General features: G+C 46.0%; 1 protein-coding gene across 7 annotated transcripts; it reads left to right on the top strand.

Annotated features, from left to right (window-relative positions):
• The first annotated feature begins 33,442 nt into the window (after nt 1-33,442).
• LOC117883047 lies at nt 33,443-65,161 on the top strand. Of its 7 annotated transcripts, XR_004647173.1 has the most exons (14): nt 33,457-33,556; nt 37,520-37,652; nt 40,863-41,013; nt 41,894-41,980; nt 43,709-44,059; nt 45,145-45,414; nt 53,870-53,998; nt 55,593-55,694; nt 57,066-57,188; nt 58,326-58,421; nt 59,320-59,412; nt 60,596-61,361; nt 62,443-62,623; nt 64,317-65,161. XR_004647173.1 is itself a non-coding variant. In XM_034781996.1 (13 exons), the coding sequence occupies exons 2-12, from the start codon at nt 37,535-37,537 to the stop codon at nt 62,618-62,620; spliced, it is 1,467 nt and encodes a 488-aa protein (XP_034637887.1). In that variant the 5' UTR covers nt 33,456-33,556; nt 37,520-37,534; the 3' UTR covers nt 62,621-62,623; nt 64,317-65,161. The 7 variants fall into 7 exon arrangements, 1 of the variants encoding a protein (XP_034637887.1); XR_004647171.1 differs by lacking the exon at nt 40,863-41,013 and having other exon boundaries at nt 33,456-33,556; XM_034781996.1 differs by lacking the exon at nt 40,863-41,013 and having other exon boundaries at nt 33,456-33,556; nt 60,596-60,651; nt 62,579-62,623.
• The last annotated feature ends 6,748 nt before the right edge of the window (nt 65,162-71,909 follow it).

Raw genomic sequence — 71,909 nt, 5'->3', positions numbered from 1 at the left:
GTTGTAAAACTAGGCAAATAGCTAGATGACTTGATGTACCACCTGGAAAACCTCTGCATACCCCCAGGGGTACACGTATCCATGGTTGAGAACCACTGACATAAGTGATGATTTCAGATAGTGTCTCTCAGCACTTGCTACCTGGATGACTATGCAACTGTGGAGCCCTTGCTCCCACTACACCTTGAAAGATGTGCACTGAGTGACACAAGGGCTTCTGCAGAGCCCTACCTCATTCACTGCATGCTTAGGAGACACAGGCAGTGGGATTCAGCTGGGCAAATAATTGATTTCTCAGTTTGTGGGTAAGAAAACTCCACCCACATTAGGACTTCAAGCCCAGTGGTGAAGGGACTCACTTGGAATGGCAGAGACCCAGGTTCATATCCCCACTTTGGAGCAGGGATTTGAACCCAGCAGTTCCCCCACCTGTCGAGTGCCCTAACCACCAGGCTATTCTGGGGTGGGGCTTTTAAACTCCCCCACTGAAGTTGTTGGACTCTGTATTGACTATTCATCGGAGCAGAGAACTGATGAATGTCACCCCCCTTCCAGGTGAGTGCGAGAGTCATTCTCTCTCTTGCTCTCTGGCCCAGAGACCATACAAGTATTTAACACGAAGTGGAACAGCTTCAACAGAAGAGAGTGTCACCCCAGACTAGTCTGTAGCCTGGAAGTCAGGGCCTCACCAGGGAGAGGGGAGATCTGCATTCACATCTGTGGTCTAAACCAAGGATTCAAGCTTGGGTCTCCCACGTCTCAAGTGAGTGCCCTAACCACTGGGCTAAAGACTATAAGGCAAGCAGTAGCAATTCCTCTTCCTCCAGCTGTTTTGTGAATCTAGACCACCTTGCCCCCCAGCTTTGTTTATTTGTTCTGGCCAAAACTATTCAGTGAATTAATGTCAAATTTGCAACTAGTTATTGGTTGACCCAAATGTCATTTTTGATTAATAAAACTATTTTTCCAAAGACATTCACCCAGCTCTAAGTGGGTGTTCAGAACAATAAGTGCTTCAAAGCACATGCTTGGAGAATCAGAGCTCTGTGTCAATCCCTGAGCACAGAACAAGATAGTCATACTCAAAAGTGTTTCACTGGGCAGCCAAGTTCACATGTGTAGTGTATCTCGATTTATTCAGATGACTGCCAGAAAGTGCTAAAAATCATGCTGATCATTCTATGCATGCACAAAATGCAATTTCCAAGGGATTATAACTCCATAGAATTAAACCCAATGTTCACTGGAATGTTTAAAAACACTTCTCCTCGCTGAGCACTGTTTCCCTGCCAATTTCAGCTTTGTATACCTAACTTTTTTGGCACCAGAGCTATTAAACATAGACTGTAAGAAACCTTTCATCATAAAGAAAGTATATTTTTCTATATTCCAAAATTGCTGAACTATTTTTGCTCAGTCTTTCCAAAACAAGTAACCTTTGGTCAGACACTACACCTTGAAAATTTCAACTTGATCAGTGAAAGTTTTGGAAAATTATGAGAACTAAGAATAGAACTTTAACCTTAGCTGGCACAAGCACACCTGCTTTAATGAACGGCACACAGCAATACCGTACAGGAAGTGAGGAGGCGTTCGTGAGCAGTACTGTGCCTCAGAGGAGATTAATATTACACATTGTCTGGATTCCATATATTTACTTCCCATTGTTGTGTAACAGCCACAGACTATTTATGATTTTTGCTTCTATGTTTTATTTTGGTTTTTACTTGTTACAAAAACAAAACTGATGCCTGGTTTACACTACAGTTAGGTCGACGCAAGGCAGCTTACATCGACCTAACTATGTAAGTGTCTACACTCAAATTTTACTCCTGCCAATGTCACTACCCTGCTACACTGACTTAATAACTCCACCTCCATGAGAGGCATAGTGTCAAAGTCAACGTAATTAGGTCTATGCAGTGTCAATGTAGACATTGTTACTTACATCGACTGTTACTGGCTTTAAGGAGCCATCCCACAATGTTGCTCACTGACAGTACTATCGATACAAGTGCTCCTGGTGAAGATGCTCACCACCAACACAAGGAGCAAAGTTTAGACACGCACAAGTGATGTTATTACTGCAGTGGCTGTATGCTGAAGTAAGTTACCTTGACTTAACTTTATAGCCTAGACATGGCCTGAGAAGGAGAACCATTCAGCTACCCTTAGACTTAATTTACTTTTATCTAGAGATGAGCCTGAAACTAAACTATACATATGAATATCCCCAAATGTTGGGTGCTTTCCAAATAGTGGGCCAAACCAAAAACCCAAATCCAAACAACTTCAAAAATTGAGGAAGTTGGGATCCGGATTAAAATTTTGCAGTCTGGACCTACATCCAGTTTTTATCAAAAGAAGATGAATTTGTCTTTTTAAGTTTAACATCCTCTTGGAATCATACCAAACAGAAAAAGATTTACATTCAGTACTAATTACTTTGATTCAGTATTGGCACTGTGCAAAATATTTGCAATGAAAATTGAAACCGCACAAAATTCAACAATTTTTGGGTTTTGTTACAATGTGGAAATTCAGACTCGGGTCCTCAGAAGGTGCATATATCTTTCCAGAAAACCTAGGCGAAATTATGGCTTTGCTCTGAAATCATGCAAAATTCCACATGGCTCTGATGCAAAACCAAATGAAATGTGATGATTTTGAATAGATGTTTCATTTGAACACAACATTCAAGGTAAAAACTCAAGGAATGATAGGCTGTCTTGGACATGTGCAGTTTTCTCTGCAAAATATGAGGAGAGACCTCCTCAGAGCAGAAGGTGCTCAGGTCTGCGGTAGGCACAAGACAGTCTGGACTGACCATGGTCATTGTCTAGAATTGTTCTTTTGGCCAAAATTTGCCAGGTGCTATTGCTTTAGAGAAGAAAGGTCCCTGTTTCCTTCTCAATCATGGTCTAGGATCACATATTCCTTACACCGGGGTGCTCAGAGTTGGGCCGCGACTTGTTCCTGGTAAGCCCCTGGCGGGCCGGGTCGGTTTGTTTACCTACGGCATCTGCAGGTTTGGCCAATCACGGCTCCCACTTGCCGTGGTTCGCTGTTCCAGGCCAATGGGGGCTGCGGGAAGGGCAGTCAGCACGTCCCTAGGCCCGCGCTGCTTCTCGCAGCCCCCATCGGCCTGGAGCGGCGAACCGCCACCAGTGGGAGCCACGATCGGCCGAACCTGCAGATGCGGCAGGTAAACAAACTGGCCCGGCCTGCCAGGGGCTTACCATGAACAAGTCACGGCCCAAGTTTGAGAACCCTTGCCTTACACCATAGTTGGTCAAATTCCATGTGGCTCTTACACCACTGGTGATCAAGCCTCCTGTTCTCACATTTCGTTGGTCCCTGTTTATCAGTAAACCATGACAATCTGTGTGGGTAATGGAGAGGAAAGGGACATTTAGGACCAATGTGTTAATGGATGTGGATAGAAGATCATTTAGTGTTTGACCAGACCACTGACAGACTGGGCTCATAGGCTATGAGAAGGTGTGACCTGTAGCACAGATAGGTGTACTCATGCTACCTTTAATCTAGCTAGCGTGGGTTACAATAATGGTGAGGACGTGGCAGCACAAACCCACCAAGAAGCCTGGGTACACATTCATGTTGCCAACCTGTGCCACCATGTGTACACTGTTGTTACCCCTGCTGGCTAGATTAAAGCTATCACAGATATGCCTGCCCATGCTACAATCACACCTTCACTTGCAGGGTAGACAGACCTAAAGAAAAACATCTCTTCAACCGGAAGCAGTGGAAATCTTCCCAACCCATGAATTAGAAGAGTGGGAGTTTGTATGGTTGCTCCTTTCCTCTGATGGGATTGTGGAAAGATTCTGATCTCAGCCTGGGGGAGGCGATTGTTGGAACAGAATAAGGGTGTGGTTTGTCCCTTCCTGATGTTCACCTCTATGGTGGTAGGACCTTTGGTGCGATTACCTGTGTGAGTAGATTCAGAAGCTACCTTGCTTAATCTTATGTTTAATATATGAAATTTCAGGCTACTTTGTTGGAGAGAACACTCTAAAACAATAGAAAAAGTAGTGTCCCCAGAAACACAGTGGAATGACCACAACCAAAGGGATACTGTAATACATGGGAATATACTATACAGGAAGAACAGATTTGGTTATGAAGGTGGGAGCAGTAGCCCTGTACCTAAAAGATTCCAGTAGAATCTAAAGAAATAGCATTTCTGAGGGGATAGAAGCATTCGGTAACTCGTGCATGGCTACAAATCCCAAATGATTGCAATATCACAGGAATAGTGGATTATACTACTGGCCTTCTAAATATGTTAATGATAGCAATTGGCAGATCAACAAAGTAGATCAAGGAGGCCATAAACTCTATTGAAATAGTGACTATGGATAACTTCGGCAAACTGCATATCATGTAGGCAAATGACACGTTGAGACACAGTTTGCAGAAGCAATTTCTCAAGGCCACAAAACATTACTTCTTGGAGTAGCTAGTTCTACAGCACACAAGAGAAGAGGCTATTCTCACTCGAGTCTCAATTGACTCACCGGAGCTAGTTTCAGAAGTAGCGATAGTTGACCAACTGTGTAATATAATAATAGTCAAAACATAATTGAGTTCAACATCCATGTGGGAGGGGAAAATATCAAAAACTAGCCCTGTCACATTAAACTTTAGAAAGGGGGATTTAAAAAAAAAAAAAAAGAGGATGCCAATTAGAAAGTAATTAAAGCTAAACGTGAAGAGTTTAAAATCCTTTGAATCAGACCAGAAGCTAATGAAACAGCATATCAAATAAGAGGGGCATCCATACCAATAAATAAAACAAGGAAAATGGAAGTCAATAAAAAATGGTCAAGTGTCAAAGAATCAGTGAATATTCAAGCAGGAATGGTGTACTTCAAAAGTCCAATCCATGCGAAACCAGTCAAAAGGACCAGGAGCTAAAGCAGATACATTGTAAAGTAGAAAGGAGGGGGAATTAAAAAGGAATATGATGAACAATTAGCCAAAGTCATCAAAAGAAACTGCACCAAATTATGTAAGTGTGTTTGATATATGAAGACTGAGAGAATCAGATACTAGCCTAAGGATATTGTAGAAAAGCTCAGACCTAGATTTTTAAAGTGCCCTCTGATTTGGGGCATTTCAGCTTTTGGGCTGAGGAAAAAAGTCATCAGGACTGGGTAGCGTTCATCTAAGAGTTCTAAAAGATCCTAATAATGAAGTGGCTGAGCTGCTAAAAATCATATGATTAAAGCCAGCTAATTGTATCATTAAATGAGCTAGTGAGCATTGGAAAGCAAAATATTTACTAATGTACTTATTAATAAACACTAAACATTATTACTACCACAGAGGAACAGAAGCTAGCCAATTTTGTATCTATTTTAAAAGATGCAATACAGATGATCGTGTAAGTTACAGTTAAATGAGCCTCACTTCAGTTTCAGGTAAACTGATGGAATTGATAGCTATAGAATGTTATAAGACACCTAGATGAACGTCATTGGGTGAGATGGTCCTATAAAAGGGGTTCAACGTCCAACTTTAGCCCTGTTCCAGTCCTGGTTCTCAATTCCTGGTCCCTGGTCCTGATCCCAAGACTAAGACATCCTGGGACTTGTAATCCAAAAGGACCATCAGAATAGTAGACTGGGGTGCAATGTATGCTGGGTAAAGGGGAAGGAATATAAAAGAACTTCTTTTGCTCGAGTAAGAGAGAGACCAGGGAAGAGTCAGGCTCTCTTGTGATTGTCTCTTCCTGAAGGAAATAAGACCTGTTATTGGGTTTCTCGAAGCAAAAGGCTCAATAAGGGTTTAGGAAAAAATTGGGGGAGGCCCAGAGAGACTTAGTAAAGCAACTTGAGAAAGTTTTGTTTGGGGCTAGAAAACTAAAGACTGGGGGAAACCAGGAGAGATCAATAGCTGTTTATGACTCTCCATCACAGGGTTCTGGAAATAACTCAGTTTGGTTTGTTTGGACTCTTGTTTTTAATCCCAGTTGGGAAGGATCTTTGGGGTTTGGCCAAAGGAGAACACTACCCAGTGAGTAAGGGGAAACTGAGGCAACAGCTGCTCGATGATAAAATTACCTTTGATGCAATTAACATGATCTGATAGAGACCAACCAGTTTGGCATCTGGGAAGGAACATTTACCTCTCAACTCTGCTAGAATTCTCCCAGGGCATCCGTAAAATAATATTTGGCATTATTTACTTGTACTTTCCAAAATCCTTTGTAAAGTCCTTCATAAGAGGCTATTATGGCAATTAAGTAACGAAAGGCTGAGAGGCAAAGTTCTGTCATATATTGGAAACTGTTTAAAAAATAAAATAAACGAGTGCAAGCACAACTCTTCAGTATGTGGTATCGATGGTTAATATTATTAATGGAAGGGTCCAACATATACTAGGCACACTCCAAACATTCAAGACAGATGGCATCTGCTTGAGTAGTGCCTGAAGGATCCACACCAGGACCAATGTTTATGTATTAATGATCTGGAGAAGGGAGTGAACTGTGAAGTGAGTGGCCAAATTAGCAGACGATACAAGATTTTAGTTTAGTCATGATTAGAGAAGACTGAAGAACTCAGAAAGCTTTAGCTGATTGGGTAACGGTATAGTAGATGTGATTTAATGTACATGAGCACAAAATGATGCACATTGGAGGGAACTGATTGTTCCTGTTACCCATGGAGGGACAGACTTCCTCAGTGCTGTGTGTATTGTAAGTTACATACATACCACCATCTGCCTTTCCATGGTTGAAATGAGGTTCAGATACAGTTAATATGATGTGTCTGGTTTGCTGTGGTGCTTTGAAGGTGATGCTGTAGACTCCACTGTCATTGATCTGCAGGTTCTGAAGGAGCAGAGAAGCATTTTCAAGGAAAACTACAGTCCGGCCTTGGTATGCGGGATGTGTATAATTATATCCAGAGTAGCGGGTGGGAATCCCCTCAGCTCTGACAGAACAGTTAGTCGCTGTGTAGCTGGTGAATGAATTAGGAGAGTGTCTGAAATTCCACTGAATGGACAGAGGAAAGGGAAATGGCCGCTGGAGCCTATAGGAGACGGGCAGAAGGACAGAATGACTGACAGTTCCATTGACTGAATCCTGAGGAATGTCAATGAGAAGAGCATGGTTTCAAACCTGCAGGAAACACACAGACAGAGATCAGCAAATCACCTGCACCTGATAGCAGAGAAAACTTTCCCCTTATAATAATTCATAGTGTCTGTAGGAAAACCACAACCTAATGCTATTGGTAAAGATAGCTTCCCACAAAATATGCAATGTTACAAACTGCACCAAAACTGGGCACACTGAGGTAAACTCTGATTGCATGTATCATGTTTGTAGCTCCAAGAACAGCGCTTTCCAGTGGTACACTGGGCTGCAAATTTGAACACAATGACATCTGCATGTGAGGAGAAGGCAGTAACCTTGGTTCATGCTTAACAACAAATCTCCAGGGGTATGCTCATATCCGGGAGACACCTGGGGCTGCTCCAACTTAAGTCAGTGGAAATTGTGTATGTGCATGTGAGGAGAGGGTTGGGCCCCATGAAATCTCTCAGAATAAAGCTGTTTTCAGGGTTTCAATAAATGAACCCACAATGGGCAGGCCATGACTATAATACCGAGAAATGTGGCTCTATCATTTTGGGAAATAGGCTTTCTTGGAATAACCCAAAGAGCTCTCAAGAATGTTTAGTTTTTACTCATTTAATAAAAAGAGTAAGGGCTGATGGGTTACTCTGTTGGCATCTGCACTGGGAGAAAGAGGGAGGGTGAAGTGCAGCTGACTCCTGCTTCTCAGAAACCCTTTAAGTACTTGGATATGTAATAAATTGTACCAAGCTGGCCCTAAAGACCTTGCTTGGTTCAGAGACCCCTTGGTACACCCTGGAGACCCCACCACGGAGATGGAGGAGGTCGGTTAGGACTAGGTTAGTGGGGGATGGGTCACTCCCTTCCAAAGACATCAAAAGGAAAAAGGAGGGACTGGGCTAGGAGGTGCCGGAGAGAGGAAGAGGTGGCTTCTCCTTGGAAGTTCAAGTTAATCAAACTTCATCCTCTCACTGAAGGTACGTGTGACAGATCTCTGCCTACTGCCGTAAACCCAGCCCACAGTGTGTGAGCTCCGAACCAACAGAAATCAGTGGGGTTCAAACAACGTTCATACTAATCTACTGCAAAATAAGATAAGGTAGGTTGTAATAGTTAACAGCAAATGAACCCATTCAGAAAAGATACCTGTACAATAAAACCTTATCATATGCTGCACCTTGTATATTCACTGTTCCCCCAAGGCTTAACTGATTAATATAATCAAACCATTACAGGCTATTCAATTAAATCAAATACAAACATAAAACCTTTCTGGACAGTACCAACCAGTTCCCTTTTCCTCACATAATGTGAAACTATGTAAGTGCTGATCACAATTTAGAAACGATGCAGAGCCTATTCATCAAGTTCAAGTTAGGACATTTCCAATGAGGCATTTTCAGATCTCTCCCCTTCCCGAACTTACCGAGGAAGAGCAGGACAGACCAGCAGCTCCTGCGTGACTTCATGTCTCTTCAGAATCAGTATATGTGGCTGCATCAGAGATAGTGCAGGAGGAGAGCCCCTCGTTACTGACCTCATAGTCCAAGTGAACGTCTCTGAAATATCATCTCAGCCAGGAAGGAAGTTACTGACGCTCTCAGGGTCTCTACAATAGGCAGAGGGTTTTATTTATCAATGTAAAAGACTCAGCTTTTTGTCCCCATCACTTGAAACTGGTATGCAAAATTGTAGAAGTTTTGAAATAAAATCTAGCTAACCTCTTCCTAAAGTTAGTACTTACTAAAATAAGGGCTGAACCTCATTCTGGGCCAAATTCTGTTCTCAGATATACTGGTGTAAATCCACAGTAACTCCACTGAAGTCAATGGATTTACACTGGGGTAACAGAGCAGAATACAGCCCTTTGCTCAGAATTCCACACCCACTGGGCTCAAGCTCTGTATTGCACAGCTATCCCTGAGAGGAGATCAACCATAACACGTTCAAACCTTCTCTGAAGAGGCAGTGCTCTCTACCAAAGAGACTCTTTCTTAATCTGTGGCAGGGCATTTGTATTTAATAGATGCAACAGTAAAACAAAGTTTTAAACAGTCTTGAATAAAAATCACTTTCCCTCTCAACCTGGTTACATTTCTTTGGTACCCATGATGTCATAATTCTATTTCCAGTTTTCATAGATTCTTGGAGGAAAGACAAAGCAGATAAGACCAGGCCTTCTAATATACAAATTAAAAAAGAAAAGCAGTGGGGAAAAAAATCAGACCTTCTATCAAAAGAAGCACAAAAACCCATAAACACCATTTTCTCTTAGCTCAGATTTTAAAAAATTCCTAACACAGTAGCAACTACGATTAAAATACTACCTTGCCTCACAATTCAAATTTTAAAAAAATGCCAGTAAGTTACATTAGAAGGCTCTGATTTAGGAAAGCATCCTTAGTAGCAGGAAAGTATTTAAGAACATGATTAACTGTTAGCATTGTGCTTACCTTCAAAAGAAGTTAATGGGACCTAAGTACATGATTAAAGCTCCAATTCTGCAAAAGTTTGCTCATGTGATTAACTTTACCCACTGTAAATAATCCCAACACTCCAACAGATTTACTTACAGTGCTCAAAATTAAGCAGCATGCGAGCAAGTTTTTGCACGACTGGGACATAAGTGCTTTCTGGAATCATGGCCTAAAATAGGCTTTAGCTGGGGTTCCATTATAGAATGGATCACTTCCTAGATTTCAAAATAAATAGAGAAAGTACTTTAAAGAAAAGCATAGCTGGATCTCTCAAACTTAATTTAGGGGAAAGAGTGACGTAAGCAGAGTCAGGATGAGCTTTACCCTGACATCTGGTGGTGAATTGTGGTGAGTTGTGGAAAAGAACTTCAGGGGCTGATCTTGTTTGCATAGGCACACCCACTCCCGCCTAGCATGAGCCCACAACAGCCCAAAATGGTCACTTTGGCTTCTGTGAGATCCCCAGTTCCTCTGTTATTGGAGCAGGAAGAATAAAGTGTTGTTACCCTGATTATGTGAATCAAGGCCAGTGGAACTGTTTTATGACAGAGGGACTCACCATCAGCTAAGTAGCACTCGCTAGACAAGGGAAATGGGTTCCAAAACCCAGTGAATTGACAAAGGTTGGGGATGGGTATTCGTAGTTGATGGTATGTGTGTGGCTCCCAGGGCCTGAAACACCAATTGCATCCCATCCCTTTCCATTATTGAATGGCAGAGCTAATTTTGATTCTATTATGGGTTAGTTACAGGCTGCTATGTTGAATTCATTTTGCGCCAATGGTGCACCAGTATTAGGGCTTCCCTACTACAAGCTGAAAGTGCTAAACAGCTAAAATTACTAAGATCAGTGAGTGCTGGGGGAGCCTGAAGATATATTGCTCAGCAGCTGGCAAAGCTGAGCAGTTTGTGGGGTGGTTGGAGTAGCCCATGGGACAATGAGTGGGGTAAAGCAGAGCGGAGCAGTTTGTGGGGTGGCTGGAGCGGTTCATGGGATGGCTGGTGGAGTGGAGTAGCTCGTGGTGAAGGCTGCAGCAGAACCCCATGGAGAGGCAGGGCAGTTGGCCTCGGACCACGTAAGGTGTCCCTTAACACCCTGTGTGCCCCGTCCCCCCCCATTTCTACCCAGGCTGGGGGGATAAGACGCTGCAGATAAACTTTTGAACTCTGGGGCTGCACTGACCAGGGACAGAGACTTTTGGGGTGTTGGACTTTTGGGACTTTGGGGTGATCTTTTGGGTTGTTGCACTTAAGACCCTGAGGGGAAAAGGACACTGCCAAACTTACTTGGGGGTGGGTCTTTTGCTCATGGTCAGTGTTATGAATCCTGTTTGTGGTGTTTCCCCAACATAATGCCGCATTGTTTCCCTTCTTTATTAAAAGGATTTGCCATACTCAGACTCCGTGCTTGCAAGAGGGGAAGTATTGCCTCTTGCAGGCACCCAGGGGGTGGTATGTAATTGTCCCAGGTCACGGGGTGGGGGCTCGAGATGGTTTTGCATCGCGTTATTGAAACGGAACCCCTAGATACTGAACCCAGCCCTTGTTGCTGCCAACTCAGATGGTCAGAAGAGTTGCACTACATAAGACCACTAATTAATCAGAAAACTTGGGGGAAAGTGGTGTGTGGGTGTGGGGGAATAGGGAGGAAGTGGGGAGAATATACCTAACTAGTCTTTAATTGTTTAAATAAACTGTTCAGGAAGGACAGGCAAGGTAGAAAAGGTGAGGAGAATTGCATTTTACATAAGAGAACAATATGACTGCTCAGATCTCCAGTATGAAACTGCAGAAAACCCCGAGAGTCCAGGGCCACCCAGAGGGGGGGTTAAGTGGGGAAATTTGCCCTGGGACCCGCAGGGGCCCCCACGAGAATGTCGGAGGCTCCCCCCTGCCTCTGCCTTCACCTTCCCCCATCCCCCAGCGCCTCAGTGCACCACGTCCAGGAGCAGCCCTGGACAGCGCTGCAGTGGCATGGCTCAGGCAGGGCCTGAGGTCCTCCTACTCGGAGCCACGTGGTAAGGAGGTGGGGCTGCGAGCTCTGGCGAGCCAAGCGGCAGGAGCTCCTGGACGCAGCTCGCTGAGGCTCTGGGAGAGGGGGAAGGCGGGGGTAAGCGGCATGGTAAGCCCCTCTGAGCCGGGCACTCCCCCAGCTCTGACCCCCAGCTCCGAGCCCAGTCCCTCTGAGCTGGGCACCCCCCCGACCCCATCCCCCGCCGCCCTGACCCCCAGCTCTGAGCCCAGCCCCTATGAACCAGATACCCCCTGACTCCATCCCCCCACAGCCCTAACCCCCAGCTCCGAGCCCAGCCCCTCTGAACCAGACACCCCCCCAACCCCATCCCCCACCGCCCTGACCCCCGCTCCGAGCCCAACCCCTCTGAAATGGACACCCCCCCCGACCGCATCCCCCACCGCCTTGACCCCCAGCTCCGAGCCCAGCCCCTCTGAACAGATCACGCCCCCAACCCCATCCCCCCACAGCTCTGACCCCCAACTCCGAGGCCAGCCCCTCTGAACTGGGCACCCCCCGACCCAGAGCCCAGCTCTCCACCCAGCCCTGGGCTACAGTAGCGCCACCCCCAGGCAGCGACAGCCCATTGGCACCAACCATCACCATCACCCAGCGACAGCCCATATGTAATTGCAAATGTATACATACCATTAAAGCATTTAATGTTTTTAAATAATGTATTTTGTGTATTTTCAAACTATTAAAAATTAATTTTTGAATGTATTTCACTGGCTGTTTTTTACATTTCCAAATACATGTTACTATAGTATTGCAACATTTTTTTATAGAAGGGGCCCCCGAAATTGCTTTGCCCCAGACCCCCTGAAATCCCCTGAGAGAGCCTCTGGATTAAGTTTAGAAGTGTGAGCAACAAGAGTGATGTCATGGTGGGAGTCTGCTATAGACCACCAGACCAGGGGGGTGAGGCTTTTTTCAGACAACTAACAGAAGTTACTAGATCATAGGCCCTGGTTCTCATGGGGGACTTTAATCACCCCAATATCTGCTGGGAGAGCAATACAGCGGTGCACAGACAATCCAGGAAGATTTTGGAAAGTGTAGGGGACAATTTCCTGGTGCAAGTGCTGGAGGAACCAACTAGGGACAGAGCTCTTCTTGACCTGCTGCTCACAAACAGGGAAGAATTAGTAGGGGAAACAAAAGTGGATGGGAACCTGGGAGGCATGAGATGGTCGAGTTCAGGATCCTGACACAAGGAAGAAAGGAGAGCAGCAGAATACGGACCCTGGAATTCAGAAAAGCAGACTTTGACTCCATCAGGGAGCTGATAGGCAGGATCCCCAGGGAGAACAACATAAGGGGAAAAGGAGTCCAGGAGACCTGGCTGTATTTTAAAGAATCCTTATTGAGGTTGCAGGAACAAACCATCCTGATGTGTAGAAAGAATAGTAAATATGGCATGCAACCAGCTTGGCTTAACAGTGAAATCTTTGCTGATCTTAAACACAAAAAAGAAACTTACAAGAAGTGGAAGCTTGGACAAATGACGAGGGAAGAGTACAAAAATATTGCTCAGGCATGCAGGAGTGAAATCAGGAAGGCAAAAATCACACTTGGAGTTGCAGCTGGCAAGGGATGTTAAGAGTAACAAGAAGGGTTTCTTCAGGTATGTCAGCAACAAGAAGGTCAAAGAAAGTGTGGGCCCCTTACTGAATGCGGGAGGCAACCTAGTGACAGAGATGTGGAAAAGCTAATGTACTCAATGCTTTTTTTTGCCTCTGACTTCACGAACAAGGTGAACTCCCAGACTACTACACTGGGCAGCACAGTATGGGGAAGAAGTGACTAGCCCTCTGTGGAGAAAGATGTGGCTCAGGATTATTTAGAAAAGCTGGACAAGCACAAGTCCTTGGGGCCGGATGCACTGCATCCGAGGATGCTAAAGGAGTTGGCGGATGTGATTGCAGAGCCATTGGCCATTATCTTTGAAAACTCATGGCAATCAGGAGAGGTCCTGGGTGACTGGAAAAAGGCTAATGTAGTGCCCATCTTTAAAAAAGGGAAGAAGGCGGATCCGGGGAACTACAGGCCCGTCAGCCTCATCTCAGTCCCTGGAAAAATCATGGAGCAGGTCCTCAAAGAATCAATTTTGAAGCGCTTAGAGGACAGGAAAGTGATCAGGAACAGTCAGCCTGGATTCACCAAGGGCAAGTTATGCCTGACTAACCTAATTGCCTTCTATGAGGAGATAACTGGGTCTGTGGATGAGGGGAAAGCAGTGCATGTGTTATTCCTTGACTTTAGCAAAGCTTTTGATACGGTCTCCCACAGTATTCTTGCCAGCAAGTTAAAGAAGTAGGGGCTGGATTAATGGACTATAAGGTGGATAGAAAGCTGGCGAGATCATCGGGCTCAACGGGTAGTGATCAATGGCTCCATGTCTAGTGGACAGCCAGTATCAAGCGGAGTGCCCCAAGAGTCAGTCCTGGGGCTGGTTTTGTTCAATATCTTCATTAATGATCTGGAAGATGGCATGGATTGCACCCTCAGCAAGTTTGCAGATGACACTAAACTGGGAAGAGTGGTAGATAGGCTGGAGGGTAGGGATAGGATACAGAGGGCCCTAGACAAATTAAAGGACTGGGCCAAAAGAAATCTGATGAGGTCCAACAAGGACAAGTGCAGAGTCCTGCACTTAGGACAGAAGAATCCCATGCACTGTTATAGACTAGGGACCGAGTGGCTAGGCAGCAGTTCTGCAGAAAAGGACCTAGGGGTTACGGTGGACAAGAAGCTGAATATGAATCAAGAGTGTGCCCTTGTTGCCAAGAAGGCTAACAGCATTTTGGGCTGTATAAGTAGGGGCATTGCCAGCAGTTGGAGGGACATGATCATTCCCCTCTATTCGGCATTGGTGAGGCCTCATCTTGAGTACTGTGTCCAGTTTTGTGCCCCACACTACAAGAAGTATGTGGAAAAATTGGAAAGAGTCCAGCAGAGGGCAACAAAAATGATTAGCGGGCTGGAGCACATGTCTTATGAGGAGCGGCTGAGGGAACTGGGATTGTTTAATCTCCAGAAGAGAAGAATGAGAGGGGATTTGATAGCAGCCTTCAACTACCTGAAGGGGGGTTCCAAAGAGGATGGAGCTAGACTGTTCTCAGTGATAGCAGATGACAGAATAAGGAGTAATGGTCTCAAGTTGCAGTGGGGAGGTTTAGGTTGGATATTAGGAAAAACTTTTTCACTAGGAGGGTGGTGAAGCACTGGAATGGGTTACCTAGGGAGGTGGTGGAATCTCCTTTCTTAGAGGTTTATAAGGTCAGGCTTGACAAAGCCCTGGTTGGGATGATATAGTTGGGGATTGGTCCTGCTTAGAGCAGGGGGTTGGACTAGATGACCTCTTGAGGTCCCTTCCAAACCTGATATTCTATGATTCTATGAATTGAAGTATGCTTATACAGATGGGAAAATATTTAATTTAGCTCTTAATTTTCTGGGCCTTGTACATATTTACAAATCTCTCATGGTTTAGCGGAGACAGCTCCATGCTACATTGAGCACAAGGATTACCTAACCTAACATTAATCCATGTTATACTAAACCCATATAACCTGTTGGAGTCCATGTCTCCAGCAGTTACTCAGTTTTACACAAACAGAATTAGCAGCCACCAAAAATTGAATATCCTGATCTCCATGTGTCTGGAAGGATGGAGCACAACAGTATTTAGACCCACATCTCAGAACACATCCTTTACAGTACCTATGTGAGCTCTTCTGTATTCTGGTATATTAGCCAATATAGCTACTTCAAGAATTCTGTTCCTAGGAGAAACACAAGTAGTTAATTTCAGGCATGTGTCATAGTTGATGCCTTACTAACAAAGAGTCAAATCGTCACAAAAAATTGAATGAATGTATTTTGCCTAATGCCAATAATCCATCCAACCATTTTGAAAAGAAAATATCCATGTTATCGTTTTGTTTTGTTTCTGTAACACCAGTTCAAAAGAAATTATTCTCTCTGAAGTTTTTCTTGGGTATCTCCCCTCCGAGTTACTTGAGATGTTACATTTCATCAAAAAGCCAAAACATGGTTCATAACTAGGCGTGGTAACTAGTAACAGGATCTGTTATTCAAATGTCCTTCTCCATATCCATGATGAAAAAATCCCTTCAATTTTCCTCTTAATTCCACACAAAAAGATTCTGATTATTGTTCAATTTTTTATTCTGATGGAAAATTCCCAACCAGCTCTACTGAAAATCAAAATATTTTCCATTTTCATTTTTCTAACAACCTTTTTATTTTTTTTAGTAAAGGCAGACATTTTTTGGTGAAAAATTGAATTGTTCCAAAACTGTCCAAAAAACTTTTAATAGAAAAATTTCAATTAACCCTATCATGAAGTCCAGTCAACTTCCCACTCTTAGTGAGGTGTTAACTTCAGTGTCTCTCTGGGCCCAAATAAATATTGAGACGGCACTATAAACATAATAAACAGTCAAACACCAGGTTTCTAAGAATTTCTACCAGTCCTGCTTCCAATAAATACAGTAAGAATGTATAAATATGAGAGTACATTTGGGAGACGATAACAAATATTCTGTCCATCCATCCACCCATCTAACTAACAGTCAAGGCATATCCTCATCCCCATGGAGCTGAAACCCTGTTTGTAATTTTCCTTAGCCATTGGTGTCTATAATTGGTAATGTCAGATGACATGAAACTGGTACAAAAGAGAAAGAGACGTCATTTCTAAATAGAGCTGCCCAGGATTAATTAACCCATGCACAGAGCCTTCTTATTGTCCCAAGAGGAACCTCCATATCACCAAAAAGGGACATAGGGAACACAACAATTTAAATATAATTCAGTGTACTGACTATTAAAGACAGTAAATATTTCCTGTGAAATTCTGTATATACGAGACAACCCTCTGTAGACAACATGTTTGCCCCCTCACTCAGACACACGGCCCTTCAAGAGCTCATGCTAACCACAATGATAACTCTGTTTTAGCTAAAGCGACTCCAGCTTCCTGCTTCACTGGTCTTGAGACTGAGAAAAGATGGGGCTTTCTCTTCTTGTGTTTTCACAGAGCTGTGACCACCAGGTGTTTGAAACAGAGAGAAAGCCCTCGTATTACCTAACCCAATCTTTATCACTACTGTGGCCAATGGACATAGCTATGAGACAAGCCTGTTCTTTTATGCATTTGTATTACATCGTGCTGGGCCCACAGAGACATATTCCGTTATCCAACACAAACATACATTATTATTGCAGTAACAGATTCAAGTCCAGTTCTGTTCTTACATACTCTGGAGTAATTCCATTGACTTCCATGGCATTCCTCCAGAGTACTGAGAGCAGAATATAACCCTAAACCTCCAAATATCCCACCAGGCATAGCAAAACCAAATGTTAGCCATCATTTAGTATTGGTGCATGGACTGAAAATTACAGACACAGGCATAAATATACTGATACATGAAGAGAAGGGAGTTACCTTATAAGTGGAGAACCAGTGCTGACAAGGCCAATTCAGTCAGGGTGGATGTGGTCCATTCCCAATAACTGATGAGGAGGTGTCAATACCAAGAGAGGGAAAATTACATTTGTAGTGAGCCAGCCACTCCCAGTCCCTATTCAAACCCAAATTAATGGTGTTAAGTTTGCAAATGAATTGTAGCTCTGCAGTTTCTCTCTGAAGTCTGTTTTTTTGTTGAAGGATGGCTACTTTTAAATCTGTTATTGAATGTCCAGGGAGATTGAAATGTTCTCCTACTGGCTTTTGTATGTTTTGTCTGATTTGTGTCCATTTATTCTTTCACATAGAGACTGTCTGGTTTGGGCAATATACATGGCAGAGGGGCATAGCTAGCGCATTATGACATATATCACATTAGTAGATGTGCAGATGAATGAGCCCCTGATAGTGTGGCTGATGTGGTTGGGTCCTCTGATAGTGTCGCTAGAGTAGATATGGGGACAAAATAGGCAACAGTGTGGTGTGGTGTGCCTGGAGCCTGTACCTCTCACCCACTCCCATGACCCAACCACCTGCCCCAGCCCTGATCCCACCCCAGAGTCCACACCCCCAGCCGGAGCCCTCACCCCCTCTTGCATCCTAACCCACTGCCTCAAACCGGAGCCCCCTCCCGCACCCTGACCTCCTCATTTCTGGCCCCATCCCAGAGCCCGCCCCCCTCATCCCTTCCAGCACCCCAACCTCCTGAGCCAGCCCAGTGAAAATGAGCAAGTGATTGAGGGTCGGGAGAGTGATTGACAGAGGGAGGGGATGGAGTGAGGAGGTACAGAGCCTCAGAAAAGGGGCAGGGAGGGACCTCGGAGGAGGGGCAGAGCAGGGTGGGGCAAGGGTGTTTGGTTCTATTCAAGTAGAAAGTTGGCAGTCCTAAAGGGTAGTAATTCATGTTGTTGCAGCACGAGAAGAGAATTGTATGTTTGTGTTTAAAGCTCTGTTCTACACAGTTGCATTGTATTCCATTAGTGTGCAACTGAAATGTAATTTCATCAATGGTCACATTATACTTGTGTTTGCTAAGAATGGAATGTCTGATAGATTGTTTTATGTCTAGAAAGTAGCAGCCTCCTTGCCAATTTGTCCCTTTTCTTCCTTCAATATTATGTCCACAGTTTAGAAATGAAAATAAAATTATACTTCCCCTAAACTACTGAGCATCTGGTTTAGACCTGTGCTTAAATTAATCTAAACAGGTAACTCTTTATTATTATTATTTTGGATTACAGTAACATGTAGATCTCCAACCATGGATAAGGGCCCCATTGTGCTAGGCCTTGTGCAAAGCGATGGTCCCTGCCCTAAAAAACTTACAATCTAAGTATAAAAACACTTGAGTATTAGTTGTTCTCTCTGTGCAATTTGTACCCAGTATTAACAAGTGCACTAAACCTGGGGGTGGAATTTTGGACCAAAATTGTTTGATTCACTTTTCGAACTTGCATTATCTGTTTATTTATGATTTTAAAAGGGCAGACTTTGGAAAATTAAGGGAATTAGCTAAAAATTTCAGCTAGACTGAATAGTGCAAGGACTTAAATATAGAGGAGGTTTGAAATTTCATCAGGTCAACTACATAAAAGCTATCAAATGTGCATCCCAAGTCAGAAAGACTGCAGGGAATGAAAAAAGGAGGTGATCAGCAAAGAAAGCTACATTGTGAAGGTTAGAAAATGTAGGAATAAATGAGAATTGCTAAAAATCAAGCTGAATTTGCTCTTGTCAAGGAAATTAAAATAAATCTGAAGAGGTGTTTTAGTTATATAAATTATAAGAAATAAGGAACAATGAGGTTGGGCCACTATGCAGTGTGGCTGGGAAGGAGATGAAAAATAATCTAAATACACCTCTACCCCAATATAACGCTGTCCTCGGGAGCCAGAAAATTTTACCACGTTATAGGTGAAACTTGCTTTGATCCGTCAGAGTGCGCAGCCCCGCCCCCCGAGAGCACTGCTTTACCGCGTTATATCCGAATTCATGTTATATTGGGTCACATTATATCGGGGTAGAGGTGTATAATCCAAAAACTAAATGAATATTTTGCCTTGGTATTCAATTAGGATAATAATATGGAACATGTGCATGAGGGCAGTATGGCTGATGGAAATGCGTGTTTAGAAATGGAAATTACCACATCTGAGGTAGAAGAAAAACGTAAAGAGCTTAATATGCTCAAAAATTGGGGGGTGGGGGCTAGCTAACTTCTGTCCCAGAATACTGAAAAAACTGGCAGATTGCTAGTTTGGTAGCAAGAATTTTTAATACATCTATTTGTGGGTTGTACCATATGATTAGAGAATAGCTAGTGTCCTATCTATATTTAAGAAGGGGGTGGTGGGGGGGAAAGAGATCCGTACAATTACAGACAATTAAATTAACCTCAGAAGTATGCAAGGCTATAGAACACAAGTTGGAAAAGACAGAGGAGGAGATATCTAGGTGTGTGAGTTGATCACAGGATGACTATGAGTCACCAATGTGATGCAGCTGTGAAAAAGGGAAATGTGATCCTAGGATGCATGAGGTGAGGCATTCCAGTAGAGACAGAAGTTTTAATGCCACAGTACAAGGCACTGGTAAGACCTCATTTGGAATACTGTGTACAGTTCCGGTCACTCATGTCCAAGGAAGATTAATTTAATCTGGAACAGGTGCAGAGACGAGCTAGGATGATCAGGAGACTGGAGGGCAAATCTTATGAGAGGAGACTAGAAGAGCTTGGATTGTTTAGTCTAGCAACAAGAAGGCAGAGGGGGATAAAATCCCTTTGTATAAATGCATTAGGAGGGTAAATACTAGGGAGAGTGAAGAGCTATTTAAGCTAAAGGACAGTGCTGGCTCAAGAACAAATGGATATAAAATAGCCATGAAAAAATTCATGTTGGAAATTAGAAAAAGGTTTCTAACCATCAGAAGGGTGAAGTTCTGGAACAGCCTTCCACTAGGAGTTGTGAGACCGAACAATGTAATGAGATCGGAGAGAGAGCTGGACAAATTTTTGAGTGCAGTTGTATAACAGGGTTGTATGTGATGGTAGGGCTCAGCCATCCTGAGGGTCTCTTTGGTTATATATTGTTGTTCCTAAAGTTCATGCTTCAGGGTTTGAGCCAGCATTGGCAAGGGTCAGGAAGAGACTCCCTAATATATTCTCAGAGGAGTTTTTAAATCTCCTTCGTCTGAAGCATCAGGGATGGTCACGGCTGGAGATGGGACATTGGACGGGGAAGTTCAGGGTTCTGAGGTGGCACCGAGCATTCTCTCTCTCAGATTCTTGGCTGGCTGGTTGATGACCATGTGCTCTAACTGATCACCGTATTTGGGGGGTGGAGAAGGAATTTTTCCCTGGGTCAGATTGGCAGTGAGTTTGAGGGTTTTTAGCTTTCCTCTGCAGCATGTGGGTGTAGGTCGCTTGCCAGGATCATCTGTATATCATTCCCTGTCATTGTGGGGGCTGGTTGCATGCTCTTAAAGGGGGTAGCAATCACTATGGTCCCTCTGCACCATGAGAACTCAGGGTTGCATCAGACCTCCCCATTGTTGTTATAGCACCTACTTGTCTCTTGCTTACACAAGGTGCAGTCCATCCCCAGCTTATTATTCAACATCTAACTGAAGCCACAAGGGATCAAGTAAGGTAACACAGATTGCAGGGCCAGTAATTTGCAAACATCCAGGTCTACAACTCCTTCATGTCAGCTGCAAACAGCACCTCTGCCAATAATATCAGTAATGGTTAGTTAGCCAAATAAGCACTTGGATGAAAACCAGCAGGCTAAAGCTGAACATGGACATGCCTGAGGTGATGCTGGTAGAAAGAAGGAAGTGCTTTGAATAACTTCCTTCCTCTATAACTATCCCCGTTATTGAGAACATGTGCCCCCAGAATGTTAAGGCAATCCATAGCCTCGGGGTCCTCTTGGACTCAGTGCTGTTGAACACCCAAATACCTACAGCAACAAAGACACCATTTCTATCTGCACCTGGCTAGAAGATTGTGCCCTGTTCTAGCAGACTGCCACGCATCTGACAGGTTTTGTTGGCAGCAACAAGAGTCAGGTTCAGCTAGCTGGTAGTTTCTTTAACAATTATCAGACACCATCAGCTCAAGCCCCCCGTCCCTGAAACCTGGGCAATACCCCCGTCCCCCCTGGGCAACCTCCATAGGCAATACTTCTCCACTTTCAAGCACTGAGTCTGTGTATGAAGCAGGGAACATTGTATTAGAAAGGGGGAAATGAGACACAGAATCACCTTGGGGGAAACTAGCAAAGAATAAACCACAAATATCTCTATATATGACTATTAAGTAAAACTCCCACCCCCCAGCCCAGCAGTGTCTTTGGTAATAGTCTTTAGAGTCAGTGTTCCACTTGTAGTGTGAACACCCAAACAGGCAATGTTCCTTCAATAGCCAGTCTACCCCCTCTTTTCAACTGCACCCACACTCACTGTTTGTTATCTAGGGTTAGTGAAGTCCAGAGTTCAGGCACATCCATCTCCAGCCCTAAGTGAAACACCAGCTGGTCTGCTCTGGGGCCCCCACCTTATAATGCAGCTGTGATGATTTCAGCTCTAATAATGCTAGGTAGCATTACAGGGTTCCTCAGTTATGCTGTTGCTGTCCTTTATAGCTTCACCAAAAACCACCTCCAAACTGCTTCAGGTCACAGTACAGTTGCTGTAGAGGAAAATTATCTCTCCACAAACTCTTCAGAGAAGATTCAGTAGCATATAGGACCCTAAACAGAGTTCATACCAGCTAAAATACACTCATACCAGAGAATAAAAACCTCTTTCTTTAACTTTGGCTAGACTCTGCTACCCAACTGTGCCAGACTGCAGTATTGGTCAGGGTGACCTGTCACCCCAGGCACATTTGGTGCTGTTCTCTTGCCCTTTTGTTACCCAACAGGAACAACAACGTTTTATTACCCTCACCCCCCCCAAAAAAAAAATTAACTGAATTTTAAACAAAATTGCCTAAACCTTCACATAGCAGAGATGCAAATGAGGCCTTGCCTATTTAATCATTTCCCACAGCTCACCAACAGATGTCAGCAGAGAGCTCTCTCCCCTATGGATCCTCTGTCCACCTGGAGTTTTCCAAGCAGCTCTGGGCTGCTCTTTCCCCTGTTCAGCAACAGATTGTAGTAGTGACTTTCCTATCTCTTCAGAGCTTCAGGCCACAGGGCTTCTAAGACACAGACCTGGCCACAGAGATCCATGCATGACTGATCTCCAGGCTTAATTATTGCAAGTCATTATATCTAGGAAAGAAATCGAACTCTCCAGAAAAGTTCCAACTGATACAACATGTAGCCACCCATCTGCATATGTAAGCAGGGGAATGGTCCCGCTATTGCAGGGAACTTTCCTGGCTTCTGCACTACCCCGGTGAAATGGGCTAGCGGAAGGATCTGAGTCCTTGCTCCCACTTCCTTTACCCGGAGGCCTCCCTGCCCTCAAGGACTCCCCTTCTACTGTCCTGTCTAGCAGTGTCCTGGTAACCCCAACAAGGCTGGGCCCAGGATTCCTGGGGAGCTCGACCCCCAACCTTGCTGTGGTCACCTAGGACAGGGGCTAGGGTGTCCCCACTCCGGGGTACTCTCTCTGCACTGGACACTTCCCTGACCAACTGATCATTACATTTAAAGCAAATACAATTTATTTAATCAACTATTAGTTTAAAAAGGAATAAGGAAAAATGGGAAAGGTTAAAGGAAAACACATCACCCCGCTCTGTGGCAGGGAACATTACAAACAGTGTCTCTGGAATGTCAGAGCAGTTCACAGACTGTTTCTTGTATAGGGTTACCATATTTCCACAATCAAAAAAGAGGACACTGGGGGGGGGGAAGCCCCACCCTAGCCCCACTCCCATCCACTCCCTCCCACTTCCCACCCCCTGACTGCCCCCCTCAGAACCCCACCCCCCTGCTTCTTGTCCCCTGACTGCCTCCTGCTGAGAACCCCCCACCCTAACTGCCCCTCCAGGACCCTACCTGTCCCCTGACTGCCCCAACCCCTTATCCACTTGCATGGGTGGCAGGGTTGTAGGAATTTTGGTGGTGCCCAGAACCCCCCCCCCACCTGCCTAAGGCTCTGGGAGGGGGGTTGGGTGGGAGGAGGAAGTCTGGGGTGCAGGTCCTGGGCTGGGGATTAGGGTGCAGGGTGCAGGCTCTGGGATAGAGTTTGGGTGCTGGGTGCATGCTCTGGGCTGGGGCAGGGGGTAGGTGTGCAGGAGGGGGTGAGGTGTGCAGGCTTTGGGATGGAGTTTGGGGGTAGGAGGTGGTGCAAAGGGAGGGGGTGCAGGCTTTGAGAGGGAGTTTGAGGGCAGGAGGGTGTGTGTGGGAAGGGGGAGGGGGTTTGGGAGGGAGTTTGGGGATAGGAGGGGATGCAGGGGTGAGGCCTATGGGTCTGAGGATGAGGGGTTCATGATGCAGGAGGGGGCTCAGGGATGGAGCAGAGGATTAGGGTGCGGGGGGATGAGGGCTGGGGATGAGGGGTGTGGGGCGTTGGAGAGGCTCAGGGCTAGGGTGGAAGGGTAGGGTAAGGGCAGCCTGTCTTCCCATTAGTGGATGGGGGACGCTAGGACCCGGGGGCAGCAGACAGCAGTTGCTGCTGGCTCTGGCAGTATAAGCAGGTAAGGGAGAGGCAGGCAGGGAGGGGAGGCCCCACGGGGGGGGGAACGCGCGGAGGGGGAGTGGCAGGTGGAGGTCAGGGACCCATCCAATATTCCCCCGCTCCCTGGCTGCCCCCCCCCCAGACTCCACTTACCATTCTGGCTCCACGTGTTTGCAAAACACGCTGCCCAGGGGTCGGTTTGTGTGTTACACAGGGCTGCAGACAGAGGGAGGGGGGAGCAGGGGAGGGCTCTGGCTGCTGGAGGCCAATGGGANCCCCCCCCCCCCCCAGACTCCACTTACCATTCTGGCTCCACGTGTTTGCAAAACACGCTGCCCAGGGGTCGGTTTGTGTGTTACACAGGGCTGCAGACAGAGGGAGGGGGGAGCAGGGGAGGGCTCTGGCTGCTGGAGGCCAATGGGAGCAGCTCAATTGGCCCAGCCACCCAATCAGCAGCCGCACTCTGCATGGATGGGAGGGAGGGAGGAGAGTTGAGAAAAAAAACCCGGACATTTTAATCTTGTTACCAATTCCTCACGGACGGCTATTTAGAGACGCAAAAGCTGGACATGTCCGAGGAAATACGGATGGATGGTAACCCTATTCTTGTAAGTCCCAGGCCGCCTTCTCAGGCCCTGGCTGTGCTGCAGGGATGCTGCGGGTTGGACACTTGCTCTGGTGTGGCCACATGCCCTCTGGCTCTAAGTGGCAGGATCTTCTTCCCAGTGTCACCCCCGCCCTGTCGGGATTACGATCCCCGTCCAAGCCTGGCCTGCAGAGCCTCTTGGCTGAGGCGTCTCCCTGTGCTGGGCCCGCTGCCCAGGGTCCCCCCTCAATCTTCCCAGCTACTCACTGCACCCGGCTCTGGACTGCTCCAGCTCCACCACTCTGTCTCAGCACTGCTGCTGCTGCTGCTGCTCTGCCTCCAGCTCCCTGGGCTGCTTCTCTGGCCCCTCTGGCTCTGGTTGCTACAGCTCTGCTCCCAGTACAGGTCTGCTCTGAGGCTGCTTCTGTGACTCTGCTCCCAGTTCTGACCTGCTTCCTGGGCTGCATGTCTGGCCCCTCTGGTTCTGGTTGCTGCAGCTCTGCTCCCAGGGCAGGTCTGCTCTCTCTGGGCTGTGCTCTGGCTTTGGGGCTGCAGCTCTGCTCCCAGCATAGGGTCTGCTCTCTCTGGGCTGCTTTTCTGGTCCCTCTGGATCTGGCACAGCTCTGCTCCCCAGCTCAACTTAAGCTCCTGCTTTCTCCTTAGCTTGGCCCCACCCTGTCCAACCCAGGCAATTCCAACTCCCACTGAGGACGGGGCCCACCCTGGCCTCCCAACTCTTTGATTAGCATTCAGGCTGACCTGGAGCCTTGACCTCTCCCCATTGTTCCTGGGTACAGTCAGTCTCCATAGGTGCCGACTCCATGAGTGTTCTGGGGCTGGAGCACCCACAGGAAAAAATTTGTGGGTGCTCTGCACCCACTGGCAGCCAAGCTCCCTTCCCCCCCACTCCACCTCCTCCTCCGCCTCCCACCCTGAGCATGCCACATCTCTGCTCCTCCGCCTACCTCCCAGCACCAACAAACAGCTGTTTGGTGGCGTAGCAAGCTCCAGGAGGGAGGAGGAGGAGCGGGAACGTGGTGCACTCAGGGCGGGGATTTGGGGAAGGAGTCGGAAAAGGGGCAGGGAGGGGGTGGAAACTTTGGGGAAGGGGTTGGAAGGGCAGGGGCGGGGCCTCATGGAAGGGGTGGAGTCAGGGCAGGGCCAGGCGCAGAGCGGGGGGGTCGAGCACCTACTGGCGGGAGCAGAAATTGGCGCCTATGTCAGTCTCAGGGTCCTGATTTCCCATCGACCCTTCCCCTTTTAATACTGGGAGCTAGCCAACCAAAACACCCCCACTGAATGTTAGTAAGGGGGCAACAGTCCCCTTACACAGAGGACACAGGTGAGCTCAAGCACAACTACTTAGCACTCTGGTTTCTGTACTGGCTCCTCACTGAACACAGAGCTCTTTTCAAAAGGAGGCTATTCCAAGCCCTAGGATTGGCCTTAGGTACCCGAGGGATCTCCCTCTGTGCTCCCATGACAGATATGTTCCACTGGAACACATGACATTGTCAAATAATAGGGGAAGCTCTTGAATAAGTGAGACAGAAGCTTCACAGGAGCTGGATCTAGACTATGGAATTCTCTGCCACAAGAGAAAGGAATAACCATGGGCCTCACCCTGTTCAGAACAGAAACTCATCTCTTCCACTTAGCTTTCCCTGATTAAGTTTTTCACACACACCAACACCCACCATTCACTTGCTCAAATGCAGACACACACACAAATCATAAAGTGATCAAGCTACTGGGAAGGGAGAAAAAGAAAAGAAGAGTATTATTTTGTATTTTAAATTTTTGGGAACCACTCAGATTCTGGGGTCAGATAAGTTCCTAGATAGAAACATCAACAAAGAATACATAATAATAATAATAGCTAGCTGAGCTTTTATCTAGCCCTTTATGTCATCAGATCTCAAAGAACTTTACAATGAAGCTCACAATCATTATTGCCATTTCACGGATTTATTGCTTCTGCTAGGCCAGCATGGCCCTCCATCATCCTCTATGCGAGGCTGTGCTTAATAGACATGATATTAACATCCTTATGTTAATAGTGCCGTGAAAAACCATTAATATAGTCACCACACTAAACTTATCTATAGCAGTGAAATAAAATACTTGGGGCAAGATTTAATTTGTAACTTGTTTAAGAGCTCCCTCTGTGGGACAATGAATGCTGCTGCAAGGCATGAGAAAATCTTTTTCATCAGTTTCTTTTCCTGTAGCCATGTTGTTTTATTCAGGGAGGTAGGATAAAAATTGACAAGACCCACAGCACATATATTTTTGCAAAGAAAAATTGCTTTTTGTGTACAGCAGAAATGGGGTCAAGCTACAAAATAGGGATCTGGATTTTGAAACCCACAAGGTTCAGAGGTTTGAGGTTGTCTCTCTCTCTCTTGCCCCTCACCCCCTGACCCATCTCAACTTCAAACTTGGCTAAATACCAAGATTATTTTTTCTCAGACTTTTTTAGAGTCACATAAAATGAATGCAGACCAGCCACTCTCCTCTGGTCCGAGAATAGTTATGGTAGCCCATACATGGTTTAATGCAGCAATGTCAAATTCACTAGGAAGAGGGCTGGATTCCATGTTTAATTTTGGTTCATGGGCCAGGATATACATTCAAGACTTTATATTCCCCTTTGTCCTCAGGGAATTACCCCCTGACATAAGACGGAGGCTTGCAAAGTGATCAAGGGGTAAACTCCTCTGAATCATTGTTTCAGACTGTCTGCAGACCCAGGCAGACATGCCATCACTTTACGCTCAGGTCACATTTGGAAGGATCTTTGTGCAGCCAGGAGGGCTAGACACTTACTTTTATTTTTAAATGAAAACTTAGGTTCTTCACAATCTAAATATGTCATATAAGTCACCTAAATACATCACAATGCCCTGATCTGGCCTGGGGGTCATATGTCTGGCATCCCAGGTCTAGAGGAATGGCTTTTGCCATGGAAGATCTAATATGAATCTTTTGCTGGTTTATTCAACTATTGAACCTTTACAAAATCCAGTGTTACCTATCTGCTCTGTGTTCTTGGGGAACCAGGGTGCAGTACCCAGCTTGTCTGAGTCACAAAATACCCTCCCCCCCCACACCGCCCTCCGCAGTCTCTGCTTGAACCAAAACGGATCAGAAGAAAGACTTACAAAAAGCAATGAAAAGACCATGGGAGACACACCTAAACCCCTGGGATAAGGATGACAGGATTAAGGAAACTCCTTTTAGCCTTATTTGCATCGAAGATGGGACAGGGAGGCATCTCCATTAGCATACAGAATGGAGAACAGAGATTCCAAGGCAAGAACCACACTGAACTCTGGGACCAGAAAAGCAGGGAAGCACTGCATGATGGGAGATCTCTGCTCCAGATGTTAATGAACCCACACCTGCACACACCCAGCTCAGTAGTTATCAGACCAATTCTAGTAATAAATCCTTTATTGGTATCCAAAATAGTGAAGCTCCCTAATTGCATTGTGAGCTCCTTGGAAGGAACACTGCCCATAGCCAGGAATGATCAGTTCCCATTGTCTAGCCTGAACAAAACAACTTTGGTATACTCCCACCAGTTTACACATAAACAAATCTAGTGTTCTCCCTTGAACCATTATTGTTTCCCTACAAAAAACCCTACCCACGCTCAAGTAAGTATTCTGATGCCTGGATCCAAAATCTGCACCAGTTCCATTGGCACTTCATCTTCTCCTGATTGATTGTGCTGGGGGCTCTGCCAGTCTCCAGCACTCTGGACCCTCAGCTACCACCATCACCTGGAACCCCCGATTGATTCAAGCTTCACGGAGTGGTGAGAATCCATCTCTCTCTCTCTCTTTCTCTCTCAGTATAGCCTTCTGACCCTGATTTGTGTGATCAGTTATAGTTTTCTAAACCTGACTTTTATAATCAAATTTAGGTTAGATTTAATATTATAATTGTTTTGTTTGTTTGGCTTCCCTTGTATGGTTATTACCTGGAAAGAAATAAATTCCATGGTTAATCTGGTTGCTTCTCTCTCTCTCTCTCTCTCCCCCCCCCCCCTTGGGTATTTTTTGGTTTCCTCATTTGCTCTGCAGCAACTCTCCTGGTTCCTAAGCTAAAAGATCCCGGCAACCCCCAAAAATCCTGTAGGGTTTGCTCATCAAGTGGGTTATTACCAGAACAATTGTAATGTGAAAGTTGGGATAGGGACGTGCTGAACCTGGGACATATGAGGGTGGCAGCTTGGAAGTGCTGCTCGACCCAGAATGCGGAGTCCAGGGATATATAAGGGTTCAGCTTCGAAGTGCTGATTAACCCAGTCTTCTCAGACATGCTCAGTTAATGTGTGTGTTTTTGTGTGTGTGTGTGTTCGTTTGATTCGTTTGATTCTGGGTTGGAAGAACCCAGCCCTGGGGAACCTAGGTCCTGCAGGATAGCTCTACTGGGAGGGAACTTGCCCCAGGGAGAAGTAGAGCTCCGTAGGTAAACACAAGTGACAGAAGCAGTACATTGATAGAATTACAGAAACGCCTCCCCCCCAACCCAGAAGAGTAACCCTAATAAATTAGCATACCCCAAAGTAACAGGCAAAGCTGGTAACACCAGCCAGTGAGAGAGTGGGTTTCCAGGATGTGAAGATACAGTTCTGCCAGCTCATTTACCATTGTTTGAATGGAAGCTGCTCTGTAAAACAGAGGGTAGGACAACAGCGCTAGGAAGGGAAGTGTGAAAAAATGGGATTGTAACAGAACTATTTTTAAATTTGAACTATACTATTGCTACCACTCATGCTGTAGTAGTCTTCCTGGAGAACTTCATCCTAATCCTTCTCGTTGTCAATGTTGGTGAAAGAGAAGGAGCTAAAACATGCTGCATTTCGCTTCCAATGTCATAGATGAGTGAACGTATTTGCCTGTCTCCTACCTGTTTGCTCACCTATGTAGAGGCCTGTGATGAGGCATCTGCCCCACACTGGCCCATAAAGGGTTAATAGACCCCTAGGGAGGCTGCACAGGAGGCAGCCAATCACAGAAGGGCTTTTAGGAGCAGCCAATCAGGGCTGGGCAGGCCCATATAAAAAGAGCTGCAGCTCCCTGGAGCTTGAAGAGGGAGGAGGACTGGTTGCCTTGCAGGTAGAGGGCAGTAAGCACCTGGGACTTAACAGTGTTGCAGGCAGAGACCCAGGGAGCTAAAGGCAGCTCCTGGCGGGCTGCAGGGATCTGCAAGCTGAGGCCCTGAAGCAAAGGCAAGAGCAAGAGGGGTGCTAGGGCTGCGGGGAAGTGGCCCTGGGAGATCTTCAGAGGAGTCAGAGGGGACGCAGCAGGTGGTGGCCATCTAGAGTGGCCGGGACCCGGAGTAGTGGGTGGGCCCAGGTCCCCCCCCCCCCCGCCTGCTGCTGAGGAAGTGGCTGGAGTGAGGGATGGCGGTACTGTCCCCTAGAAGGGGGGAACACAGAGTGTGGCACAGCCGGCGGGCTGTGTAATGAAGAGGATGCTGCGGTCCTGGGAGTAACATGGGTCCCTGGAGCAAAAGTGACAGTGGCAAGACATTATCAGAGGAGATCTGTGCTGGTATACAGAGATAATCCCCAAGACAGCCAGCAGGAAGTGCCACAGTGGTGAGTCAAGCCCTATCACAATGCCTAAGAAAACCTTTGTTTCCATTCCACAAGGTTGGCAAGACTGGAAGGTTCTGGGGCCTGTCCTCTCTCTAGAGCACAACATATGGCCCGTGGTCCGCATGTGGTCCGCATGGGCTCACTGTGTGGCCCATGGGCGGTGAGTAGGTAAGCAGCAGGGTGGGGCAAGGCAACGGCTGGCTGGCTGGTGGGTGGGGTGGTGAAGAGGTCAGTGGCAGGCTGGGGAGTGAGGATGAGCCAGTGGCAGGGGACGGGGGCAGTGGCAGAAGGTAAGGGGCCAGCAGCGGGCAGGCAGGTGAGCTGGTGGCGGTGGCAGCGCGGGGGGGGGGAGTAGGCGAGCTGGGGGGGGGGAAAGGGTGAGGAGGTGAGTGGGTGGGCAGTGGGGGGGGGGCGGGGAGCCGGGAGCGGGGGGAAGAGGGTTAGGGGCAAGCAGGTGGTGAGTAGGCGAGCCAGGGGGATAGGGGGCTGAGGAGGCGAGCAGGCGGGCAGTGGTGGGGGGACAGGTGTGGGGGTGACTGAGGAGGCGAGTGGGCGGCGAAGAGTGAGTAGGCGAGCCGGGGGAGGGTGGGGGGTATGACGAGCCAGGTGGGCAGTGGCGGGGGGGCTTTATACTTGGGAGGGAGGGTGAGGAGGCGAGCAGCGAATCGGTGGCTGACCTGTTCTACTGATCTTGTCTCTCATAAAAATTGGTCCTTTTTGCTGCTTTTCTCTGGGCTGGGGGTTGTCCCAATGCTGCAAAGAGGGTGTTCCCAAAGGAAAATGCTTGCTTCTAACCCCAGAGCCGTCAGTATGTCTGCTCTTCTCTAGTCAGCCTACTTGACAAGTTTAATTGTCCTTGGTCTAGCTCCCATCCCCTCTCCAAGGCTTGCAGCTGTCTGGAGGTGCCTGCCTTCCACGCCTTTCTCATTCACACCTCATTCATTCAACAGGGCAATTGATGACAAAGTGGGGGGAAGATCTTATTCTACTTCTAGCAAAAAGACATTTTTTCTTTTACCTTAATTATACTACTTTAGGGGCCCGCTATAACATATTATCAAGGTTCAATATCGCTGTTTTGGCGGGGCGGCGTTGGGGAAGGAGGGTTTGTTTCTGCAGGGGTGGGCGGCGCTGGGGGGGAGGGGTTGTTTCCGCGGGGCCAGGCAGCGCTGGGGTGGGGTGGGGGGGGGTGTTTTGGGGCGGCTGGTGGGTTTCGGCCCTCAGCTATTTTCTTTTGAGTAATATGGCCCTCGCTGCTTTAGGAGTTTTGCAGGCCTGCTCTAGAGGAAGAAGTCCTTGGTGCATAGCAGGTTGCTGCCCCCTACTTCAGCTTCTCCAGAACCTCTTGCTGAAGTTCTGGCTGCACTCCTCCCACACTTTTTTCCTTTTGTTCACTCCACAATGTCCCAAGCAATCCGTGTAAATCTCCTCCTGGCCTTGGCCAAACTGTCTGAGGGTACATCTACACTACAGGGGGGAGTCGATTTAAGATACGCAAATTCAGCTACGTGAATAGCGTAGCTGAATTCGACGTATCACAGCCGACTTACCCCGTTGTGAGGACGGCGGCAAAATCGACTTCTGCGGCTTTTTGTCGGCGGCACTTACTACCACCTCCGCTGGTGGAGTTAGAGCGCCGATTCGGGGATCGATTGTCGCGTCCCGACGGGACACGATAAATCGATCCCCGAGAGGTCGATTTCTACCCGCCGATTCAGGCGAGTAGTATAGACCTAGCCTAAGAGGCTTCGTTGCAAGGCTCCCTCTGCCTGAATTACTTGCATTGGTTGTTCCTGCATCCAGACAGAATTCCACTGTGGAGCATGGGACTTGGAGCAGTGGGCATCATGCAGGGGTCTCTGCTTGGTGTCCTTGCACAGGCAACCTCTGTTATCTGCTTGACCCACCCCCTAGACCCAGAGGCAATATGTAACTGTTGGTAGTGGGGGGGCACAATTTAAAGGTGTGGGGGGGGCATGACTGTACGGGGAAATTTTGGCAAACCAGTAAAGTGCCTGAAACCACTATGGCTTATTGTTAAAAGGCGGCCTAGTCAGCAAGCTGTAAATTGGCCATTCAGCAGCCTCAGCTTGACCAAGGCAGGAGGGGGGAGAGGTTTGGGGTGCCACAGAAAGGGCAGCTTGACCCCGCGTCCTTCCTGATAAGAATTGTGTTGAAGTTGCTGATACATGCATTTTAAAAGAGTAGGCTATGCCCCAGGAATGTCTATTGGGTCTCAAGGCTGCAAACTCTGGAAAAACCCACACCTGGTTAATCAGAAGGAACCTCTTGCTTGACCATTGAAACTGCTTACTTAACAAGATTTCTTTAAGGGACATGTCATTCTATTACTAATGTATAAATAGGGGAAAAAGCTTGAGATAGTTGGACTTATTTGGGGACTCTTTTGGACTCTCCCTCTGGATACATCCTGCGGTCCCCACCAGCAGATGGCCGATTTGGCCACTGGAAGCCTGCCACTGTGTCACTTGAAAGCCACACTCAGCTTTGGTAATTATCAAGGGTTGGGGGTGTTTTACTAATCTTGTTGCGGAGGTGTGTAAGTGCTTGAGACTAAATAAAGTTCAGCTTTAAGTGAAAGCACTCTTGTGTTGTCCTGTTTGTGCCAGCCATCTATTGGTCGGATGGCCATGTCTCCCCTGATTTATTTCTTGACACCTTCTCGCACAGAGTAAAAGTTATCAAGAGCTTTGGGTTGAAAGAACCCCAGGTAACATGACGACCCCAGGCATTGCCTCTGAATCTAGAACAGAGGTTTTCAAACTGTGGGGCATGCCCCCAAGAGGGGCACAGAGGAATGTTCGGGGGCTGGGGGGAGCGGCAATGCCACAGGGCTTGGGGAGAGAGCGCCACTTCCACCCCCTGACTCAACCAAAAACTGTAACTCCAAGGTGCGGAGGCAGAGAGGCTCAGCTCAGAAAGTTCCCCCCCAACCCAGACAGGCTGGGTAGCCCGCTGAGGTGAGTTGGGGGTGGAGGTGGTGCTCCATCCCTGAGCCCCACCATGTGGAACTGACCTGAGCCGCCTGGCATCACTGCTCCTCCTCTCCCCCCCCCAAAAAACCCAACATTCCCGAGCCGTACCCCAGCTTGAAAACCTCTGAAGCTGTTGCTAAATGGAAGGCATAAAACTGGAGGGTACATGACCCTCACACACCTTGCCTCTACCCAGAACTACACTTTTGTTTCCTTTGTCCCATTCCACTGACCTCCGTTTCTATCCATAAAGCTTTTAAAAATGAAGTTTAGGGTAATTTGCACACTTGCTAATATGCAAATTAATGTATTGGATACTTTGCTTAAAATGTCACACAATGGCTGGCAGTTAATGCACAAAGGAGTGTTGATGAGTCAGTTTCCTTGAACTGAATGCTCACATATTTTGCTTTCCTGTTACAAATACTAACTGTGGGGATCATGGCTTGTATTTATTCAAGTTGTTCAAAATAACCAATCAGGCAAACATGACTGTTAGAGAGAGGAGTGGGGGTGGGGGGGAGAGTCAGATTGTCAGTCTGCTTTGCAGTTTTCAGATACTGCTAGTTCCTGATGTAAAGAGATCTGGGTGAGCTCCCACAGGCAACTGCTGGTAAGTGGAACTATCTCTTTGTTTTTCCTTTGTAACATAAAATTCTTACTAGCATTACTGTTCTTTTACTTTGTTTATGCTGTTGCAAAACTGTATTGTATAGTTTCTGTAAAATTTATTTTATTTTCAGTCTTCCTAGATTATCTTCGCTTTCTAAATAATGCAAAATAAATGCTTTAACTTTTGAAGACATTGTCAAAGCATGTGCATTACATGCAGATCTATTGCTCCTCAATAGCTGGGAAAAATTATTTAGCTTATAGTCCCAGTACATAATAGATCACGTTGATTTAAGCATAAGCAGAGAAGGAGTCTGCACCACTCAGATGTAAGCCTGGGAGCATTTCACAAATTTTAGGCTTTGTTTGAAGTGTGAATATTGAGCAGACTCAGGGCTGGACAGTATAGGAGAGAAATATATTAGAATGGAACTAAAGTTCAATAGTAGAGCTGGTGAAAAAAGGCAAGTCTTTTCAGTGAAAAGTTTCAAAGGAAACAAAACTGGTTTTACTTTGTTAAAAAACTCTCACAATGTTTCAATTTTTCTATCGAAAGGCTTATTAAAAAATGTGATGCAAACTGAAATGAAACATGTTTGGAATTTGTACCCCCTCCCCCCGGTATCTTCCCTTTTCTCCTCCAGAGACGGATTAGGTTTTTTTTAAACAACTAACAAAATCATCCAAAGCACAGGACTTGGTGGTGATAGTGGACTTTAGCTACCCAAACATCAGTTGGGAAGATAGTACTGTAGGGCACAGATTATCCAACAAGTTCTTGGAATGCATAGGAGATTTTTATTTCAGAAGGCGGAGAAAGCAACTGGGGAGAGGCAGTTCTATATTTGATTTTTGACAAATAGGAAGGAACTGGTTGAGAATTTGAAAGTGGAAGGCGGTTTGCATGAATGTGATCGAGAAATGATAGAGTTCCTGATTCCAAGGAATAGTAAGAGAAAACAGCAGAATAAAGATAAAGGATTTCAAGAAGGTAGATTTTAGCAAATTCAGGGAGTTGGTGAGTAAGATCCCATGGGAAGCATGTCTAAGGCGAAAAACAGTTTGAGAGAGTTGGCAGTTTTTCAGATAGCCATTATTAAGGGCCCAAGAGCAAACTATCCTACTGCATAGGAAAAATAGGAAATATGGCAAGAGACCACTCTATCTTAACCAGGAGATCTTCAATGATCTGAAAATCAAAAAGGAGTCCTACAAAAAAAATGGAAACTAGATCAAATTATGAAGGATGAATATATTAAAAAAAAAAAACCACAAGCATGTAAGGACAAATTTAGAAAGGCCAAAGCACAAAACAAGATTAAATAAACTAGAGACATAAAGGTAACAGGAAAACATTCTACAAATACATTTGAAGCAAGAAGAATACCAAGGATAGACAATAACAGAAAATGTGGAAATGGCAGAAGAGCTAAATACCTTCTTTGATTCAGTTTTCACCAGAAAGGTTAGCGATCGGACATCTAACATAATGAACATGGAAAATTGTAGAAATTCCAGAGGACTGGAAGATGGCAAATATAGTGCCAATCTATAGATAAAGGAATGACAGCCTGAGGAATTAGACTAGTCAGCTGAACTTCAGTAGCCAGAAAGATAATGGAGCAAATAATCAAGCAATCAAATTGTAAACACTTAGGGTACGTCTATACCCAGCCGCTAGTTCGGCGGCTGGAAATCGAACTTCTGGGTTCGACTTATCGCGTCCAGACAAGACGCGATAAGTCGAACCCAGAAGTGCTCACCGTCGACTGCGGTACTCCAGCTCGGCGAGAGGAGTACCGCGGAGTCGACGGGGGAGCCTGCCTGCCGCGTGTGGACCGAGGTAAGTTCGAACTAAGGTACTTCGAACTTCAGCTACGTTATTCACGTAGCTGAAGTTGCGTACCTTAGTTCGATTTGGGGGTTTAGTGTAGACCAAGCCTTAGAAGATAATCAGGTGATAAGTAACAGTCAGCATGGAATTGTCAACAACAAACTATGTCAAATGAACCTGCTAGCTTTCTTTGATAGGGTAACAAGCCTTGTGGAAGTGGTAGACGTGGTATATCTTGACTTTAGTAATGCTTTTGATCAGTGGTGGGCAACCTGACAGTTTGTTTATATTTGCAGGGCTGCCCGCAGCTCCCAGTGGCCGCGCATGGTTCGCTGTTCACGGCCAATGGGAGCTGCGGAAACAGCGGCCAGTATGTCCCTGTGGTCCGTGCTGCTTCCCGCAGCTGCCATTGTCCAGGAACCACAAACCACAGCCACTGAGAGCTACAGGCGGCCGTGCAAATGAAAACAAACTGTCTGGCGGCCCGCCAGTGGATTATCCTGACAGGCTGTGTGCAGACCGCAGGTTGCCCACCAGTGCTTTTGATACTGTCTTGCATGACTTACTCATAAACAAACTAAGGAAATATAGCCTAGTTGGAGCTACTATAAGGTGAGTAAATAACTGGTTGGAGAACCGTTCCCAGAGAGTAGTTATCAGTGGTTCACAGTCAAACTGGAAGGGCATATTGAGTGGGGTCCTGCAGGGATCAGTCTTGGGTCCAGTTCTGTTCAATGTCTTCATCAATGATTTAGATAATGGCATAGAGCAAGGGTTGGCAAACGTTTTGGCCTGAGGGCCACATCTGGGTATGGATATTCTATGGCAGACCATGTATGCTCATGAAATTGGGGTTTGGGTGCAGGAGGGGGTGAGGGCTCTAGCTGAGGGCATGGCCAGAAATGAGAAGTTCAGGGTGCAGGAGGGGGCTCTGGGCTGGGGCTGGGGGTTGGGGTACGGGGGAGTGAGGGCTCCAGCTGGAGGTGCGGGCTCTGGGGTGGAGCTGGGGATGAGGGGTTTGGGGTTCAGGAGGGTGCTCTGGGCTGGGATCAAGGGATTCGGAGGGAGGGAGGGAAATCAGGGCTGGGGCAGGGGGTTGGGGTGCAGGAGGGGCCCAGGGGTGCAGGCCCCGGGTGGCACTTACCTCAAGCAGCTCCCGGAAACAGCAGCATGTCTGCCCTCTGGCTCCTACGCAGAGGCATGGCCAGGCGGCTCTGTGCACTGCCCCGTCCACAGACGCTGCCCCTGCAGCTCCCGTTGGTCGCAGTTCCCAACCAATGGGAGCTCTGAGGGTGGTTCTTGGGGGAGGGGCAGTGTGCAGAGCCCCCTGGCTGCTCCTACGTGCTTCTACGCTGCTGCTTCCGGGGACCATGACACACATGTGCAGGGAAAGCTCCAGACCCCACTCCCCGGCGGGAGCTTGAGGGCCAGATTAAATTGGCTGGCAGGCCGGATGAGCAACAAAAATGATTGAAGGTCTAGAAAACATGACCTATGAGGGAAGATTGAAAAAATTATGTTTTTTTTTTAGTTTGGAGAAGAGAAGACTGAGGGGGGACATGATAAGTTTTCAAGTACATCAAAGGTTGTTACGAGGAGTCTAAACAATTCTCTTTAACCTTTGAGGATAGGACAAGAAGCTTAAATTTCAGCAAGGGCGGTTTAGGTTGAATATTAGGAAAAAACTTCCTAACCGTCAGGGTTGTTAAACCCTGGGAAAAAATGTGCCTAGGGAGTTGGTGGAATCTGCCACTGGAGGTTTTTAAGATCAGGTTAGACAAACAATTGTCAGGAATTAGTCCTTCCTTGAGTACTGAGGACTGGTCTAAATGACCTCTCAAGATCCCTTCCAGTCCTACACTTGTATGATTTTCTTCAGTGGACAAGAGTGGGGAGGGAAGGGGTAAGAAAGGGGGAAGGGAGATGAAAAATGGGGGAAAAAAAAAGTTTTGAGTCCCACTCAATCAAAATGATTTTTTAAAATTTCAGTGAGAAATCAGAAAAAAATGGAAGAATTCAATTTTTTAAATGCAGATGTTCATGTTCAAAAAATATTTTTCATCAGAAAAAAAGGTTTTACATAAACTTTTGACCGTCTCGGATATCTACCTGTGTCATTTCTGACAACAGGTGCATGATAAGGAGATGTTGCATTCCTGTTTTATGAAGGAGATGGGGTCCCGCTTGCCTCTGTCCCCTGTGTGGGTGGTTACACAAAAGCTGCCAGTGAGAGTCATGCTAATACATGACTGCTGTATTCCAGGTGAGAGCGTCCCAGCAATTTATAATGTCATTGCATTTTCAGTATTGTTTTATATCATGTTCTTTATATAACCTAATATTTCTTTTGCTTTTTTGTCCACTGTTATTTATTTATTAGTTAATATCGCAGGAGCAAGATAAAACCCTATTGTGACAGTCTCTGTACAAACACAGTGTTAAAAGGACAGCCCCTGTCCCAAACAGGGCCACCCAGAGGATTCAGGGGGCCTGTGGTCTTCGGTGACAGGGGGCCCCCGCCGCCGAATTGCCGCTGAAGACCCGGCACTTTGCAAAGGGTCCCAGGGTGGAAGGACCCCCCCGCCACAGGTCTTCAGGCCACTTTGGCGGTGGGTCCTGGAGTGGAAGGACCGCCCGCCGCGGGTCTTCAGGGCACTTCGGTGGTGGGTCCCGGAGCAGAAGGACCCCCCGCCGCCGAACTGCCGCCGAAGACCCGGAGTGGAAGAAGCTCCGGGGGCCCGGGCCCCGTGAGTTTTCCGGGGCTCCTGGAGCGAGTGAAAGACCCCGCTCCAGGGTCCCCAAAAAACTCTCGTGGGGGCCCCTGCGGGGCCCGGGGCAAATTGCCCCACTTGCCCCCCCCTCTGGGCAGCCCTGGTCCCAAAGAGTTTAAAGTCTAATTTAATTCAAGATACATTAGTGAGTGTAAACAGCAGGGGAAATGGAAATAGATGGTCAATTCTTCCCAATGCCAGAGAATCTAAGAGTGAAATTTGGGCACTGGAGGGCAAAAAACAGTTATATCAAAGCTGGCTGCTAGGAAGTGGTTGGGCAACAAAAGGAGGGTTGCTGGAGAAAACAAGGAAAGCACATATATCTAGTTGGAGAACTTTCCAGGAGGTTTGTGGATGGATAAGGGGGCTTAGTGGAGTTGGATCACTTGCAGGAAGGGTAAATCAGGCATCAGCGGCTGAGGATTGTTGAATTGAGGGGCTATGATTTAGTTAGTACAATTCTCCTCAGTGCTTGAAAAGTTAAATGGAAAATGTCCAAGAAAAAGCTTCCAAGCCATTAAATCATAAACGGCTATCACATCCTGTAAACAGTAACGACATTAGAGAGGGGAACATCTGCTTAGAAAAAGCTTGTGAGAGTAGCAAACACACTGTATGTGGAGGAGAGATAGGAGGGCAGAAAGGAGAAGGTCAAAAGGAGGCAGCTAATAGCATAACAGGCAGTAGATACTGGAAGCTGGAGTGGATAACATCCAAGGGCCTTTCCTGCACCAATAGTGATGATACTCAGCCGTTCACTGTGAAGTTTGTTTTTTAAAATTAAGTTAGAAGTAAATGTCATGTGCCTGATTAATCAATGCCACGTAGCTAAGTCAGGGTACGTTTACAAAGCCCACAGCAGCGAGACTCAGAACCTGGGTTGACAGATTTGAGCAACAAATGGCAGCTCAGACTGGAGCCCACCTTCCTCCATAGGCTGGAGAGTCAGAGCTTCTGCCTGAGCCACAATGTCTGGGCAGCTATTTTCTGTCAACCCGGGCTCTGAGACTTGCTGCCGCTTGCTGGGTAGACGTACCTCAGTGGCCACTATAAAGGGACTGTTCTAGGCTCATGCCTATTTCTCCATCCATTACTGTTTTCTGCTCCACACACACCCAGACTAATCAGCGCCCCCCTTCCCGCAACCTTCTAAAATAGCCTCTCTCTAGGGGCATGTTTTACACCCCTTTGAAGTCAATGACAGAAAATATCATATAGCCATTATATAAATCCATGGTACACCCACATCTTGAATACTCCATGCAGATGTGATTGCCCCATCTCAAAAAAGATATATTGGATTTGGAAAAGGTTTAGAAAAGGGCAACAAAAATTATTAGCGGTATGGAATGGCTTCCGTATGGGGAGAGATTAATAAGACTGGGACTTTTCAGCTTGTAAAAGACAACTAAGGGGGGGATATGATTTGAAGTCTATAATCATGACCTGTGTGGAGAAAGTAAAGAAGGTAGTGTTATTTACTTCTTCCCATAACACAAGAATTAGGGGTCATCAAATGAAAGTAATAGACAGCAGGCATAAAACAAAAGAAAGTATTTATTCACACAACACATAGTCAGTCTGTGGAACTCCTTGCCAGAGGATGTTGTGAAGGCCAAGACTATAACACGGTTCAAAGAAGAATTAGGTAAATTCTTGGAGGGTAGGTCCATCAATGGCTATTAGCCAGGATGGTCAGGGATGGTGTCCCTAGCCTCTGTTTGCCAGAAGCTGGGAATGAGTGACGGGATGGATCACTTGATGATTACCTGTTCTGTTCATTCCCTCTGGGGCACCTGGCATTGGCCGCTGTCAGAAGACAGGACACTGGGGTAGATGGACCTTCAGTTTGACCCAGTATGGCCGTTCTTATGTTCAGTGGGACTCTCTTCATTGACTTCAATGGGATTTGAATGAGGCCCAAAGTTAGGAGGTTTTGTGTGTGACACTGTAAGTTACTAATATCAGTGAATAGACATTTCTGCCTTGTCATTTACTGTAACATAGAAGATCATTTAATTCCCAATTCTGGCAATTCCTTCTCTCTTGTGCAGGGCCTGCCTTTCTTCACTATAGTGAAGGAAAGACTTTCACCAGCAGGTGTATTCCTGGAAAACCTACTGGACAGGGGTTGTGATTGCTGGTAATAGAGGGAGGGGCAAAAGGAGAAGGGGGTGTCAATAGGATAAAAGGATGGGGGAAATCGGAAAACAGCCTTCTAGATTAGAGACCTTCAGTGGCACGATAAGATTGCCAGTGATTGACAGAAACTGATTATGCAACCAGACCACCTTAAAGACCTTGCTGGAAATCAATCCAAGTGTCCCTCAGTCTGTAAGGGGGCCATGTCATTTTGGGATTTGCCATGATGATGAGGATGAATTAACAAAAAATAAATCCCTGAGGAGAAATTCTAGCAGCAGGTGGTTTATATTGCTTCAGATTTAGGTTTCAGATAATCACAGATGATTACTAAAGAAGTTAAAGCCTGAAGTTCAAGGTCACAGGGGATTAAAAAGCAGGTGCCAGGCATATAAACGAAAGGGTATTTCCAGGTTAGACTCCACCTGCCAGACACATGTATATCTCTCTGCATAAGACTATCTATTGTAGTACTAAAATTTTGTTGAGCAGATGAATACAATTTCTAACTGCACCTGTTGCAGCCTTAAATCCAGTTTCAAGCTGAATTTCTCCTTCAGGTAATGGGGGAAACAGTCATCTATTTACTAAGTGCCTGATTCAAAGTTCATGAATGGGAATTGTTCCTTTGGCTGCAGTGTGCCCCTAAAAACAACATTTAAAAATGGAATTTCAGTAGTGGGCAGGCCTGAAGTTCTCGTGTTGGGGCAGGTATGTGGATTTAAGTTTCTAATAATTCTTAGCACATATGTAGGGCTAGAGTCAAGGACTATTACACTGGCCCATCTGGAGGGGAAGGTGTAGAGTTATGCTGCTTTGGGACACAAACACTCTCAGTGTGGAAGGGAACCCACATACACTCTGCCCCCACTCCATAGCACCCTGTTCATCCATCCCGCCTCACAGATAGGTGCACTGGGGAATAAGGCCATGGTCATGCTTCTCCCCATCCTTTTTGGTGTCATTTCTGCTTTTTGGGTGGTAGGAGAAGAGAGAGCAATTCTTGTGTTTTCCAACACAGGAATCCCTGTGGAGGGGACTGGGGCAGATACAGGAATGGCACGAAGGATGTGGGAGGTTTTACCAACACTACTGATTCTCACAACAGTTCTGAGTTAGGTAGGGAAATTATCCCTTGATTTCATCTTTGTCTCAGTGACTTAACTCGGGGAGGGGGGTCAGTTTTAGTTGGAATTATATCCCAGGGGTTCCTGGCCTCTAATCCAGTGCTAAGACCTGTGCTTTGGGGACAATTACTAATTATTGTTGCGGCAAAACAAAATTTCCCCAGAAGGTCATCAGATCCCCAGGAGCTCCAATTCCTCTCCTCTCCTTTCTCCAACATCCTTCACAGCCCTGAATGTCCTATGTTGCATTAAGACACTCCTCAATAGAGGAAAGCTATACACAGCTCCTACCACAGCCTTTCCTTGGGTCAGCCCTAGAACAAGTACGACCTTAGCTCTGGCCGTGCCTGATGCTAAATGTGCAGACTTCGCATTCTCCTATGGAACTGCAGGTCACTTGCAGTGATTGCACTGATCCCATCATTACCGTGTGTGTTGCTGATTTTTACTGTATGTTTCCACAGGGTCCTGCTGGCATTGTACCAAAATGTTACCTGCTAGTGCAGGCCTCCTCGGCAGGATGAATTACAGAATTTTGAGCCAATGCCTGAGTATGTATAAATTCCTTCCAGTACCAAAACATATCTAAGAACAGTATTAGTTGGACACTGAAATGTGTGTCAATCTCTGTTTTAAGCCCTTTTTGCACACTGTATTCTGGAGCAGCCGGGATCTGTCTGACCACTTGTGTAATCTAGATCAGCCTCAGGGCTGCTCCAACTTGTGCTCTGCTTCCCATGGTCCACAAGGCATTAGCAAGCTAAAAAATAGCAGTAGTGCAGGGCAGTTTGCCCATGGTGCTTTTCAATCCCAACAGTAGTAGCGTCGATGTGGTGGCACAGGCTTCAGCATCTACTAGCAACATGAGTATATACCTCAGCTTCTACTCAGGCAGCTAATCTGTGCCCCCATGTCTTCACTACCATTGTTACCCATGTTTGCTAGATTAAAGCTAGCACTGGTATTTGTAGATTCCATGGCCAGGAGGGACCATTGTGATCATCTAGTCTGACCTTCTATATAACACAGGCCAAAGAACTGCCCCAAAATAATTCCTAGAGCAGAGCTTTGAGAAAAACATCATCCAGTTTTGATTTAAAAATTGCTACTGATTGAGAATCTACCACAACCATTGGTTGGTACATTGTTCCAACAGTTAAATTATCTCACATTTAAAAAATTATACTGTATTTCCAATCTGAATTTGTCTAGCTTCAACTTCCAGCCATTGGATTATGTTAAACCGTTCTCTGCTAGATTGAAGAACCTATTATCAAATATCTTTTTCCCATGTAGCTGCTTATAGATATGATCAAGTCCCTCCCTTAACCTCCTCTATAAGCAAATTATATTGAGCAACTTGAGCCTATCACTATGAGGCATGATTTCTAATGCCTATCTGTGCTACAATCACACCCTCATATTGCAATGCAGACATACCCAGAGCCCTCACTCCAGCTCTACATTGGCTGTGGAGATCCTCTGCATGAAGAGTATCCTCAGGGACTCATTTCCACCCCATTTAAGGCCACCTTACACTGCCAGAACAGCACAAATTAGCCTACGTGTGAGTGGGAATCAGGATATGCTGGTGCAGCCTCTGTTCGCATTACATTCTCTGCACTAGCTCAAGCCCAGCCTTAGGCACTCCACTCTGTTTTACGATGGTGTGTAGAGTACATTCACTGCACACACCCCTAGTACAGCTATAAATAACTTTGTAGATGGTTAGGCACTGCTTAGGCAAACAGAGAAGAGACCTGGTGGGTAGGTACCCTACATGTTTCTGCATACCCAAGCTGTGCCTCCCCCATCTATGCTGCAATGTCCCCATGTGCTCACCGCCAGAGCCTTTCACCCACTGCAGTGAGCTGCCAGAACCTTTCCCTGGTGCCTCCTCTCTGCCAGAGTCTTTCACAGGCACATGTAGCTATACACCGCAGCGTGAATGCAGCCTGCTTTTCACTGTGGCGTGTAGCTACACATACCCTACACGCCACCAACATAGATGAGGCCTAATTGTGATCCAGCCACCTGTCCAGTAGGAAATGGACAGAGAGCACCAACTGCTTAAACATATGCCACCCAACCACCATCAGAAAGGTTAATGTTTCATCACAGCCTTTCTGGTCCGGATTCACATTAACGTCCCTGAGGAACAGGTCCCCATTACCATTCCCCTGTCCTAGATCCCCAAATGAACATTGTTTCATAGATCTGGGATAAATACAGCATAAGACTAATTAGCCTGGCTCTTCCTGTCTTCCCTTTCTCTCTAGTGCTGCTACTGGTTTTCCACTGGTCTCCAAAAATAGCAGAAGCCCAAGAACATAGAACTGTTGGTACGGGCTCTTCAGTGCTGCTGACTGCATTGCCCATCAATGACCAAACAGTCATAAAACATATACTGTGGGAATGCATAAGTAGTGCCCCAACTCTCAGTATTGTGGATTACTATGGAACTGGAACAGAACCTATTATCTCTAATTCCTATAAAGACAGAGTCATTTTCTATTCATCCAATGGCTCCCTCTTGTTGAAAAACGTACAAGAGACAGACAGCGGGACCTACAGAGCTACCGTCAATTTGAACAAAATTGAAGCCAGGCAAACTACACTGCTAGTCTTAGGTAAGTGAAAGAGCAGAAGTATTTATAAAACAGCTGGCAGCACAGAAAAATTTTTACTGAATAGATCACACTAATGTGAACAGAGGCTCTGCGGGTGCATGTTTCAAGGAAGCAGCTGCACAACCTGTTCACCATGAAACAGCCTTGCAGTCATTTATAAAACATTTACCCCTGTAAGATTGGACAAGGATCTGTTACGCTTGACAAGGGGATGACACTTCTAAAAAATGAAAAATAAGCTGGATATCAGAGGGAAAAAGTTTTAGTCAATTCTGACTTTGCAGGGAAAATGCCAACTCTCATATCACTACCATTATTTTCTTGGAGGTCTCGCATCAAAGTCATCCTAACTTGACCCTGACTAACTTATTAAAGCAGAACCCAAGATGGTGTAGCTGAAGAACAGAGACTCTGGTTCTAGCCACACTACACGTGTACATTTTTACCCAAGCAAGAAATCCCAATTTTGATTTCACTGAGTTATATATTAAGGTTCTGCAACATATAGTCATAATGTCCTTTAACCTTGTATATGACACTGAGAAATAGTCTTCCAAAAGTGGTGGAGACTCCATCTCTGGTAAACTATATCACTAGACTGGAGAACGTACTGAAATATATTGCAGGGAATATCCCTACACAGCACCCTAAGAATTGACAGACTAGGTTGTTTATGATTCTATCAGGACCATATCATTTGAGAACAAGAAATTTCTAAGTGGGTTAGAGCAAAGGAGTAAGGAGACAAACACAAATTAATAAGGTTGAAAGACAATGGTGTTAAAAAAAACCTCCCTCAAGACTCAGTATCTCAGAACTCTTGTACTGAGGATTACCTAGGCTATGAAAGTTTAGACGTGAGCTGATAGTTTGGCTTTTGATGTCTACTGAGCTATTAATCAAGCCTACATCACTGGATGTTAGATGTATTCCTAAAACTTGTGAAATCATCGTCTGTCATATAGATAAGCAGATTTAATTGTTTGATTTAGATGCCTAACTTTAGATACCCGAGTTGGTACATTTCAACCTGGACTTTTAAATGTGTATATAATCTCACTTCCTCCCCCTCCCCCACCCCCCAGAGCCTATGTCCAAAGCTCAGATCCAGATAAATTCTACTGTGGCTGGTTCATCCATTGAATTATCCTGCAAGGTGCTGGTTGGCAAAGTGCAAGCTATTGACTGGAAGAAAGATGGGAAGCCCCTACCCAGGAACAGATGTTACCAGGTCTCTGAAAACTTCAGTCTTTTGTACATACCAGAAGCGCAGAAATCAGATTGTGGATCCTTTTCCTGCAATGCCAGCAATGATATAAGCTGGCAGGAAACCTCAGTGAATTTGACCATTGAAAGTAAGTGTTGTATTAGCATCTTCGACTACAAACACTTGTCATGGCTAGTGCCAAACCTGATGCTTAGCAGTGTCACATGTTACCCTCTTCAGGTTGCAGATTAGATTAAGGATGAAATGGCAATGCTAATCTTGCATATTCTTCTTCCCTTTTCACAGTTCCTAGGATTAATTCTATTAAGCATCCATGCAAATAACACAACCTTAGAAAGTAAAATTGCATAGAGTGATGTTAGAAGATCCTCTTCAGATAACATTACAAGTCTTTTGCTATGTTGTAGCAACACTGCTTATAGAAGGCCTGACTCACTGCTGCAGGATGCCAGTTTTGAAACAGCATGTAACTCCTCTGAAATCAATGAGTTACCCCAGCACAAAACTAGAGCAATGCAATGGTGAATCAGGCCCAGTGAAACATACATGTTGATGCTTCCTGACTTATGCAAGGGCTCATACAGACAGTCCCAGGAAGGATGAAAGTCTGATCCATGTAACTGATTTAATCTTCACACCTATTGTGGAACCCTGTAGTTAGCATCTTTAAAAGCTTCCAACATTTGCATGAGACATCTGACTCGATTTTCTACAATACCTCGTACTGTTTTCCAAAGTGTTACATATATTTAAAACTTATGGTTGAAATTGACAAGTTTGGGTACCCAAAGTGAGGTATCTAGGCTTAGGCCTGGTCTACACTAGGAGTTTATCTTGAATTTAGCAGCATTAAATCGAATTAACCCTGCACCCGTCCACACAACGAAGCCCTTTACTTCAATATAAAGGGCTCTTAATATCGATATCTGTACTCCTCCCCGACGAGGGGAGTAGTGCTGAAATCGGTATTGCCATTTCGGATTAGGGTTAGTGTGGCCGCAATTCGACAGTATTGGCCTCCGGGAGCTATCCCACAGTGCACCATTGTGACCTCTCTGGACAACAATCTGAACTTGGATGCACTGGCCAGGTAGACAGGAAAAGTCCCGCGAACTTTTGAATTACATTTCCTGTTTGCCCAGCGTGCAGAGCACAGGTGACCATGCAGAGCTCATCAGCACAGGTAACCATGCAGTCCGAGAATCGAAAAAGAGCACCAGCATGGACCGTACGGGAAGTACTGGATCTGATTACTATATGGGGAGAGGATTCAGTGCTAGCAGAACTACGTTCCAAAAGACGAAATGCCAAAACATTTGAAAAAATCTCCAAGGGCATGATGGAGAGAGGCCACAATAGGGACTCATTACAGTGCCACAAGAAAGTTAAGGAGCTCAGACAAGCCTATCAAAAAACAAAGGAGGCAAATGGTCGCTCCGGGTCAGAGCCGCAGATATGCCGCTTCTACGCTGAGCTGCATGCAATTCTAGGGGGGGGCCGCCACCACTACCCCACCTCTGACCGTGGATTCCGAGGCGGGGGTAATCTCAGCCATGCCTGAGGATTCTGCGGATGGGGAAAAAGAGGAGGAGGAGGATGACGACGAGCTTGTGGAGAGCACATAGCACTCCATTCTCCCCAACAGCCAGGATCTTTTTCTCAGCCTGACTGAAGCACCCTCCCAACCCCCAGACAATGAGGCCATGGATGGGACCTCCGGTGAGTGTACCTTTTGAAAATATAAAACATGGTTTAAAAGCAAGCGTTTTTTAATGATTAATTTGCCCTGAGGACTTGGGATGCATTCGTGGCCAGAACAGCTACTGGAAAAGTTTGTTAATGTGTCTGGGGATGCAGCGGAAATCCTCCAGGGACATCTCCATGAAGCTCTCCTGGAGGTTCTCCAAAAGCCTTTCCACAAGGTTTCTTGGCAGTGCATCCTTATTCCCTCCTCCATGGTAGGACACTTGACTACGCCATGCTAGTAGCAAGTAATCTGGTATCATTGCATGACAAAGCCTGGCAGCGTATGGTCCCGGTGTTTGCTGGCATTCAAGCAACATCCGTTCTTTATCTCGCTGTGTTATCCTCAGGAGAGTGATATCATTCATGGTAACCTGGTTGAAATACGGGAATTTTAATTAAGGGGACAGAGGTGGCCGTTCCTACTGGACTGTTTGCCTGTGGCTGAAAAGAAATCCTTCCCTGCAGTTAGCCAAGTGCGGGAGGTGGGGGGGGGGGAGCGGGGATCTTCCCTGATACCAGCCACGCGGTGGGGGGAGGGATAAAGCAATCATCCCAGAGAACTGGATGGGGGGGTTAGTTTGGTTTCTGCAGGGATCTTCCCTGATACCAGCCACGTGGGGGGCGGAGGGATAAAGCGATCATCTCAGAGAATTGGATGGGTGGGGGCTTAGTTTGGTTTCTGCTGCTGCACGTTAACAGGAAAACCGCAGCACTCAATGGGCTTTGCTTGGTATGTGGGAAAGGAGGGCGCTGCTTGTAGGAAAGCTGCAGAAGCCGAAAGACAATGGCTTACCATGACCGCATGCAAGCCGAATTCTGTTGCCCGGACCTGCGTCTGTGTTCTCTAACACCAAAGCCACAGGCACTCAATATTAAGATGCAAAATGCGACCTTGTACCAAAATCACGTGTGCTAGGTAAAGTGAATAGAGTTATTCACAGTGAAAGAGTATAAGCATTGTTCTGTAAAATGTATCTTTTTAAATACTTCTCTACCTTTTTTCCCTCCCTCCCGCAGCCTCAAATTTTTCAAGCCTCCCTCCTCCGTCCCGAAGGCTATCTCAGATAAGGCAGGCTGCAACGCTGGGGCTGCTGCGTGATCAAACGGACATGCTCCGGCGTCTGGTGGAGCTTCAGGAACGGCAGCAGGAGCAGAGTGTCGCTGCAGCCACTGTATAACTTCCCTCCCCCATCACCATGTTCCATAGCCTCCTCACCCAGACGTGTAAGAACGCAGGGGGGAGGGGAGGCTCCGTGCACCTTCCCACTCCACCCTAGTGGACAGCCCAACCAAAAGGCTGTCATTACTTTGAACTTTTTTAGTGGCCTTTTCCTTCCCTCCTATCCTTCTCCCAAACCCCACCCAGGCTACCTTGTCAGTTCTCTCCCTCTTTTTATAATCAATTAATAAAGAATGCATGATTTTTAAACGATAGTGACTTTATTTCCTTTGAAAGCAAGCTGGGATCGAAGGGGGAGGGTGGGTTGCTTACAGAGAACGAGTCAATCAAGGGGCTGGGTTTTCATCAAGGAGAAACAAACAGAATGTTCACACGGTAGCCTGGCCAGTCATGAAACTGGTTTTCAAAGCTTCTCTGATGCGCAGCACTTCCTGGTGTGCTCTTCTAATTGCCCTGGTGTCTGGCTGCACATAATCAGCGGCCAGGCGATTTGCCTCAGCCTCCCACCCCGCCATAAAGGTCTCCCCCTTACTCTCACAGAGATTGTGGAGCACACAGCAAGCAGCAATAACAATGGGAATATTGGTTTGGCTGAGGTCTCAGCGAGTCAGTAAAGTGTGCCAGCGACCTTTTAAACGTCCAAATGCACATTCTATCACCATTCTGCACTTGCTCAGCCTGTAGTTGAACAGCTCCTGACTCCTGTCCAGGCTGCCTGTGTATTGCTTCATAAGCCATGGCATTAAGGGGTAGGCTGGGTCCCCAAGGATAACTATAGGCATTTCAACATCCCCAACTGTTATTTTCTGGTCTGGGAAGTAAGTCCCTTGCTGCAGCCATTTAAACAGAGTAGTATTCCTGAAGACGTGAGCGTCATGAACCCTTCCCAGCTATCCCACGTTGATGTTGGTGAAACGTCCCTTGTGATCCACCAGTGCTTGCAGCACCATTGAAAAGTACCCCTTGCAGTTTAAGTACTGGCTGCCCTGGTGCTCCAGTGCCAGGATAGGGATATGGGTTCCATCTATCGCCCCACCACAGTTAGGGAATCCCATTGAAGCAAAGCCATCCGCTATGACCTGCACGTTTCCTAGAGTCACTACCATTGGTAGCAGCAGCTCAGTGATTGCTTTGGCTACTTGCATCAGAGCAGCCCCCACAGTAGATTTGCCCATTCCAAATTGATTCCCGACTGACCGGTAGCTGTCTGGAGTTGCAAGCTTCCACAGGGCTATCGCCATTTGCTTCTCAACTGTGAGGGCTGCTCTCATCTTGGTATTCTGGCGCTTCAGGGCAGGGGAAAGCAAGTCACAAAGTTCCATGAAAGTGCCCTTATGCATGCGAAAGTTTCACAGCCACTGGGAATCGTCCCACACCTGCAACACTATGTGGTCCCACCAGTCTGTGCTTGTTTCCCGGGCCCAGAATCGGCGTTCCACGGCATGAACCTGCCCAATTAACAGCATGATCTCCAAAGCACCGGGGCCCGCGGTTTGATAGAGTTCCATGTCCTCATCACTGTCGTCGCCGCGCTGCCGTAGCCTACTCCTCGTCACCTGGTGTGACGTTATTGATATACTCTGGGACCATATAGATCATTGTTGCAACCAAGGTCCTATAGTGGCACCCAGATCTTGTGTAAAGGGGGTCAAATGGGGTGTCTAAGACAAGGTTATGGTTTACTGGTTATGATTATGCTGTCTATATGTATGAATCAATTCTGTAGTTGAAGTTATGAATATTGGCGCTATACTGTCTGTGTTTCAAACTTGTGCTATGCTGCTGGGTGACATCCCAGACAAACTGGTGCTAGCTCTGCCTAGCCGGCTTGATGGCCCATTAAGGACCATCAGCTATACAATGGACCCATTGAGAGAAGGCAGATACGCCTTGTAATTCAGCAAAGTATGCAGGGACTGGCCCATGTGACTCCAGACTCCATTTTGCTGTAACTTTCCACAGTAAGAACAAAGGTGTTCTTACACCTGGAAAAGACTATATAAGGCTGATGCCTCATCTCCATCTGGTCTTCAATACTGCTTCGTACCTCTGGAGGAACTTTGCTACAAGCTGAAGCTTTGAACAAAGGACTGAGGACCCATCCCAGCGGGGGATGTATTCCAGAGACTTGATTTGAACCTGCAGTTTATTTCATCGCTGCTGCAAGCCTGAACCAAGAACTTTGCCATTACTGTATGTAATTGATTCCATTTAACCAACTCTAACTCTCATCTCTATCTTTTTCCTTTTATGAATAAACCTTTAGATTTTAGATTCTAAAGGATTGGCAACAGCGTGATTTGTGGGTAAGATCCGATTTGTATATTGACCTGGGTCTGGGGCTTGGTCCTTTGGGATCAGGAGAACCTTTTTCTTTTACTGGGGTATTGGTTTTCATAACCATTTGTCCCCATAACGAGTGGCACTGGTGGTTATACTGGGAAACTGGAGTGTCTAAGGAGATTGCTTGTGAGACTTGCGGTTAGCCAGGGGGTGAGACCGAAGTCCTCCTAGTCTGGCTGGTTGGTTTGCCTTAGAGGTGGAAAAAACCCCAGCCTTGGGCTGTAACTGCCCTGTTTGAGCAATTTGTCCTGAGTTGGCACTCTCAGTTGGGTTCCACCAGAACCGCATTGTCACACCTGGTTTTGCAGGTTCTGGTTCAGCATAAACTGCACGATAACGCGCAAAGTGTTTACAATGTTCATGACTGCTGTCTTGAGCTGAGCAGGCTCCATGCTTGGTATGGCGTCTGCACTGTTCACCCAGGAAAAAGGCGTAAAACGGTTCTCTGCCATTGCTTTCCCGGAGGGAGGGGGAGGATGTACCCAGAACCACCCGCGACAATGTTTTTGACCCCATCAGGCATTGGGATCTCAACCCAGAATTCCAATGGGTGGAGGAGACTGTGGGAACTATGGAATAGCTACCCATAGTGCAACGCTCCGGAAATCGACACTAGGCCCGGTACATGGACGCACACCGCCGAATTAATGAGCTTAGTGTGGCCGCATACATTCAACTTTACACAATCTGTTGCCAAAAACCGTTTTCTGTAAAATCGGAATAATCCCGTAGTGTAGACATATCCTTAGATTCACAAAGGGACGAGGTGTTGTAACACTCAGCGTCACAATGCATAGCTTTTAGACCCCTAGTGAAATCACAGAAACAAAACACCGAGACACATACAGAGCCTGCATTAGGCATGTCATCTCCCTATACAATGGATGGGGAGAGATGTGCACTCAATCCAATTCACAACAGCCAGCACGGTAGGAGGGGAGCCACCAAAGCTAGTCACTGGAATATGCTAACAAGAGGAGGCTCCTCTAAGTCTCTCCCCTCTCACAGACATAAGCACCTAAGTCCAGGCTACAGGGAGGCACCAAGCCCTGCTTGTGATTCCCAGCTGGGAACCCCTCTCCTGGACTTATTGGAGCAGGGGGAATGGATCCTGGGTCTGTCACCTCTAACCACCAGGCTCCAGAGTTACAGTCATTCTCTCTCACTCTCTCTGGTCCAGTGACCCTAAATGTCTAATCACAGTGGAACAGTTCCAACAGGAGAGAATGACAGAGCACGCAGAGGTGGGAGAGCCCTGTTCAAATCCTCTTTCTGCTTGAGGGGGGATTGAACAACTGGGCTAAAAGTTACAAGGTGGGTAGCACCATCTCTTCCTCCAGACAGATTTTGAACAGAACCCAATCTGGTAGGCAGCCTCAGAGCACACCTACATGATTTGGCCCCACAGTGAGTTAGGTGGGAAAACACCTAACTTCCCTGGCTCGTGAATCCCACTGGAGTTGCGGTGGAAGACAGGCACTTGGATGACTAGGAAGCAGCACTCGTGCGTGTTCCCAGAGGCAGAAACTTAGGTATCCAGGGTATTTTGACCATGAAAAGGTAGGTGCCAAGTAAATTTAAGTGTCTACAGGGTTCAGGGGGAGTTTTGTGGGCTGTAAGGGAGCCTAAAACTAGGATTTAGGCCCCTAAATCTGGGATTTAGTAAACTAATACCTTTGTGAATCTAGGCCCGAAATCCATATCTAAATACCTAAATCAAGTGATTGATTGTCAGCATGGTGCCAGGTTTGTATAATTTTTGGTGGTGCCCAGAACGGGTCCAAGCAGAGCTGTCCCGTCCATAGGACAGACCAGAGCAACCGTCCCAGGACCCGTGCTTTGGGGGGCCCTGCACTTCGGGAGGACGCAGGGGTTCAGGGTGGCTTGAGGGGTTAGCAGGGAGCCTGGCACTTGCAGCAGCGAGTGACCCAGCCCCAGCCCGCCCCTGCTCTGTCCCCTTCCTGCTCCCATTCCACCCCTTACCACAAGCCCCACCCACCTCTTTCCAGCTTCTGCCCCCTCCACCAAGCAATGGCAGGACCTGGCAAGGTGGAGCAGAGCAGGGAAGGTTGGGGCCGGGTCGCTTGCCAGCACCAGGTTGCTTGCTGGCGCCAGGCCCCCCACCAATCTCCCAGGCTGCCCTGGACTCATAGGGTCCCCCAAAGTATGGTAAGCCCAAACATTGGTGGAGCCGGGCTCATGTTCCTAAATACTGGTAGAGCATGGGTAGCACGGGCCTATATAACTCGCCGCCTACGATTGTCAGTGGGTCTGAGAATCCACTGCTCCCTTGGTTGCCAAGGGAACAGCGGATGCTCCGTATATTTAAAACCCCCACTTTTTATTGCCATAATATGGATTTAGGTGCCTAATTTTAGCAACCCAGGCTTGTAAAGTTGAGCACAGACTATTTGTGGAGTAAGGTCCGACTTAATGAGTAGTAGTGGCAGATTTTGACCCTGACAAAGCTACAGCATCAAAGTGATTTAGAGACACAAGTGACATGGTAATTAAAAAAAAATCTTTTTGGCAAACTGGAAAAGTTTGGAGAAATAAGTAACATGTGGCACTGGTAAGCATCAGGGTTGGCACTTCATCTTAACACTCAGATCATCACAATCAGCATAACAGAACCTTCACTAGTACCAGGCATCTTCTTTCACAGAGGATCCAATTAATTCCGGCTTATTTCTCATTCTGAACACTCAGCAGCCTAAGGCAGGACTTAGGGAATCTTCAGTGGAAATTCTACATTAAGATCTCAACATAGCTACATAGGTTTGAAAGCTTTGCTCCCCCTACCAGCTGTCCAAGTTTAACAATTGCTTTATTAATTATTATTTATTTGTATTACTGTAGTGCCTACGAGCTCTAGTCATAGAACCAGAATGCTGCCCATGGGGCTTACTTTTCATTGTATCTCAAATCCCAGCGAGAAGGTTCATCCCCATTTTAGTCTTTGGGACACTGAACTGAACTGCAGACAAAAAGGAAATTGTACTTATATAACCCACACACCTTTGGGGTGGGGTGTTCTGTCCCATCTAGTGGCACCAAGACCACTTACAGAAAGATTAATGAGCTGCTCTACAGCCTTGGCTAACAACCATATGGCTTTTAGCTCATGCACTAAGCTCCAGAGGTCCCAGGTTCAATTCTGCCTGCTGACAACCAGGGTCTGTCAGTGTTACACTTACACTATCCTTCAAGCAGAAAGAAAGAGCAGGGAAAACAGAACAGCTTTCAGTCCTCCTGAGCCCCTTCTGTTCTCATCTTTCGAGTGATGGTTTGGATTTGTGTGTCCATATTGTAGGTATCATGCCTTCACTAAAGCATGCACTGAAAATTTCTACTGTTGCTCTTGCTATTGCAATAACATTGGCTGCTGGATCTGGATTGGGCTTCATTATCTTGTGCTGTCAATCGGAAAAGAAAAAAATTAGTAAGTATTTCAGCTCATTTCTCTTCACTCTTTGACAGCGTGTAAATTGCAAGTAAACCTAAAATGTGCTTAATTTCTTCCGTGTATGAAAACGTAGGTGACGGAGTAGAGTTGAAAGCAAAAAGGTATGTGGTCTTCTGGCAGTAACTGATGGTACTGTATACGCCTGTACCAGGATACTTCAGTTATCTTCACTATATGTCAGTTTTCATATTCACATCTGATTAGATTTCTCTGAGAAATTCAAAAGCTCCTGGATATCTTCAGTATTCCAAAGCCAACATTTCCCAACCCTGGGCTCCTAACGCTAGGGTGTGAAATCCATGTGGAGGCACCTAAAAGAGTGACCCGATTTTCTTTCATTAGTGCAGAGCAGCCAGCAGCTCCTATTGCTGTCAATAGAACCTGTGTTGCTTTCTTATGATGATGATATGGATCTCCTTGGTAAAGTGCTTTGAGATCTTCTGATGAGGCCTTTATTATTATGGCTGGGTCTACACTACCCGCCTGAATCGGCGGGTAGAAATCGACCTCTCGGGGATCGATTTATCGCGTCCCATCGGGACGCGACAATCGATCCCCGAATCGACGCTCTTACTCCACCAGTGGAGGTGGGAGTAAGCGCCGTCGACGGGAAGCCGCAGAGGTTTTTGCCGTCCCTACAGCGGGGTAAGTCGGCTGCGATACGTCGAATTCAGCTATGCTATTCGCGTAGCTGAATTTGCGTATCTTAAATCGACCCCCCCCTGTAGTGTAGATGTAGCCTATGACTCCCATGCCAGTGCCCCGTCCACCCAACCCTGTTGGTTTAACTTACCTTAAATACTGATCAGCCTTTCCTTTCTCTCCCCTCCTCTCTTTCCCAGCTCATTTTAGTATCAAACTCATCTGGGTTTCTCTTTAGCAGGTGGGCTACTCCACCTCATGCTGGTATGAGGCAACTTTCACCCCAGGCCTCTCAGGCCTCTTAACAAAATACAGAGCTTATTCCTAGTATGGTATGGAGGTCCCCTAAACCTGTCCCAATTCCAGATTTCTTTTTAATTACACGTATACTAGGATATAACTATGTCCTCACTTCTTTACAAAGTGAGAGGCACGGGCACAGCAATATTTTAAGGTCCTTACCCCTTTAATTCTCCTATAACTAACTAATAGATTAGGCAATATAGTAACACAGGCCTAATTAGTTATAGAAGTTCTTTTTCATATTAACTAGCACCACTCTCCTCTTGCGTGTGTGTATACTGAACTATCTCCATTCATCCCTTTGATAAAGGGGATCTCTTCTGAGCTGCAAGGTTTTTCCTTATTTTAGAATCTGATCCAACCTTTTCAGTGCTTTTGTCCAGATGCTAGTTTTGGGGCACCTCCATGGGCCACACATGGATATATGTGCTCTACAAAATGGCATCTTCCATGCAGCATGACCTTGCATGTACAGTGCATGCAAGGTCATGCTGTGTGGAAGATGCCATTTTGCTCTACATGATCATGGATCATGATCTTGGATGGAGGACACCATGTTGTAGAGCAGTACCACTGGTGATGGGGGTGGTGATGTCACTCACTAATGTATCTGTTGCTTTCATAGCGGGAGAGCTGTGGAGATGGCTTATCGTATTCATCCATGGGCTGGTGTGTGTCTCGGCCATCCTGATGTTCACTGCTGCTGTCTTCTGGATATGGGAAGAAGGTAGGCCCACCCTGGTTCTCATACTAAAGGGTATATGTGCAGTGAATGAAGCAGATGGAACAGATTGCAGAAGTGAACGTGCTCTTAGTCAAAGGAGCAGGTTCAGCACTAGACTCAAAAAGCAAAAGCACCTTATTAATTTCATACCTGGAAGATTCAGAGGCAGGATGTCACCCTGTCACTATAGCATGGGTTATATGGACTATAGAATCATAAAATCAGCAAAAGGGGAGAAAAGGCAGGAGGCCACTGTACATATCTGAGATGGGAGATTTGAAATTAAAGCTCCATACAAATTAAAGCTCTAACCAGCACTTACTCCCACAAGATGGCAACCACTTTTTCATCCCCGGGATCCTCCTTTATCTTACTGCAGCCAATGATCCAAACTTTTCCAAGCTGTTTCCCTAAGCTAGATGGGGCTACATGAGGGTATAAATCACAGCACTCATAGGACATGGGAGGGGGCCTAAAATGGAGTCAAAAAGCCACTAGTAAGTAAACCTGTCTTCCTCGCCGGGGTTGAGAGAGGTGCCCCTAGGATAAGTGCCCAGGTCTCCAATTTTATTATAAAACCGGAAGGAAGGAAAAGAAAGAAAGAAAGAAAGAAAGAAAGAAAGAAAATCAGGTCCAGCTCTTCCCATATTGCCGTTCTGGCCTCAAAGCAGGACAGTATCAATATTCTCGTCAGCACTTAAACACACCTTCAAACGTGTGCTTAAATCCCACTGAAGTAATCAGGACTTTAACTTGTATTTAAAGCTAAATATGTGCCTAAGTCCTTTTGTAAACTGGGATCTCACTGACCCCTTCCATACCACCTCACCCGCTTGGGACCCCCATTCCTTAAACCTGCACTGTGGTCATGCCACACAATTAATAACAAGAAACTTTGCTTCTGGCAGTCCCTTATTAGCTTAAACAGATTTTTAAAAATAGATTAATGTTTTTTCCATACTTTTTTTCCCTTGTGGCATCCCTGCAGGGTGGAATTAAGGTTGTTTGGATGCTTTAACTATATGTTTCCACACTCTATCATGTTTGGTTGTTTTTACAACTAGCCTTAAGTAGGAATCTCTTGGGTCTATAAAGCTTTTGAGGATGGGATGTTTATTATTGATACATATTCTCATCCTTAACTCCAGCTTAACATGTTTTGGCTGGCAGTTATTAAACCACAGTGAAACAGAATTAACCAAACAGCCCTTCTGTCGTCTTAACTAAGACCCAATCCTGCTACTTACTCCATCTTGGCAGACCTCCAAAGGGACACCTTGTGGTTGCAGGGGTTTGCCCAGGCAGAGTGATTTGCAGAACCAGAGCCTAATTGTAGGTACAGCAATTCTAGTTTCATTCCCTATTTCTCCACAGGTCTCTCCACAGCCCTTGTATTGTATATGATCTTCCTCACGTGGGTGATCATGGTAACGCTTCTCATAAGTGTGGTCTTGGCAATTTGTCCCCAACACCTTGAGATGTTTAAAAAGAAAACAAGTAAGTAATAGGTTATTTGTATACGTACCTATATATGTGTGACATTTAAGAGAAGATTAGACAAACATCTGTCAGCGATGGCCTATGTACAGTTATTCCTGCCTCAGTGTGGGCAGATGGACAAGAGGATCTCAAGGCCTCTTCCAACCCTACATGTCTATGATTCTCAGAGTGAGTGGTGTAGCTGTAATGTATTGTAGCAATTATCATTGGTTACACGACACATTTCTTGAAATGCTGAGCTTTGTTGGCACAGTTGGTATGAAGCGTGACAACTAGACTCCCCCAGTTAGTGGCCTTAGGCCTGTTTTTTCCAATTCTAACTGTCCTCATAGGAGCTTAACACTATGCCCTACTTGTGGAAGGTAATAGACTTCTACGTGCCCATAAGAGATGCTAGGTACATACGCAGGCCGACTTGCCTCTCCCATGACTGCACTGCTACTTTTAGCACAGTAGCGCAATGAGAGCTAATGCAGGTCTGTCTCCTCAAGCTGGGAATCACACCCCCAGCTCAGAATGTAGACGTATCCTATATGTTGAGGGCAAAGTTTTGGCTGCCCATGTGTGTGGCTAGAGGGAGAAGAATATACAAGGAAAATCCCCCCCCCTTACCCCTCATCTTTCAAGGAGCCAGACACAATACTGACCCAGCAAGAAGCTGTGCAGTTGGCTAGCATGCCTGCAGAATTCCATAGCCAGCAGGACTGTGATGCGGGCAAGGCCCCACACCTCCTGAGCAGCTGCTAGCATTTGGCAGCAGATTAAGTGCACTTTGTACCTTTCCCCCTTGCTGGCTGATACTTAGTAACGTTTGCCCATTCCTGCTTTGCCTTAAAATGTTAAACAAAGAAAACATATGTACAGAGAGCTTAACATCACATAACATGTTACAAAACTCAATAAACTGTTGCAGACCTGTTGACTCCTGTTGCTACTTGCTGCACGGAAGTCTCATGAGCGAGCTGCGACTCACTATGGGTCATCTCAAGAATCAGGTTTCAAAGGCTTTTGCAATTGTACAAGAAGCAGGAATGATCTTACATACAAAGAGAAGAAAAAAAAACAATCTCCATCTATGTTCAATTGTGTCAATCAAATATGGCAGCATTTTATTATTTCTTTTCTCTTTCCAAGTGTACCGTGTCATTCTGGATACTGCAGCTCTTGGGGGAGTGATTCTAGTTATGTTGTTTGCCATCTTCCTTACACAGAACATCCAGCATCTCCAAAGTAAGCCCCCATCTTTCGCGGATTAAAATTTATACTGTGTGTTTTTCTGCAAAGATGCATTTTTTTTTAAAAGGAACTTATTTATATTTGGTGCAAAATAAAGATTTCAAGTTCCCCCCACAGCCCACGGCAGCTGAGAATCTCCATAGCACTAAATACTACAGGGACCTTTGGGCACAGCATGTCCTCCCCATGTCTAGCCCGGTTCCCGGCCAGCCTTCTACACCAGGGCTTACAAAGAGGGTGTGGTGTTCTGTCCCATCTAGTGGCACCAAAACCACTTAGAGAGAGCTAAAGCCAGGTGGCTTTTAGCTCATGCGGTAGAGGCTCATACACTAAGCTCCAGAGGTCCCTGGTTTGATTCCCAATGACTGGGGTCTGTTGGTGTTACATATGCACTACTGCAGGGATCAGCAACCTTTGGCACACGGCTCGCCAGGGTAAGCACCCAGGCGGGCTGGGCCGGTTGGTTTACCTGCCGCATCCGCAGGTTCGGCCGATTGTGGCTCCCACTGGCCGCAGTTTGCCGCTCCAGGCCAATGGGGGCTGCGAGAAGCCGCAGCCAGCACATCCCTTGGCCCGCGCCGCTTCCCACAGCCCCCATTGACCTGGAGCAGTGAACCGCGGCCAGTGGGAGCCGCGATCGGCCAAACCTGTGGACGCGGCAGGTAAACAAACTGGCCCAGCCCCTTCAGGATGCTTACCCTGGTGGGCTGCGTGCCAACGGTTGCCGATCCCTGCACTACTGCATCAGGAGAATTCTTCTCTGCCAGCTGCAGGGCTTTTACAGCACCTGAGCCCCGGCCCTTGTGAAACTCAGAATCCCAGCTGCGGAAATTCCCCCGAGCAAATAAATTAGCGACATGATATTTCATTCCTTTCTTCTTTTGACCTCCAGGAAAAGGCTGCTCACCATTTTTTGACAACACAGCTGCCATCCTTATCACCGCTGCAATTTCTCTCCTTATTCTTCTAGCGCCCTTTGTGTGGTGTAAGTATCAACCCTGCTCATTTCATGCATATTTTAAAACCTTTTAAAAGAAATATCACTGTTACAGCATATTGCACCATCCATTTTAAATATTCCTTATTTCCCGCAGGAGTTATAAAGAAAAAGGATAACTGTATAAAGTAAATAAGAAGGCAAGGGGAAGTAGATAAAATATACAGCCCATCTACCATCATTTAGTGAGAGCTGGGATGGCAAATATCCCTTTAACTTGGAATCTTCTCTGGGGTTAAAATTATAAATATAAAAATTATATAAATTATAAAAAACATACCTCAGGCCTCCCTTAAACTGAGATTCACCCCATGCAGAGAACTAGCACCAGGGTCTATGTGTCACTGATGTCCCACTTATGCCCTTTAGCTCTAACTCCCAGCTATTCCCAGAGCTGGCAGTCCAGGCTTTCTCCTTCCCTCCTCATCGCTCCTTCTGCTTACACCCTCACTCCCCCATGTCTCAGTGCAGCACAGCAGGCAGGGATAGGAGGCCAATACAGCTGCTTTCCAGTCCTAAAGCATCACATTTCACCCCCAGGAAGAGGCCATAGTATGAGGGAGATTGAGCCAGTAATTACAAAGCAATTCTGGGAGAGAAAGAACTGAAGGGAACACTGGATCACTGTGGGAAGAGCCAGCTGATGGGCAATCAAGGCAACAGCGAAGGGGAAAAAAGAGATTGGTGACAATTACATGGTGCGCTGGTGCTGTTGGTTATAATTTCCTTTCGGAGCGATTGACGTTGATCCTGTTGTGATGGGAAGGGTCAGATCCCTTCTAGCAGAAAATGATTTTATTGCCAGAACTGCTGATACGTGTGTGTATGATGATATAAATCCTCTAGCTTCAAAGCATATAGATTTCATTTTATTGGACCAGGGAAATAATAAAAGAGACACAGGCAGGTATGACACCAAAATGCCAAAAACTAATTACTTCAGCCATACGTCTTTACAAAAATGTTTTGCAAATCTTCCTGTTTTCTCTAGTATTGCGGCAAGACGATAGTCTCTTGGAATTTGGATCAGTGAACCACTCTGAAGGGTTCTAGTTTCACTTTCATACCGCAGAGGCTCCAGTGACTTTCTTGATGTAACATCTTTTCCTTCCACTGGGTTTGCTGTTTATATAAAGCACTAAGGCGGGGTTAATCTGTCTATTCTTTCCAGATCACAGGAAGAAAAAAAGCCAAGAAAAGGATCAGCAAGAAAGAGAACCTGTAGAAGTAAGGATGCAGTGCCCCAGAAAACCTTTTCATTGGACTTTGAAAATATTCTCATTGGTTCTCCATAGTACAACAAAAACTGAGAAATCCCCTCAGTTCAGCCAGAACATTTTTGAGCTTCCAGTTCTTCAAAACACTTTACAACTGCTTGTTTAAATATATAGAGATACACACACACAGAGGACTATTGTTTAATATTGCACAGTAAAACACCACATCTCTTTAGGCCAGGAAGGGAAGTATTTCACATGCAGTTGAAAAGCTGAGAATTTCTGGAAGCAAAATGTAATGAAATAAGATGGACTGTAGCCAGGACAGTGGGATCAGCTCTGCTGCTTTTCCAGTGGCACTTGTTATATTTTTCATGACTTGGCAGAGAGGAGTTGTGAATTTTGCATCTGCTCTGGATGACAATGCATCTAGGAACATAATTCCTCCAACGCCATGCTTGGCCATCAGTGCAGTTCTGACATCAAGCTAGATTGTAGAGGTGGCAATACTCGATTTCTTGCACAACCCCCTGCAACTCAGCAATAGCCTCTTTGTCTTGGAAGGAATTGTATCCCATACAGAAACACCAATGCTAGTTCTGGCAGCACCTGTTTTCTTCTTGGAGCTGCTCTCATCACGAGCTCTCGTTCCCTCTGCTGTCTGACGAGGTGTCGTGCCTAAGCTCCTGGAAGATGTCCCTTTGTTGTCCAGGCCTGGAGGTAAGGTGTAAAGAAATCAAAGGTGCAGCACAGGAGAGCAATTAGCACACAAAAATCATATTGCATAATCAGAAAGAGATTAATTTGATTTGCCACCAAACTGTTGCCTTCCTGTGATATTGTTAGTGACAAAATTAAGCTAAAGGATTTTAAAACCATGAATTAAAGGGTATCATATTATTTTTTAATAATATGAACTCAGAAGTAGTTTTATCTTTTAAACTAACACAGCAATATAAATATAATCCAAAGCAAAGAATGAACAAGTCATTGAATTAAGAAATAATGCTTATGGTGTCAGCATTTGTGATTGATTAAATGTCAAAAGGATAGCTGAGGTATTGGATGCATTGCAAGTTCCATTTACCTAGACGTTTATAGCTTGAGATTGCTTCCTGTTGGAGTGGTATTAACTGAATCCTGGCTTGGGCTAAATACATTTCAAACTATTATTATCAAGTCAACAGGTAGCAATCTCAAATTATTACAATATATTATACTGAGGTATACTCTTTCCCCTCAGACTAGAGCTCAGCATGGCTATTATGAATCCTGAAGACACCTGATAACATCAGAATCTTGGCAGTTTTTTAAAAACATGTTTCTATCCCTCATGGTTGTGAAGAAGAGCTTGAAACATGAGCCTAGTGTAACTGATACAGTGAAGCCTGCCTGAGTTTGCAGAGAGCCTATAACAATAGACCTGTGGACTTGTCTAGATGAATAATCAGTTAGTGGCATGGTGGGGCTCCACAGGGACCTGAATTGACTTAATCTGGCGCTGATGCCTTATAGCCCACTCTGCCAGCCCCATCCCCTCCTGCCATTTTCATCTCCTTAGGTTGATCAGGTGGCATAGAACTCGCCATCCCATCTTTTAAAACACCTGAGAATTCTTCTACATCAGAGGAAGCCCCACCTGCCACTTCAGGGCAGCTTTCTGATGCGGGATGCTGCAGGAACACCACAAACTGGTGGAATGGAAGCTATTTATGGTGTCTTTAGTGCATGGATTTCTTTGTGTTCATGTAAAGGCCATAATGTGTATCATGATGACAAATTTTATTTATTCTTATTCTAGCTATGACAGTCCTTGGATGGCCAGAGCTGCAGAACTGACCAGCCAGCAAGCACGGTTAAAGGGACACTTGAGGTGATGGCTAACATAGCTGAACAAATTTCAAACATTTTTACATTTTCATTGCTTTCCTATGTAGATACCGTTAAATGAGGCTCCAGAAGCCAAAAGCCAGGAATGAAAGGTATGTATCCTCCAGGTCAGTGGTTCTCAGGTGGGATCATGAGGCAGTATTAAGAGTATCAGAACTTAGGATACAACATGGTTTCTGCTTAAAACTGAATTTTTAGTCCTCCCTACAAAGATACAATGATCTGCTTGAGATTTGAAATGCTCGTTCAAGACCCAGGGTAGAGTTTATAATACAAATTTGGAGTCTCATAGCCATGTGTTTGTGACATACAGCCACCCTCAAAACAGAACCCATGAAAATAAGGTAATTTTTTATGTGTAAGAGATAAGGATTGATCAGGAGACAAGAGATACCTGGAGGGAAGATGATCTCTTCTCCCCCTGCTTCCCCTCTCTCCCCCGAACACTTTGTTCTAGAAGAAAGTCACTTACAGAACAATGGGGGCTGCGGGAAGCGGCACAGGCTGAGGGATGTGCTGGCCACCACTTCCCGCAGCCCCCATTGACCTGGAATGGTGACCCGCGGCCAGTGGGAGCTGCGATTGGCCGAATCTGCAGATGCTGCAGGTAAACAAACCATCCCAGCTCGCCAGTGGATTTCCCTGATGGGCCGTGTTCCAAAGATTGCTGTAGACTGGTTGGCCGGGGCTCGTTTCCCTACAGTGCGGCGGGGAGCCAGACTGCCTCACTACTTTGATCAGGTGTGTCAGGGAATTAGCTCGGCTGTGCGGTAAACAGTCAGCAGCTCCGGCCCTCTGGCAGGGGCTGAGCAAACAGTTCAATATTAGCAAGCCCAGGCCCTGGGTCAGGGCGGGGCAACAAACAAACAGTCAGAACAGCAAACCCCAGGCTCCTGGCTCTGAGCAGCCGGGGAGAGGGGGAGACTGCCACCCGTGAGGTGGGTGGCAGGGGGATGTAGGCCCACCCACCCCACTGTGTCCCAGCCCAGGGCCCTAGCAGCGGCAGAAAACCCGCTGCTGTGTCAGTGGGGATCTTGACCACAACACAGTGACATTGGCTCTGGCAGTGTTGCAGCCAGACTCGGGTCAGCTGCCCCCGGACTACTTCTTATCTCCCCCTCTAGAGGTACCTGGGTCTGGACGAGGGCCGGCTCTAGCTTTTTTGCTGCCCCAAGCAGCAAAAAAAAGCGCCGTCCCCCCCCGTCCCCCCGCTGCGCCCCGCCCCCACGCCGGCGCCCCCCCCCCCCCCCCCCCCCCCCCCCGAAACCCCCCCCCCCCCGAGCGCCGCGCCGCTGGAGCCCGCCCCTGCCGAGCGCCGCCGGAACCCCCCTCCAGCGCCGCAGGGTTTGCTGGCACCGCCCACTTTGGCGTCCAGAGAGGCTCATCCCCCTCCGGGGCAGCAGGGAGCCTCGCTACAGTTACCGATTCCTGAAGTAGACTATATAAAAGTGGCACCTTATTCAGCAGTTCTGCTTTTTTTTCCTGTAAACTGAGCACATTTGACAGGGAATCACTGAAGTTATGTCTACATTGCAATAAAAAAAACAGTACCCAGTCACAGAGCCCAGCTAAATTGACTTGAGCTTGCAGGGCTACAAATAGCAGTGTAGACATTCAGGGTCTGGGCTCTGAGACCCATCCCTCCCATGAGCCCAAGTCAGCTGAGCTGGCCCAGCTGCAGACATGCTGTGGGACTTTTATTTCAGTGTAGATGTACCTTGAGAGTCAAAGTCACTTTTCAGAGTAGAATCATGCTCTGCTCACCATGCTTAATGTACCCCATAGGCTGGTAATGGATCGCTAGAAGGTACAAGATTTCATGGTTTGAGAATTTGGAAGATGAGATGGGGGGAAAAACCTCCAAACTACCTGTCAGCTTCACTTGGCACTTAGGCCAAATCGGTGTGGAAGACTTACATAGAAGTTTTCTTCAGACTTCTCTCCAAAGATTTTTTTCAGAATAATTCATCTTCATTCATTCTCTACTGAGGTAAATGAAGACTTCATTCCCCATGTTCATTCAGTCCTGATCTTTCTCACACTATTCCTTCAACTGATGTCGATCAAGGTTAGAAATAGATCAGTTTTCCCAAAAAAATCTCATTTTGAGCTAGAAATGGACCTGCAGCTTTGCCTCTCAAGTTTATGGTAAGTATGAGTGAGAGTGGGAAAATGTGTGTGTTGTGTTGGGACAGTTGTTAGTTTGTGCAGGTAATAAATGAAGGGTGTATACTGTGGTGAGGGGCTGTGTGTGTTAGTTGTGTTGATTTGTATGTAGAAAGAGTTGAGATGGGAGATTTGTATTTTGTGCACGTGACAGTTGGGCACACAGGTTGGGCAGCTGGTCCACCTTCAGTGCAGTCTCCCTCATACAACCAATGAAATTGCTGCATGCAAACTAGCTTGTAGAATAAGGGTGGTGATTGGTTGTATTATCCTGATATCACAATGGTCTAGGTCTCTTGGCATGGCACAGACATCCCATACTGTAGCTGTACACTGCACACAGAGCCGGCTTTAGGAAGTGCGGGGCCCGATTCGAACAGTTTTGACGGGGCCCCGGCAAGGATGACTGTAAAAAGAAAAAACACGTAAAAAAACATCTGGGGCTTGTACTCACCGGGCGGCACTCGTAGTCTTCGGCGGTTTGTCCTTCACTCGCTCCGGGTCTTTGGTGGCACTGAAGGACCTGCTGCTGAAGTGTCGCCGAAGACCCGGAGCGCTGCCGGGTGAGTAAAAATTAAAAAGGAGCCTCTAGCCAGGGAAGGGATTCTCGGCCACTTGTCCCCACCCCGGCAGCCCTGCCACTGGGCGCGGGGCCCTCTTAGGCGCGGGGCCCGATTCGGGGGAATTGGTGGAATTGGCCTAAAGCCGGCCCTGACTGCACAAGTGTGATTTGTAAAGTCAAAATGGCTGAGAACTTAAAAATGGGATATTAACATATTGCAAAACTCAGTGGTTATTTCTCCTGGTGATATTCTGAACAAAGTGCTCTCAGCCATGATTGCAGCTGTTTCCATTGCTTCACACTGACTCAGAGCAGGCTCCGGCATGACAATCCTATTATATAGACTTTCAAAATTTCTGGTTGTCGTAGGGTTTCTCTCACTTATTTTGTCACTGAGTGCAAGAAACTAAATAATATCTGAGGAGAGCTGGAGTGTGCATATGTTCCTTTTAGCCCCCTCCCCTTCCTTTTTCCTTTTGCCAATACATTACTTTTCAAAACATCTCAAACTTTTGCAAAAGTTATGGCATGGCAGAAAAAAAAGTGAAAAGTTACAAAGAGGTGTCGTTTCATTTTTCTTGTTGCCACTTTTCTGAATTCCAACTTTGATTCTGCAAACATCTTTCACATGCTTAACTTTACTAGTGGGAGTAATCCAATGATTTCAATGGAACTACTCAGAGTAGTAAAGTTAAGCACATTCATACGTGTTTGTAGGATTGGAGCTATGAGGGAGTTTGGAAAAGGTGGGTCAAAAGTGAAAAAAATGGAAAAAGTGAAAAAAAAAAACCACAACCCCTCTAAACAAAATCTTGGCATTCATTCTGTTTCAGTCAGTGGCAAAGGAACAAGAAAGAAAGTGGGTGGGAGACCGTGCAGTCTCAAACTTTAAAAAAGTTTACTTTTGAGGAAAAAGAGAGAAGGGGAACGTATGGGGTTGTTTTTTGTATTTAATTGTTTTTCTCACCTCTTCCCGTGAAGAAGGATGAAAAGTGTTTAAGTTATAGAAATGAGAGGGAAAGTCTGAAAACAAGTGTATTATTTCAGTGGCCAAAAACTAAAATAAAATGAAAAGTGCAATTCAGAAGTAAACAAAAGGAAACTTTTCCATCTCATTTTGAAGGGGAGGACAGAGGTGAATGGCTAGAATGAGGTGTGTCTTGAAAAGGGGAATGTGAGTGCAGGGATTAGGGAGGAGATAGCGCTGGGGCTTACTCCAGTGTTTGCTGGGCAGAAACGTGGAAAAATCTTATACAGTGGATTGTGTGATATGTATTCATAGATTCCAAGGCCAGAAGGGACCATTGTGATCATCTAGTCTGACCGCCTGTATGACACAGGCTCTAGAACTTTCCCAAAATAATTCCTAGAGCACATATTTTCGAACAACATCTAAAACATGTTGGTGTGTTGTGAGCATGCTGGTATGTTGATGGTGCAAAGGTGTGTGAGATGTGGATGGTGCAATGGTGTGTTGGAGGAGTGTGCATGTTGGTGTGTGGGGGAGTGTTTGGTACAATGCTCTGTGATATTTTTAAAAAAGGAGTGGAAAACTCCTTAATGGTGTAATAGAAAATAGGCTGGAGAGCCCGAAAATTGGAGCCAAGGAATTCTGATATAGAGGTTTTTATATTAGATATATATTCAATCTTCTTGATATCTTATTACTTAGCTTTTTATCTTTTGAAAAGATACTGGGTTTACTGGGTTGGCGTGGATTTTATTTTCAAAGCTAAGCAGTGTGCATGTTCCCCTTAGCCTGCTTTCCATTGTCATATCATTGTGGCTTGCCATCAATAGAAACAGTGGTTGCTAATTTCTATTTTGGTTAAAATGGCTGGTCATTGCTTTGTTACCAGACTATCTTTGGTAACCCAAGCCCAGATCCTCAAAGGCATTTAGGTCATGGGAGTTAGGCACCTTTGAGAATCTGGACCCCAGTTTATGTATTGGCAGGACATCATTCTGCTCTCTTTCTTTTGCTTATAACAGATATATTTGTATTTTTCATTTAATACTTTAGTTTTTTATTTTGGTCTCCTGGGCATTTTTCCGATCGCTGCCTAGAGGGTCAGAAAGGAATTTCCCAGAGTTTTTCCCCTCTTTAAAAAGAGGGGTTTTCCCTCTGGGTTTTTGCCTTTCTCAGGAGAACTACTCAGGACTAAAAATATATTTTGCCAGTTTGACTCAGTTAATTTGTTGCTAATTTGACTCAATAAATTCACTGCCAGTTGGGCTCAATAAAAAACTTTCATTTTTATAACTGAACCTACATTCGGTGCCTTTTATTTCATTTGTATCGTTAACCCCTGGACTGCTGTCTGACCACAAACATGTCTGAGAAAAAGATTTAACATACGATCCATTTGAATACATGCAACACTGCAGGAAAAAACTGACTCCACCCAGCGAAAATGGAGCAGAGGAGCCTTTCCCAAGATGCAAACTACACCTATTACCATTAATCCCTGTGGCGTGTAAAATCTTATGCTTGACCTTGAGGCATCAAACCAAAGTCTCTTGCTCCATGATAGGTAGTAGCTGCAAATGTAACATACACTACCCATGTTCCATGCATGATACTCACACAGCATCTGGATGAAATGCTCCACTCCCATCACAACCAATATTTTCTTCTTAGTTTATGTTGTAATGTGACATCCAAGTTGCTCCGGAGGCTTCCTGGGAAGTTACTTACTGTTCCTGCAGGTAGGTCAGTGCAATTGAGCTTCTTTTCCCCTCCCCCACCTGGATGGCATGTGGTGAAAGAGTGTCTTGGCTCCCTGCCACTTGATGCATCGTGGCTGGGCATCAGAAAAGAGAGTGAGGGAATGGTAACCAAGACTAAGAGAGGGGACACAAAACCACAGGATTCTACCTAAACCAACCTCCTGTATTTTTACTCACAATCACTGGAAAGTTGAGCAGGTGCTAAGTGGTTCTGGAAGCACAACTGGCTGCTAGGCCAAAGAAGGCATTCCTTTCTTCCAAGTAAGTAAAATCATTCATGAACAACCCTACAGAAAGAAATGGTGTGTAACACAGCACAAACATTTCCTACCTTCAGGGCAAGCCACTATGAACATTATAACTGCTTGGAAAAATAGGCCTTTTTCTCATGTAGTTTTGTCAAATCCATTATTTTCATCTAACTTTTCACTGGAAAAGGTTGACTTTTTCACAAAAATATTGAAACTGAAAATATTTTGGTCAAAAACTAGAATGTTGATTCAAAATGGCACTGTCCCGTATCATGGAGGTTGGTCCTACAATCCCATTCTTTTCTCTGGGCCAGACTGTTGGGCCAAATCACATTTCAATCATACTGCACCACCTTTTCCCCTCTTGGTGAGCGGTGTGGGTGCATCATAGGAGTCATGGCCCCTGGTGCCACGTGACTATGTAGTCCAGATAGAGATCCCAAAGAAGAGAATGGGAGCAGAAGGCACCCAAATTACAATTTGTACAAAGCATGGAGCCACCATTTTGACTAAAATACTTCAGGTTTTGGCCAAAACATGTCAATTTTCAGGCATTCCTTTTTAATGACAAAGTAAGTTTTTGCAGAAAGATTATTTTAGCAAAAAAATTTGATAAGTTGAAAACCCAAGTTTTGTCAGAAAAATTTCAACCAGCCTTAACGTCCCCTGACCAACACTACAACATACACGTGCCTACAACAGCAAACAGAAGGAATAGGGGCAAGTAATACAGAATAAAGAGAGAAACCTAGTGCACTATATCAGTTCACCTCACACAGAGAGAGCTAAACAAGGGAAACCACCATCTAGCTCTTCCCCACTGGATAGGAATGCCCGGTGGAGAGATAGTCTCCCTGACAGGACAACGGAGGGGAACCCACCAAGTGGACAGCCACCAGTGGCAAGAAGAGGGGCAGTTTGGACAGTGAGATGACGTCCATGGCACTTGAGCCTTGCATGCGACTCCCCCTCTCAAACCTCCCATATTGGGTAAGGTATTAGACAGGTCTCCAGGTAGTATCATTCTGGGAGCCTTAGACTGGTCCAGGAGACTCTGCACACAGAGCTACTAGAACTCTTTACAGTAATCCTTTTTGGTCATTATTTGACTTAATTTACACCTGTACAGAGCAGGTGCTAAGATCGTCTTATGAGGACAGGGCTAGCTACCTTGTAAGACTTCTGTTAGCACAGAGAAATTACATTTTCCTGTTATATTTGCAATTTCATCATCCAATTTGGCACACAGTAAACCCCAATACAGAAAACTGTCTTTTTAACTGAAGAAAGCATTACCTTCTCCCATCCCCATGTGTGGAGAGACGGAGGTACTCTGAACTACAGCACACACCTTTTGGGTGATTGGTGTAGCTGTTGGATAGAAAACAAACAATTAGAGAATTCCAGAGTCTAAATAGCTTATATGCCCATGGCATGCAGATAGTGTCTACAAATTTTTTGCAGCTTACAAGTAAGGGAAAGAGCAAATCAATAGCAGCGAGCGGGTTTTTATTTAACTATCACTTTTCAATAATATTGCAGGCACATATAAACACTAAAGCAAGACAGATGCATATTATAGATGAACAGCACCCCCCTGAGGTAATATAGATTAAGTAGATAGATAAGTGAATAAGTAATCTAGAAGTGTACAGGACCATTAGAAGTATATATTAAAACTACTGCACATGACCAAATGCCATTGTATTTTTTTCTTCTATTAGACAACTGTATCTAGATACTAGCGCCAATGTTTTCAAACTTGTATGTCTTCAGTAGGAGATAAGAGGTTAGCTCCTCTGAAAAAAACAGTCTGCTTCTATTTATGTGCCTAAATATGGTTTGAGATGACAAACTTTAGATGCAGCAGGTTTGAAATTTTTAGTCTTAAATTTTGTTTAGTTTTAAAAGTAGTTTTATTGGATTGTAAAACAAATGGAAAAAGGAAAAAAATATAACTAAAGATTACTTTAAATGAAATAGCTATATAGGAATTAAAGTATGCATATACTTTGCATACATATATGAATGTGTTACATGCTATACACAACATAAAGAACTAGATCTGCTATCCTTCCCCATGAGGGAAGTGGGAACTTTCTAGTCTTTTCAGTGGTAAGAAAAGCAGCGGGTAACCTAACCTAACCGACACTCCATATTCCCCAAATGAGAAGCATGGAAACTCCACTTACCTGCATTTTCCCCTCGCCTACACTATTGATTTTTCCATCCCCCAAGTCTCTCCATGCAAGGGGACCCCTCTGGAACTGAACTCCGTTCTGCCTGGAGGCACAGGTGTCCTGCACCGACTACTGGAACCTTGCCTCCCTGTATGTGCAGCTGCTCTGTCAGGAGAGGGGCAGGGTTACCCCTCCTTCCTTCTTCCCAATGTTACCGCAGTTTCCTTTTGAACATTATCTTGTCAGTGCCTCCCTGTCTTCTCTGTGCCGCTGCTGTATGTTTTTCCCTAACTGCAGCCACACATCACATTAAAGCAAGACAGATGCATATTACAGATGATCATAAAATTAATTGTGCCTCTACCTCACCTTCTCCAATGTAAACTCACCCTTAGTGCTTTTATCACTCAGAAACCCCACTCAGTGGAAAGGTGGTGTGAACTTGCACTTACGAGATCTAGGCTCATTTGGGTGGGATTCACTCAGCTCCTGTACAGCTGGAGTTTTTGGTGTCTGTGCAAGTGGAGGCGAAATTCACTGCTGCAGCTCAGGCCCAGTGCCCTCCTGCAGCCCCTCCTTCACTTAGCTGCAGCTGCTGCTTGCTTCAGATTTTGGGATGAAATAACAGTTATAGCCCTTCCATACTGGTCCTACAGTACAGTGTTGCCCCTACACCAACCAGCCATCCTCAGCCCTCTCATACATTGACTTTGGGCTGGCTTAGAATCCAGTTCTGCTGCTCACAGTGGGTGCCCAGTCACTCCTGTGCAACCACTCATCTGGTCAACCCCTAGCACAGGCCCTATGTGGGGCTAACGTGGTGCAGAGAGTCTTGCATCAGCTTCTGTCATCAGAGGCTACTTTCAACCAGAGGCGAGCAAACCCCACTGCAGAAACCTCTGCAATGAGTTCATGTCCTTACCCCACCCACTGCTACTTACCTCGTAAATACTTCCAGTGCTCTTGATTATATTGCACTAAAATACCACCTGCTTACTGAGAGCCTCTTCTGGAGGGTGGGCCATAGAACGAGGAGCCAGTTTATGCCTTTCAGAAGGCAAGACAAATATTTAGGAATTGGTTGGTGAAAATGGTTAAATGATATCACATCCCAGAGTATTGTATTGACAAAGCAATGTACAATTCCTCACTCCACCCTAAAAACAAAAAACAACCTCCTCCTCCCCCAAATTATGACTTTCTACCCACTAGGGTTACCATTCGTCCGGATTCCCCCGGACATGTCCGGCTTTTTAAGCTAAAAATAGCGTCCGGGGGGAATTTGTAAATGTCCGGACTTCCCCCCCATGCAGAGCACGCGCGGCTAACAGTGCTGCCAGCCGGCCGGTGTCACTTACTTGGGGCTCCGACACTCAGCCAGAGAGAGCACGTCCTCCTCCTCCCTCCCTCCCTCCCTGCATCGCAGATCGGCTCCGGCACTTTGGAGCTCCTCCCCCGCTGCTGCCCAGCAGCTCAGGCAATTTCTGAG

The sequence above is a fragment of the Trachemys scripta genome, chromosome 9 (genome assembly GCF_013100865.1).
Source record: "Trachemys scripta elegans isolate TJP31775 chromosome 9, CAS_Tse_1.0, whole genome shotgun sequence".
NCBI lineage: Eukaryota > Metazoa > Chordata > Testudines > Emydidae > Trachemys > Trachemys scripta.
This window is presented reverse-complemented; position numbering and strand designations above follow the sequence as displayed.

Excerpts from the sequence above, each read along its gene's own strand:
- LOC117883047 (XM_034781996.1), top strand. The coding sequence starts at position 37,535 with ATGTTGCATTCCTGTTTTATGAAGGAGATGGGGTCCCGCTTGCCTCTG. Across the intron at positions 59,413-60,595 it reads TCTAGCGCCCTTTGTGTGGT|ATCACAGGAAGAAAAAAAGC; the intron begins GTAAGTATCAAC and ends TATTCTTTCCAG. Across the intron at positions 60,652-62,578 it reads AAGAAAGAGAACCTGTAGAA|ATACCGTTAAATGAGGCTCC; the intron begins GTAAGGATGCAG and ends TTTCCTATGTAG.